This window comes from Podarcis melisellensis (genome assembly GCF_964234715.1).
Source record: "Podarcis melisellensis genome assembly, chromosome: 10".
Lineage (NCBI taxonomy): Eukaryota > Metazoa > Chordata > Lepidosauria > Squamata > Lacertidae > Podarcis > Podarcis melisellensis.
The window spans coordinates 18,807,855-18,879,943 of record NC_138542.1 but is presented as its reverse complement, the minus strand read 5'-3'; the positions used below and the strand labels follow the sequence as shown (position 1 = coordinate 18,879,943).

The 72,089-nt window shown below is 43.7% G+C and overlaps 1 protein-coding gene across 1 annotated transcript; it reads right to left on the bottom strand.

The window, feature by feature from the left end:
• Positions 1 to 38,024: 38,024 nt before the first annotated feature.
• GPR37 (G protein-coupled receptor 37) lies at positions 38,025 to 54,977 on the bottom strand. The gene is made up of 2 exons (XM_081928849.1): positions 53,389 to 54,977; positions 38,025 to 40,435 (listed from the first exon to the last, which is right to left on the bottom strand). Exons 1-2 carry the CDS (start codon positions 54,415 to 54,417, stop codon positions 39,617 to 39,619), a joined length of 1,848 nt encoding a protein of 615 aa, XP_081784975.1. The 5' UTR covers positions 54,418 to 54,977; the 3' UTR covers positions 38,025 to 39,616.
• Between the last annotated feature and the right edge of the window lie 17,112 nt (positions 54,978 to 72,089).

The window sequence follows — 72,089 nt, the reverse complement described above, 5'->3', positions numbered from 1 at the left end:
GGGCAAATGCGGCACTGCGCTATCAAATGATTATATGCTAACAAGAAGACTAATTTAAGGGTATGCAGACGTCAGAGAACAGCATTTAAAGCAGGCTGGGAAGCAGCAAAACCCATCCTGCTGTTTTCACGCTCCTGCTGAAGAACTGGCTGTGCCATGGGGTGTGGGCCTGAAGCATACATTTATCCAGTTTAGCAATTTTAAGGTCTCTCGAGTTAACGTTGTGCTCACGTTATTGTTTTAAATGGCTCGGTGCGAAAAGGTACGCTGAAGCTGATCGAGCAGTTATGTTAACATAACAAGGCCAGGGCCGTTTGACGGCACGGTCTCTGAATTCATGTTTGCTGTGACTGTGGGAAAGGCCAGCTTAAAAAATGTTAATCTCTGTGAGGCAATTTGGTAGCCTAGGTGATCTCGAAGGCAGGCCTAAGGCGGGCTGGAATTAAGCAGATAACATCAACTTTGGTTCGCATCTACACCTCCATTATAACCCATAATTCATTAAACAAGCTGCCAGTCAGCACTGGTACGAAACCATATATCAGGGACAAGTTATTTACTCAGTATATGAGGCATCTGCTGAGGCGAACGAGACTCTCAGCCTGCCTTCACACTTCGCCACCTTTACCTTGTAGCAAAGCAGTATGAAATGACCCTAACGTAATGCAGACTTTCATGGCAGGTGCGCCCCTGCTATAGCTACGCCAATAAAATTCCCAATTATCTCACTGAGGGCTGAGCTTGAGCGTGGCCTGCAGAAGTGGTTCCTGGGGAAATTTATGTGCTGTGCCCTTAAAATATAGGTTTGTCAGCTCAGCCCACTCGCTTGCTGCTTCATAACTCCGCTGTAGGACTTTCCGAACTGCTCTTCATGCATGGGATGTTAATAACATGTTCCTAAATGTCTAGGGAGAGAGAGGGAATTTTTTTACTCAGTCTACTCACCTGCTCCCTTTCCCCTCCTTTCCCTGTGAACATACAGGCCACTAAAAGCAATTTAAAAGCAAGCAAGTACAAAAAACCATGAAGGTACCGCCGAAATAGAACTCAAAATTGACAACACACATTCTACTGCTTATAGCCAAGCAGCAAATGTCTTTCCACCACATGACCCAATCAATTTGCACATCACCATACAGTGGTACCTCAGGTTAAGCACTTAATTCGTTCCAGAGGTCTGTTCTTAACCTGAAATTCAAACCACTCTTAAACCACTTTAGCAGTCAGTGCTTCCACTAAAGACTGCTGGGAACTGTAATTTGTTAAGGGAGTTGAGGGTTCTTAAGAGACACCTAACAAGCTACAGTTCCCAATATTCCTTTTTTGGAGGGGAACCATGATTGTATGATATGGATATACAGTGGTACCTCAGGTTACGTACTTAATTCGTTCCGGAGGTCTGTTCTTAACTTGAAACTGTTCTTAACCTGAAGCACCACTTTAGCTAATGGGGCCTCCCCCTGCCGCCGCACCGCGGGAGCACGATTTCTGTTCTCATCCTGAAGCAAAGTTCTTAACCTGAAGCACTATTTCTGGGTTAGTGGAGTCTGTAACCTGAAGCATATGTAACCTGAAGCGTATGTAACCTGAGGTACCACTGTGTTTATTAATCCAATTTCTTACCTCCCCTTCACCATAAGGTCCCAGGTTAAGGTGTATGTTATCATGAGGGCTATTTTTCAGATGGAACTCACTGAAAACCTGGAAATCTTTCAGATGGGTGCCATTGCCACTATAAGAAAACAAGCGAGGCATTCATGGTGAGTTCCGGCACCTCTTTTTCTAGAAAAATAGCACTGATTATTACCATCTGTATTAATCCGATTTCTTACTGCCCTTCACCATAAGGCCCTGGGCAGGTTACAGCAATTAAAAAATATAAGACTAAAAATGGTTTGAAACATAGTCAAGACTAGAGTGCGTACTAAAATATGTATCTATATCTCAGTATTAATACTCAAGGCTACTCAGTTATTTTGGCACCTAATGCAAAAAAGCCCATAAGCACACATCTCACTCATTCCTGTCTCTGGCAGTACAACAACAACAACAACAACAACAACAACAACAACAACAACAACAACAGTTGTTGGCATCTGTCTGTCTCAAGTGCTCCTTCGGAGGTGAAGTCAAACCGCTATGTTAGCAGCACATAGTGACCTCCCTGAGCTGCAAGCCTGGGCAGTGTAATGACGACAACAACAACAACAACAACAACAACAACAACAATACCTCAGGTGGTACCTCAGGTTAAGTACTTAATTCATTCTGGAGGTCTGTTCTTAACCTGAAACTGTTCTTAACCTGAAGCACCACTTTAGCTAATGGGTCCTCCCGCTGCCACCGCACTGCCAGATCACGAATTCTGTTCTCATCCTGAAGCAAAGTTCTTAACCTGAAGCACTATTTCTGGGTTAGCGGAGTCTGTAACCTGAAGCATATGTAACTTGAAGCGTATGCAACCTGAGGTACCACTGTATCAGAAATAATATCAATTTTCCTCCCTGAATCAGCTGTCTAAGGCAGCCACCTTACTTTGCCTAATGCCATGGTCAGCCCTGTGAAAGTCATGGGTATTTCCAATGTCAGAGCTCCCTCATTGTGTCTAGGTTGGCCTTGTGCAGCCATCCAACTGCCGGCCGTGACAGCAACTGAGAATCATTGCTTGCGCATTGTTCTTCCCTAAGATTGCCCACCTGAATGGGAATGACAGTGATAAAGGATTTTGATAGCACTTCAGAGTGTCCAAGGTGCTTCATGTGATATATTATCTCAATAATCCTTACGACGACTCTATAAGGTGAAGAGCTGGTGTAGCATACTGACTCAGGCTGCCATCTTATACACAAGTACGTGAGAGTAAGTCCACTTGAACTCAGTGAAACACTTCTGTCCTGAGTAGACATGCATAAAACTGTGGCTTAAGGACTGAGCTGTGAATCTAGAAATCCCCAGTTCACATCTTGCCTCTGACCTACGCTTACTGAGTGCTGTTAGGCAAGCCACTTTCTCGCTTAGTTTCCATCATTTCCCATCTTCAAAGTTCAGGGTCAGGGCGACCAGTGAAAAAGAGCCCCCAGGCTCCTGCAGTTTTAATAGTTGTATAGGAGAGAGGATTTCAGAAGGTCTAGCTCATTGTCCAAGTTACACCTCATGAAATATTCTCTTCCCTTATAGGGGACAGTGGCGTAGCAAGGGTTGCCAGTGCCCAGGGCTGCATGGAGAGGGGTGGGCAGGCTGGAGGGAAATGGGTGGAGGCATCCGTGTCACCCAGCAAATCTCAGCCACAGAGATAAGAAAGAGAGTCACAGAGTCATTCTGTTGTTTGGAGAGGTCACTTCCTGGTTCGCATGGAGGAGCTGCTTTCAATGGAGCCCATCATCAACAGAAGCACATGGCTGTATTGAGGCAGCACTGGGTGTTGAAATTTTGTGCCCCTAATAATTTTGTGCCTCAGGTAACCTCCCCTGGCTCCCCCCAATGCTACGCCACTGAATGGGGGATAAGTATTGTATTGTATTGTATTGTATTGTATTGTATTGTATTGTATTGTATTGTATTGTATTGTTCTATCAACCTTCCATTCCATAATCTGAAGCACCCAAAAATATATTGTGTATAGTATACTTTAGTGCATAGTAAAGTAACGTATAAATAAATGTTTGCCATGTTGTTGTCCTGCTCATTTGGACCTGTGAATCAGTTCTTCCACTTAAAATTGTACTTAATAAATTGTGAAATTGCTTACAATTTTACTAATGTGAACTGGGGTAAATATATATACCGTATCTATATTTTCAAGTTATATGGATCAGATTCTCAAAAGGGCTCTTTGGTCTCTGGCAGTGACATAAACAGTTTGAGCGTGGTATGTGTGTTTAAACAAAAGAATGCTTTACCAATGTCTCATTGAAGTCTTTGCAAACTTAGGAAGGATTCAGACATAAGTTTAGTGCAGACATCACATAACACTGCCTGTCTCTGAAGAATAGTTTAAGGTATTGGACATGGGTTATGGGATCATGCATTCCTTATCCCCATCTGCAACTTACTGCAGATAAGGTTTCTGCCAATACTGTGATAACCCTTGTTTAATGCTTGCAAGGCAATTTGAAACAGAATAATAAAATACTCTGCAAGAACTATAGTCAAGTGGTTACCATTTGTGAGGGGAGACTGGAGGCATTTTTTCCCCTGAAAAGCAAGGCTTTGGGAGAGGAGATGCATGATCCCATGGTTCATTCGGCCATGATTAAAAGATGGGCTGTGTTGTATCCTTAGTCAGTTCTCAAGTTTGTTTTTCCTCAGATGTTTTTCCCTGGAGGCCCTGGTAGAAAGAAGGAGCGAGGAAGAAAGAAGTCAGAAAGAAAGGAACAGAGGGAAGAGAGAATGGTGAAAAGGCTATAAAAAAGTGTATGGGATTTCCCACCCCGCTTGCTTGTGGAGGCACAACACTGTTTTCTATTTTATTCTCACTAAGGAGGTCATATTAGAAATGACTTATGTCTTATTGTGCTTTTAATTCTGTTGGGAGCCACCCAGAGTGGCTGGGGAAACCCAGCCAGATGGGCGGGGTATAAATACTACTATATTATTATTATTATTATTATTATTATTATTATTATTATTATTATTATTATTATTTTCTTCTTCTTCTTCTTCTTCTTCTTCTTCTTCTTCTTCTTCTTCTTCTTCTTCTTCTTCTTCTTCTTCTTCTTCTTCTTCCCAGGAATGAGACAAAGCCATGTTGTGTGCACATCAGCCCACAATATCCCCCCCCCCCGTACAGAATAGATGTGAAAAGGATTGATGGTGTACAAAAATCCACACTGGTTTTCAAAGGTGATCTCTACAGGTTTCCTTCCATGGAGAAATAATACATAATTTGGAACCAGTCTTCAGATTCACTCACAACTATGCTGCTTCCGGTCAGATCACTAGAAAGGTTGTAAATTACGGAGGTGACATCATTTCTACCATTTTTAATAAGGAGAAGACTGATCTTAGCAAGCGGAGTGGTTCTACTGGGGGGTTCCAATTGTGAATGGTTCTCAGTAGTCTCTCTTAAAACGACTTGTAATTAGTTAAAGCATGGATGAAAAACTGGATGGGGACCAAGTTTATACTGGCCTTTATTTATCTAGACCTAATTTCTCCACCACAGCTAAGGAGAAGTGTAAATCTCATCTGCAAACCCACCATAGGCAAGAAATTAGAAATTTTGAGGACTGTTGCACACTGTCAAATTTTACACAAAGCCCTCCGCAAACTTATCTACCACAGCAGGGGTGTAACTAGAAATTCATTCTCAATGTGGTAAGATTTGTTAGTTCACATCTAGGGGCTGCTCAAAGCCTCCCTACGTGATCTGACTGTCAAATTTCCTTAGAGTCGGAAAGCAAGCCAGGTAGATGCATGATTGCAGAAGAATCTGGCACCAGGGTGTCTCATATTATTATAATTACAATGTGTATTGTATCAGGAACGCCATACTACATTTTATATTGCTTCTGTTTTCCTTCAGCATAAACTTCTATTTTCCTGCTCGTCTTCCTATTCTCTTTGACTTTCTCATCTCCCCTCAACAACATTTCTCTTTACAATCGTTCTTGCGAGTCTCCCCTCCCGCTCCACCAATCCCACTTGGGTTAATTCTTAAGTGGAAATCCTACGCAGGCAGAACAATCCTATCCTGATTCGGTGGAACAACTGCTTACACCTACAGCCCTGCTGACTCCAGAATCAGGGCAGGAAAGTGGCTTGGAAGATAATGCAGATAATTTTTTTTCTTCCCAATGACTTAAATGAGAGGGAAACAGTTACATCAGGTATGGGGCCAATTTTGTGGACATATTGAGGGAACAAGAGGACTTTAGATCCTGCAGGCCCATGGGTGAGCTTGACATACCTAAGAACACTCTGTTTTTACCACTGCCAGCACCAATGGACCATCTAGGTAATTGGAGCTTTCCAACAGACCCTCCAAGTGTCCCTATTTTCCAGGGACAGTTCCGGATTTACAGAAGCCATCTCAGTTTCTGGTTTGATCCTGGAATGTTCTGCTTTTCCTTAGGGCATCCCTTTTTTAATAGGGGAAATGTTGGAGGGTATGGAGTTATGCAACCCAACCCCAAGTCAAAGAAACAAGTAACTATACAACCTTTAGAGCAGTGTTTCCCAACCTTGTGCCTCCAGCTGTTTTTGGCCTACAATTCCCATCATCCCTTGCCACTGGTCTTGCTAGTCAGGGATGATGGGAGTTGTAGGCCAAAAACATCTGGAGGCACAAGGTTGGGAAACACTGCTTTAGAGGACATCTGAAGGCAGCCCTTTATACGGTAGTTTTTTTAATGTTTAATGTTTTATTATGTTTTTTATATATGTTGGAAACCATCTAGAATGGCTGGGGCAAACCAGGAAGATGGGGGGGGGGTTAGAAATAATAAAATGATGATGATGATGATGATGATGATGATAGAATAGAACGCCCCTATTTTCATCAGAGAATTGTTGGAGGGTATGGCTTTCCATTGGTATACCAGAGTCTTCTGAGAAGGTAAGTGGCATTCTGATTGTATACTTCCCTCTGCAGCCCAATACAATTGCACTCAGATAACTGGGGCTGCTTCCAGACAACCGGTTTATTAAGCATTCGTCTTGATCTGTTTTCATGGAGTTCAAACAATTAATTCAAAGTATTTAGTGGCACATCTACACGGAGTGTGTGTGTGTGTATGTGTGTTGGCTTGTAATACATTTGTTGCAGTCAAAATAGTTTTCTCAATGAATCCTATAGTCAGTTGTCCAGGCCAATAGATTCTGGTACAGAACATACTGCAAAGGTCTAGCCTTCCTGTAGGTTGGCTATAGCTTGGAAACTTACAATAATCTCTACTTCTGGTAGACCTTCACCTTGGTATTGGATGTTAGCATCACATTCTCTCATACCCAACTGGAGAGGCGAGCCATTGCGGTAGCTGCCTTGCCAATATGCTGGTCCAGCATCGATGGAGAGTTGCTAGTAATGGTTGAACCCAAGTAGACAATATCATCTACCACCTCAAACATGTGGTCACCATTGCTGATGTGTGGAGTGCTGGCAATGTCCTGACCCAGGATGCTGGTCTTTGTCAGGCTGATGGTAAGGCCAAACTCCTTGCAGGCTTGTGTAAAAAGGTTGGTGAGTCTTTGTTGAGCTTCCTCAAAGTGTGCTCTCAAGGCTGCATCATCTGCAAACAACATCTCTCAGATAAGAACCTTCCTGTTCCCATTTTCCTTGGAATTCCATCCCTACAAGTCACATGGCACATATAGTCTCTAATATCTCTATGCTACTCTCTGTTCCCCAGTATCTGCTACCTGAGGCGATCATATCACTCCATCTAATGCTAGGGCCGGCCTTGCCTCCATCTGAACACATCTCTTAAGAACACATCCCTTTGTTGCTGTTGCTTTCACCTAGTTTCTCATGCATTTTCCATTTTTCTCCTTCAGACAGCCTCTGTCTTCCTTTCACTTAATTATTTTAGTCCCCATGGCTGAATAATAGTTTGAATCTAATACTCTCGCAGAGTTCAGGGCTTTAGAAAGCTATCTCGTCCTTCCTTCCCCCTCATTCTTTGTTATTGGACAGTGCCCTCATCAAGGACCGTTTTCTGTTCCTCCCACCTAGCAGGTGGGAGATGGTAACTTTGAAAGCAATGGGAATAACTCCAAAAAATGACCTTAAACAAAAGATTGTGTTCATAGAAAGGGGATGATTGGGAGCAGAGAAAGTCTACTCTGGCGGATGAAATTGTTGCCAGGGTAACAGAGCAGCTTTCATTCAGACCTTTCTCTCCTCCATCTCTCCAGCTTTAGAACTTTCTACTAGTTGTGCTGCATGTTGTGTTGTACTTGTTGCTTCTCTCCTGAAGCACAAAAGTTTTTTTGATTTTTAAGTGGCAAAAAATGTGGCTGAAATCAATGGAGACAGCAAAAAAAACAACAACTCCCAAAACCATACTGGCAGAGTTTTCTGTCTCCAGAATCTGAAACTGGCACAAGAGCCCCTTATAGATATTCTGAGCAATGGCAATGAAGGTTTCAAGAAGGTGCACATTGCAGAAGTGTGTTCTGTCCTCATCTTAAATGCATTTGAAGGGTTCCCAAACTCCGGTGGAGATCCCAATGTGCCTATTAGCAGTTGGGACCTCTTCCAACATTTAAATGAATGCACATAAGTTGGGGTGGAGCCTGTTGCCATCATTTTGATCCTCCCTTGTGCACATTTGCTCTATCTAGTTAGAAGAACATACATAAGGGGCAGAGTTGAGCATAAGGGGAGTCTGTGTCATCAGGTGATCTTGTGAAACTATGAACATGTGGGAAATTTCCTAACACTTTTTTGCATGTTGTGAGGAGGGGAAAGGAGAGCATAATACAGCAAATAAGAGGAAATCCAGTGCATGTATAGGATCTTTTTTCTGATATTCTCTTACATAGGAGTCTTGGTGAGAAACAAGAAATCATCTCAAGATAATTCATAAGTCAATATCGGTCTGCTTTGACATCAGTTACAATGACTTGTTACTGTCCAAGGTTGGGTGCGGGTGGCGCTGTGGGTTCAACCACAGAGCCTGGGGCTTGCTGATCAGAAGGTCGGTGGTTTGAATCCCCGCGATGGGGTGAGCGCCCATTGCTCTGTCCCTGCTCCTGCCAACCTAGCAGTTTGAAAGCACCTCAAAGTGCAAGTAGATAAATAGGTACCACTCCAGCAGGAAGGTAAATGGCATTTCCGTGTGCTGCTCTGGTTTCGCCAGAAGCGGCTTAGATGCCGGCCACAAGACCCGAAAGCTGTACGCCGGCTCCCTCGGCCAATAAAGTGAGATGAGCGCCGCAACCCCAGAGTCATCCATGACTGGACCTAATGGTCAGGGGTCCCTTTACCTTTATCTTTAGGGGTGTCCAAGAATTATGCAGAAAATGGAAACAGGAGCAGAATTTTCCAATGTTTGCTTATTCATGCCCAGAATGGAAAACAGTATTTGATGTTGCTGCTGTTTTCAGTCTGCAAATGATACATATTTGACGTGACGCACCACCATTTTAGGTGAAGCTGAACGTAGGACGTGCAGAACCTCTGAGTGTCCCTATTTTCCAGGGACAGTCCTGGATTTACAGAAGCAGTCTCAGTTTCTGATTTGATCCCAGGATGTCCTGCTTTTTCTTAGGACATCCCTTTTTTCAATGGAGAAATGTTGGAGGGTATGAAGTCACCATACAACCTTTAGAAGACTTCTGAAGGCAGCCCTGTACATGGAAGTTGTGTTCTCCCCCCCACACACACGCACATGTTTAATGCTTTGTTATGTTTTTATGTATGTTGGAAGCTACCCAGAGTGGCTGGGACAACCCAGTTAGATGGGCAGGGTATAAGTAATAATATTGTTGTTGTTGCTGCTGCTGCTGCTGCTATGGAATAAGACATCCCTGTTTTCATTGGAGAAATGTTGGAGGGTATGGAAGTGGCACCTGATCTGTTAGAATCAAAGTATGGCATAAATGGATTTCTGGCATAGGAGTCCAAAGGTTGCTACTCTTCTGGAAAATGCTGGAAAATGCTGAGGAACGATATTGCTCTGTGGAACTTCCTAGAGCAGGACTTAGGCCCCCTGGCAACTTTTGGTGCTAAGAATGACAACCAGCATCGACATTTCTCAGTATAAATGATTCTGTCTTTCTTGTTCATGCTTTTCTTTTCATTTTATTAGAAAACTAAGGGCTTTAAGGAGATGCTGAACATAGGAGATGGCACCTGAGTTGAGACTGTGTTACATTACAATCTGTTCTATTTACAGTGGTACCTCGGGTTACATACGCTTCAGGTTACATATGCTTCAGGTTACAGACTCCGCTAACCCAGAAATAGTACCTCGGGTTAAGAACTTTGCTTCAGGATGAGAACAGAAATCGTGCTCTGATAGCATGGCGGCAGCAGGAGGCCCCATTAGCTAAAGTGGTGCTTCAGATTAAGAACAGTTTCAGGTTAAGAACGGACCTCCAGAATGAATTAAGTACATAACCAGAGGTACCACTGTATATGCATTTCAAATGGGCATCTAGCCCATTCACTCTACTTCTAGTGAGAACAGTGAGTGAAGAATTCCACGCTTTAATTGCAACCATTTCTATCTGTTCTAATGTGACTTTCTCCTTCCAAGGGCAAGAAAGATTGCTGATACGGCTGTCTCATATTTAATGAAACACACAGAGAGATTGTATTTACTTTTTTTTTGTCTTCCTTATCCTCATACATTTTTAAAATCGTACAACACCTGAATTTGAATGCTGCGATAATTCTCAATGTGAAAGTGTAGCTTGAAGCAATGGATACATTGACAGGGTCTCCTCCAAACCTCAACACGTGTGAGCAAGCTGACTTTGTAATCTGTTTTATTAAGTTTCCGGAGAGAGGAATCTGTTCCTGGGATGTGGTGAATTGCCAAGGAGGCAGGCTGCTCCGTAAGAACAAATCTGCAACTTTTGTGATGATTGTGTGCTATGAACTCTGTGCCACCTATTCTGCACTGTAACCTAATTTGCTTTAATCAAAAACATGGGCAAAAAACCCCCCAAACTCTTTGTATTTCTAAGTACCTTGCAAGATAGGAGCGGTCCAGGCATTCAACCTGCACTTTTCAGGTAATTGATGTTTAAATGAGAATCAAGAGAGGGTAATTGCATGGAAGAAGGGTAAAGGTAAAGGTAAAGGTACCCCTGCCCGTACGGGCCAGTCTTGACAGACTCTGGGGTTGTGCGCCCATCTCACTTAAGAGGCCAGGGGCCAGCGCTGTCCGGAGACACTTCCAGGTCACATGGCCAGTGTGACATCGCTGCTCTGGCGAGCCAGAGCTGCACATGGAAACGCCGTTTACCTTCCCGCTGGTAAGCGGTCCCTATTTATCTACTTGCACCCGGAGGTGCTTTCGAACTGCTAGGTTGGCAGGCGCTGGGACCGAGCAGCGGGAGCGCACCCCGCCGCAGGGATTCAAACCGCCGACCTTTCGATCAGCAAGTCCTAGGCGCTGAGGCTTTAACCCACAGCGCCACCTGTGTCCCTATGGAAGAAGGGTACTTCTCTTTATAAATTAGGCAAAACAGGGAAACAATGAACAGTGGCTCTTTTATCTCCTATATTCAAATAGGCAAATTCATTCTCCAGTGTAGATTTGTATGCAGGGAAAGCAACATCACTGGTGAACTAAAGCAGGAGTGGAGAACCTTAGCCTTCCAGTGCTTGCTATCCAGCCCTTGGTCTCTCTCCAGGCCACACCCTTTCCCATGAAACATCCTTTCACTGGTTCTGCTCTACTTCCCAGAGGCAAGTGCTTTTGCCTGGCTGGACTTTGTCCTCAAATATATTGGAAACCATCAGTAGGAGATTTGGGGTGAGATGTCATCCGTGTAGGATGTTACCCAGATATCTCTCTGTATGACATCTGAATGGGACGAGGCTGTAGAAGCCCTGGGCTGGTGCCTATCTTCAGTGGTGGGCTGGATGAGAGCCAATCAGCTTACTCTGAATTCTTGCAAAATGGAAGTGCTGTGGGTGGGTGGTTCTTGAATCTGGATAATTGTTCAATTGCCTGCTTTAGATGGGGTCATACTCCCCCTAAAGGGGCAGGTACAAGGTATGGGTGTTGCTCCTGGTCCCATCTCCATTCCTAGAGGCCCAGGTGACCTCAGTGGGTTGTTTTTGTTGTTTAGTCGTTTAGTCATGTCCGACTCTTCGTGACCCCATGGACCAGAGCACACTAGGCTCTCCTGTCTTCCACTGCCTCCCGTAGTTTGGTCAAACTCATGTTAGTAGTAGCTTCGAGAACACTGTCCAACCATCCTGTCCTCTGTCATCCCCTTCCCCTTGTGCCCTCAATCTTTCCCAACATCAGGGTCTTTTCCAGGGAGTCTACTCTTCTCATGAGGTGGCCAAAGTAGTGGGTACAACTGCCTTTTACCAGCTTCAAGCAAACATTACAAACTTCCCAGAACAGGTCTGCTTCCAGATGCCTTCTAAATGTCAGATAGTTGTTTATTTCCTTGACATCTGATGGGAGGGCGTTCAACAGGGCGGGCACCACTACCGAGAAGAACCTCTGCCTGGTTCCCTGTAACCTCACTTATCATGGTGAGGGAACAGCCAGAAGGCCCTTAGAGCTGGACCTCAGTGTCTGGGCTGAACAATAGGGGTGGAGACACTCCTTCAGGTATACTGGGCTGAGGCTGTTTAGGACTTTAAAGGTTAGCACCAACACTTTGACTTGTGCTCAGAAATGCCGTGCCCATCACCTGTATGCAGCCAGCAGAATCTTGCCTCTGAGGGAATGTGGCCCTTGTACTGCAAGGGCTCCCCAGTCCCTGAATAAAAAAACAAGCTTTCAACAGCCTTGGGGGAATTACAAGGTTTGCAGAAGGACCAAACAAACAAAGTCCCTTTAAGAAAGAGCTGTTCTCAAAGCAGCCCAATGACAAGTGGGCATACTGTCAGGAGCTCGTCCTACACTTGAGTAGGACCCTGGCAGAGACACATGCCCAACTGGCATGTTCTCTCCCTGCTGGTCATTCGTTCAGGAGCTTCAAAAGCTTTCTTCTGCCCGAACATCACAGTAACCAATGCCAACAGACACCGGCATACTTAGGGATCCGCAGAGTGTTCACAGTTTGCGTAACAGACCTCAGTAACTCAGCATTTTGGCTAATCTACTTTATTTACATATAAACACACACGGAGCACAGCAACATGGCTCCCTCTCTCTCTAGCATCAGACAGCAAAGAGAAAGAACAAAGGACAATAGTCCCACTTCACAGAACACAGTAACACAAACATCCTGTCTCCGTCACTTCTCACTCTGTGGAGTCAAAACATACACCGTCATGTGATAGACAAAAAACCCATGACTGCAATCACGGAGCAGGAATTCTAACACATACCAGGGCCGTACTGTTGGTATATGTTGCCACAGCTACTTTTAATGCATTGGCCTTCATCTAATTCAATTAGCTTTTAATTCATTCTGCTGAGTTCTGTGGCTGTAATGTTGTGTTTAATTGTACTGATTGATATTTTATTGTTCAATGTAAGCCACCCTGGAATATGTGTATGTGTTAAAAGGGCAGAACAGAAGTGGCGAGGAAATAAATGCCTTGGCCTGCTAAACTCCCTCTGAAATCAAGGGGCTCTATCCTACCACCAGCTAGCAACCTCCTGAAGGACAAAATCTGCAATGACATTCTTGAGCTAACTCCTGCTTGTCTTTCCCCCTCCTTGTGTGAAAATGTTATCTTTCCCCGGTTTTCCCACCCTCTTGCTGCCTTTAACAGAGGAAGTCAAGTGAACTCAGCCATTCATACAAAGTGTCACTTTTTCCATGCAAAATGTGCAGATGGAGAGAAAGGAGCATAATGTACCAAGCGGAAAAGAAAAGCCTGCTGTTATCTACCCGGGTTCACAGCTTCCAGGGGCCCTGACCTCGTACGGATCAGAGGAGTAAGCTGGTCGTGAAAGTTAGGGCTACCTAAATTGCTTTCATTAATAGTACAAATCACTCTTCTCCTTGTGAAACTTGTAACAAGCTTCAAAGTACATTCAAAGGTATGCTGAGCCCTTGCAAATTCTTGGGTCCCATACTGCTGACAAAAGAAGGTGGAACTCGCTGCCTTAGTGACTGTGATTGAGAGGGAACAGGTGGACATCTAGAATTGCTTTGCTGGATTGGCAAGCCCAAGAGACTCAGTGGTCTAGACCACAGCGCCACCCAGTTCCCTATTTTTACCTTATGTAAACATAACTGTATGGTGGCACACCATGCTTATGTCAGAAGGTTGGCAGTTTAAATCCCTGCGATGGGGTGAGCTCCTGTCGCTCTGTCCCAGCTCCTGCCAACCTAGCAGTTCGAAAGCATAGCAGTGCAAGTAGATAAATAGGTACTGCTGCAGCGGGAAGGTAAGCAGCGTTTCCATGCGCTCTGGTTTCCGTAATGGTGTTCCATTGTGCCAGAAGCCAACTTCCTCGGCCTGAAAGCAGGATGAGCGCCACACCCCATAGTTGCCTTTGACTGGACTTAACCATCAAGTTTACCAACCAACCATCCAGGAGTCCTTTATCTTTTACCATGTTTAAATATCCACTACATGGTTACAAGCAAAGGTATTGTTGTAGATAGTATGTTGGATGTGGAACAGGGAGAGTTGAGTTGAAATCCTTGCTCCATCAGGAACCTCACTTGGCGACCTTGGACAAGGCCCCAAGTCTCAACATAATGCACAGACTTCCTTTAAGGATACCATCCTTAAAGCCAATGTAGTACCCTCCAGGTGTTGTGGGCTTCCAACATCTGTTGGGGCAAATGAGCATGGCCAATAGTCAGGGATGATGGGTGTTGTTGTCTAGCGACATCTAGACTGCACCACATTGTCTACCTCTGAGCTGACACCATGTTTGCCAACCTGAACACCTTAGAGACTGCTTGAGATATAATAGTATTGTGGTAAATATCTGTACCAAGTAAAATTGGTTGTGTGTCATGCTTGGTACACAACCAGTAAAATGTTGTATAGAAAAGTGACTGAGGCAAAACAGTTCAGATGTTTCATCTATAGTCCTCTTCACACCTTGAGCTGGACTGAGAAGCAAGTCTGTGAAAAAGCCTGCATTCAGTCCAACTTTATTGTTTTGAGTCAACGGATTCATTTGCAATATCACTTTCAAAATCCTTCAGCTTTCTCAACCCTGTCCCCAGAGCATTCTGGCTTTGCCATTGATTCATATTGAACTTCTTAATATATGTTATTCATTATTCTTAAAATTAAACAGAGCTTTGAGTTGCTCTCCTAACCAATTTCCTGAACAGGTCCACACCTACTTAGGTTCAGCGATACTGCAATATTGGAGAGTCCCAGATCATTTGCTTGGCCCAGGTGAAAAGCAAACATGATTGAGGTGAACATTTTCTCAGAGAAAAACTGTGATAGCACGCTACATCGAGAAGCAGCCAGTTAGCACAATCCTGGAAAGTGTTTGTTTGCTAATGCGTTCAAGGAACTTGCACCTTGTCATCTTACTAAAGGGAGCTGCTTTCACCAAAGCTCCCATTTGTGACAACCGCTAATTGTGTGAATGGCATCTTGTCTAGTCTGGTCCCGTCTTGGTTCTTGGGCCTGTGAATTTCAGCATGGTAGTTTCAGTCTCAGCCCCCTCAAATTATTTCCTGGCACAGTTTAGTGTTCCATCAGCCCTACGTCGTCGTATTTCACCGTGTTTTAGTCAGCAGTTTGTCCAATCTGTTCCATAAAATGCTTGTAAGAAATGCACGAGTTTGCATCGGAATTTGGGTGAAGATGCAAATGAGATCAAGCCAACAGATTCACTCTGCTGCAAATCTTCCATGAAGCCGTAAGATGAATAAGGGAAAACGTTCAATCTTTCTGAAACTGCGTCGTGACGAACTGAAAGAACCCTGCATGAAAGCAGAGGCTTATATTAAATTAGGAGTACCCCTCTCAATCTATTCCTCCTTAACTCCTATTCATTTCTTTTGCCATCTGTCTGACTGGAATCTTGGAGAACATCCCGGATACTTCTGGACATTCGACACCAACCAGCTGCCCATGATCACAGCCCAATAGTTAGAACCCACACGTACCACTGAATGCAAAATGGAGGCAAAGAAATATGAGGAAAGACAAAATGATACAACTGTTCTTTATATTTCTGCTTTAAAAAAAAAATTGTAGACATTGTCGAGATGAGGAACAATCCATCAGTCCCTACACATTTCTAAGATTTTACAGTCTGCATAAAACATTTGCTTCAGGACTAAAAGTCTCTAGTTTTGATGTGATTCCAATGAAAAGATTTATGAAAATAATGCCTGTAATATGAATTAAATATGATTTATTATCAATAATAACCCCCTCTGAAGTCAGTATTATGACAGTGTTGTAGTCAGTATTATTTGTACAATTGTAGCTGTGTAAAAATATGATACTGAACCTGCTACTACCAAAATGAAGATGATAGCAGCTGAATCTCTCAGTCCTGCAAGTAATATTTATTTTCACCTTGCATTTATCTATTTTAATTCAGCAGTATTATTATTATTATTATTATTATTATTATTATTATTATTATTATTATTATTATTATTATTTATATCCCACCCTCCCCAGCTGAATTCTGGCTCAGGGCGGCTAACAACAATAAAATAATACAACATTCTAAAATCATTTCATTATAAAATTAATTCAAATCAAATTGATGGCAACCATTGGGCTAGAGTTCTATGAAGATATAATCCTACACATGTCTGCTGTAGAGAAGAGCTATAGGAGAAATAGGATTTTGTTTGCATTTTCACTTTAAAATATTTTTAAAATTTATTTTACTGCTTAATTTGCACATTAAGAATGGGTAGGTGAATAGGCTTATTAGAAAAACATCACACAAAAATGCCAACAAATTTTTGTGGGGATTTTTCCTCCTGCTGCAGAAATGTGAAGAACTGGAGAACTGAATTTAAGATAGGGAAAATGAAAAACTTAGAAACCAAAATGGACAGATTTGTCCAATGCTACTCAGGACTAAGTGACTTTCCATTGAATTTAGTCATACTTATGCTTAGAAAAGTGGATATTGGCTTGCAGCCCTAATGTGCAACACACACACAAACCACTAAGTAAAACTTTTTTTTTTTTAGTGATCAAACATTACATTGAAAGTTCAAACAAATGACAAATATATAACAAGACAACCATAATAAACATGACGATGGGGAAATAAATTTAATGTAGCCAAACAAACTGAGCTCTTTAGACACCAAATTTACATGTTTCAAGAACAGCTTGAAAGGAAAGCCTCTAACCTCATGTTCAAAAAGAGAGGCTAAATAATAATTAAAGTAAAGCAGACTCATGTATTAGTAAAATCATTAGCATTTTATTTCAGATTTGATATTCAAGACCATCATCTTTTTAGCTTCTAAATTGATGTATACCATTTGGATTAATACTCGGGGGTCAAAGAAATCTAAAAGATATTTGCATTAAACACTTTTACTTTTCTCATTAGGATCATTAAGAGCTCTCTCTTTTTTAACCCCATATAGTATTTTTATCCGTGTCAATAATTCCCAGGCTGTAGTTTTATACCTGCCCACATTAACGCTCCTCTACATTTTTATGCACCTTTACAACAGACACACTTTAAGGTACAGATTGAGATGCTCTTAAACAATTCAGCATGCCTGAGAGGCTTATTAACAAAATCAGGGCTGCCGTATTCTCCACTTCTTCTCCACTTAGGACCTATCAGCATGGGCAATCAGAGGTAGGAGGTGATTCAAGATGTTTGATAAATGTGGATTGGATTCCTGGTTCCTGTTTGAGCAGAATTGTGCTCATGGAGCTGAGCTCATTCACTGCCACCTTCCCACTGCAGAACGCTGTGTCTCCTGTAACTTCACTTCAAAAGGTTCTGGTGAACCTCAGGACAGTGCCGGATTTATGTATAAGCTAAACAAGCTATAGCTTAGGGCCCCACTCTCTTGGGGCCCCCCAAAATATTTAAAGGGGGAAAACTGTATCTACATTTCTAAAATATAAGATAAAAAAACAAATAAAATAAAACCTACATACAGCAACAGTGTTTTGTGTTGTGTAGGCTCCTGTGATGTAAGTAATGGGACCCGCCTGCTAGCCTGCTCCCTAAAATATCACTGGTTTGCTCATTTCTATATATAGGGTGCCTACATTCTGCTATTTATAATTATTAGTAGTTTGCATCATATATTTATTATTTATATTTATTTCATGTTATAGCAAGTTTATAGAGACTATGAGTCTTTGTAAATTATGTTTCTAAAGGAACTTTTGTTATTGCCAATGTGTTCGCATTATTAATTTAGTTATGAATAAAAAAAATCATTTTAAGTTACAGCATAATAATTATTTCACTATTAATATACTTCTTAATCGTATTGCAGTTCAACAATTACTCTGACAAAATACATATTTAGTTATGTGCAAATGTCTTTAGATACCTGTTAGGTGCATAAATTACCATATAGCATATATTCAACACAAAAACAGTGACAATTTGTTGTTGACAAAGGTCAGCTGGACATATAAAGGGCATTGTTACCTTCAGTAGCTTAAATCCAGCCCTGCCTCAGGAACATGGGCGCAGCCAAGGGGGGCGACTAAGGGCCCCCAACATCTGCCCCCCTCCAGATCCACAAAAATTATTCAACAGCACAGGAAGTACTCAGTTAATTGTGGTTCTGCCCCCTCAGTAGATTCCTTCCCTTTCCCCTACTAAAGCTTGCCTGTGATTTCACCTGTGATTTCCTAAAAAAAAAAAAATCTCAACAACTTTGGCTGCCTGCCCCCATTAACAAAAATCCTGGCTACACCCATGAACAGGAACAGTGTGAGATGTTGAAGAGGGACTCCAGCACAAAGGAGGAATCAGCAAAAATTGCACCAGCTGAACTGCCTCTTTGTACCCCAGTCCTGAGATTCCTCATCCCTCATATAGGGGAAAATTACAAATACTTGCGCATTTCCCCCCGCAAAAGAATGTAACCGCTGGAATGGGGTGGGGATATTGGGGAAATGATAAAATGGGAAAAGGGGGGAGTTTCCCTCTTCCTTGTAGCTGCTTAAAACAAAACAAAACAAAACAAAACAAAAAGATCCTAATCAATGATTGCCAAGTTATATTTTCCTTGGCCTGCAGTCTTTTTACTCAGATAAGCTCTTAAGCGGCCTCTTCTAAGCCAGTGTTTCCCAACCTTTTTTGGGCAAAGGCACACTTGTTTCATGAAAAAAATCTCGAGGCACACCACCATTAGAAAATGTTTAAAAAATTAACTCTGTGCCTATATTGACTATATATAAAGTAACTCTCTTTAATAGGAATCAAATAAACACAAAGAAAGTATTTTATAATTACTTTATTATGAAATAGTAAGTAAACAGAAATATGAAAAATTATAAAATACTTTATTCATTTACCTTTGAGGTTTGTCTCATGAAAGTTGCCTGTTTCTCCGTGTTTTCACGCAGGCGAACAAAATAGTCCGCATTCTGGTTTTGAAGCGAAGGGTGTTTCGTTTGGAGATGGCGTTTAAGTTTGCTTGGGACCATAGCACTGTTAGCTAGCTTTTCACCACACACCACGCACAGTGGAGTTGGTTGGTTTGCATCTCCGGTGAAAGTAAATCCAAATGAAATATAGCTTTCGCTATATTGCCTTGTGCCAGAGAATTTGCTTGAGCAAACCATCTTTGCTTTCTTTTCATGCCCACTCATACTTGGGCTCTCATCTGGCTCCAAATTTTGTTCAGAGTCCAGTTCTTTTCTTTTCAAAAACTTTTCCATCACTGCAGTATCCGGCCATCCAATTGCCACTGACAAACGGATACAGACCCCTTTTTTTTACAGCACAGCTCGCACAAATGTACACGGAACACCCTTTTCGAATTAAAACACACAGTCTCACGAGAGCAAGGAGCAGCGATTTTATATTTTACAAAAAGAAGTCGCTAGTCCTCATGGTGACAGGGTGGAAAATATTTAAAAGCAGAACCACCTTGAGGAAGGTGGAGCCATATCACATCCGGGCAGGAGGCCTAAATTGGTGGAACGCTCAGGCCCCGCTTATTCAAAGAGGACACCAGGCAACATCTCAGGGTATTAAGAACCCTGAGCTAGATTAATGTCCCCAAACGTCATGGTTTGTGCCAACCTACTGACACTCCACAAAGCTTCTTAACCATGTTTGTATGGGAAAAAAATGGGGTGCTGCGGCTCTCCCAACCCACCAACTACCAGCATGCTTCAACACAATGCCGCGCGCGGCAAGAGCCCAGGCTTTCTGATCCAAGCCGCTTTCCTTAGCGCTTCCGGGCAAAGCCGAGCACATGCTACGAAGCGCCCACACGTGTACGAAAAGTCCTGGCTCAGCCGCGAGTTGGCGCAGGCAGATGCCGTCCTGGAGGCAAAAGCCGTCACGTGGGGATTTTCTTCCTCCCTCCTTTAAATTTGGAACGTACGGCGCGCGCTCCCTTCACGCCTAGGGGGATTCCCCCCTCCCCTTCCCGCTCTCTCTCTCTCCCTCCCTCCTTTGGCGCGCGCTCCCTTCACGCCTAGGGGGATTCCCCCTCCCCTTCCCGCTCTCTCTCTCTCCCTCCCTCCTTTTCTCCACCCACACGCCTCCCTTTACGGCTGCTCTGCGTGTGCGCGTTGCTGCGACGCTCTTCCAGTCTTTCCCTGCACCGTGGGAGGTAAGTGCTGGCTCCTGACGCGGGTGCGTGCGGCGCCCCCCCCCCGACCGCCTTCTTCCCACGGCACACCAGGCAACGTCTCGCGGCACACTAGTGTGCCGCGGAACACTGGTTGGGAAACACTGTTCTAAGCAAGGGAGATGGATTGATTACATTGGAAATTGTTGCTGTTGTTTAGTCGTGTCCGACTCTTCGTGACCCCATGGACCAGAGCATGCCAAACACTTCTGTCTTCCACTGCCTCCTGCAGTTCATTCAAACTCATGTTAGTACCTTTGAGAACACTGTCCAACCATCTTGTCCTCTGTCGTCCCCTTCTCCTTGTGCCCTCCATCTTTCCCAACATCAGGGTCTTTTCCAGGGAGTCTTGTCTTCTCATGAGGTGGCCAAAGAACTGGAGCCTCAGCTTCAGGATCTGTCCTTCCAGTGAGCGGTCAGGGCTGATTTCCTTCAGAATGGATAGGTTTGATCTTCTTGCAGTCAGTCCATGGGACTCTCAAGTCTACCTCTAGCACTATAATTCAAATACATCAATTCTTTGGTGATCAGCCTTCTTTATGGTCCAGCTCTCACTTCCATACATCACTACTGGGAAAACCATAGCTTTAACTATACGGACCTTTGTCGGCAAGGTGATGCTGCCTAGGCTTTTTAAGATGCTGCCTAGGTTTGTCATTGCTTTTCTCACGTTTAGTCAAAACTCTCCACTATGACCTGTCCATCTTGGGTGGCCCTGCGTGGCATAGCTCATAGCTTCTCTGAGTTATTTAAGCCCCTTTGCCACAACAAGGCAGTGATTCATGAAGGAGATATTGGAAATTATCTATCTACAATTGCATGGTGTTTCACTGCTGGAAGCAATGTCAAAATCCCCATCGTGCATTTATTTTTTGGCTTCCAATTCATTCTGCAATGGACATCTAGAGAAATGTTGGTTAACAAACTTTGATCCTTTTATACACTAGAGGCCATCTGTTTGGTCTGTCTCCTTTTTACAAATGAAGGGAGCAGGAGGGGGAAGAACTTTATTGGAACATCTGGGAAGGAAAGCTAGGTGTTATGACTTCATCCCCTTTTTGAACTCCCAACATCTCCTATGAACTTTTCAGAAAGTTATAAAGAAAATATGATCTCACTGCTAATCAAATTTGCACATTCAGGTGCACCATTCCCTTTAGGGCAGATGTCTGCTCAGTTTCAGTTGATTGGTTGATATAATTTATTCCCCAATTTTTAGCACCATAACTAGGAGGACAATTCCTCCATATCCTTCTTTAATGAAAGAGGAAGCACCACGTTGCGATTCATTCAAGTATAAATGAAGCTCAGAATCTGACAGTGCAATCAAGTCTCCGAACTGGAACCTGGTCTTAAGAGATATGCCTAAATAATTAGACAATCTGAGCCTAAAACAGATACAAGATGTTCTCTTGCATATCAATGGCTCATGCTAAATTACCTTTTTCTACTCACTCAAATTGTGGAAGATTGAGGCTCATCTCACACACGTATCATGCTGCTGTGCAGTCCTCCTGAAAAATTGTTGGTCGGAAGTAGCTAAAAAATAAAACAAAAATGTTACCATTCTTGTTCCTTAAAATCCACAAATTCAATGATTGACTATCTCCAAAGAGTGTTTGAGCATTGACTGAATCTTGGTGTGCTTAGTTGTATCATGCATATTGTCAACTATCTGGTACTACAAGCTCGAAAAGCCAAAGATTACACACACACACACATTATCCTGGAAATTGAAATCTGGTTTGTTGAAACGTTAACTTAGGCCTCTGAAGTACACATTGCTTGTAAAAGAAGGCAAAGTTTAGGTAGGAAATCTGGATACTGGGTAGAGTCTTAGACTATGCACCTATCACATCATTTTTGAAAGAATTGCACTGGCTGCCTAGTAGCTACTGAGTCATTTTACAATTTCATTTCTACTGCTTAGCTGTCCATTTTTAATATCATATTTTTGCTCTTGGTTACCAGCTTTCGGAGGCAGAGTTGTGTGTTTTTCTCTAATGCTGACAAATGTCAGGCAATCTGTAGAAAGAACATAACTGCTCAAAGAGCACAGATTTTTAAAGATGATCTCATCTGGCACCTGGGAAGCTGAAGGCAATTTTAAAAAGTGCGTTATCTGTAGAAATAGGTTTACAATCCGAGTAGAATGCTTTTTTTGGGGGGGTGGGATCCATTGTGTCTAGATCATGGCAATTAAAATAAACGTGGATCTAAGCTCTTATCTATGCCTTCTTGAACAAGGGCTCTTGTTAGTGTACATCAGGGATAACCAACATGTTGCCCTCCATATATTGTTGGGCTAAAACTCACAGCAGCTCCATCCTGCATGGCCAATGGTCAGGGCTGATGGGAGTTGTAAATCAACAACATCTGGAGAACCATATTGGCATATATCCATTCCTTATCTTCAGCGCTGTCAGGTTTCTCCGACTTCAGTTCCTTGAAGCCTTTATCCTTTACCTCAAGCTCAGTCCACAGTTGAGGCTGGTTTATGTTAGGGACCGGCTGGATGAAGAGTGGTAGGAGCCGCCAGCCCAAGAGCCCACCAGGGAGGGCTCCAAAGATGACACCTTAGAGCTCAGAGCCTAGTGGTGGGACATTGAGGTGCAGTTAGCAGAAGGGACGAGCTGGAAGCTGATCAAAGCAGGAGACTTGAGCAATCAAGGGGAGTCAGAAGGAGGGCCTTCCAGGGTAGGATTAGAAGCTGAGAGTCACAGCGTGTGTGCTGACAATCCCAATCCTACTGACTCTCCTCTCCCTCTGAGCAACACTTCAGACAAGTCCAGAGGAGGAGCTCACCCACACCTCCCCAATGCTGTCGGCATGCGGAGGGTCGCAAGGCCAGCAGGCTAGCCCCAGCTGGGTCGTCTCCTTCCAGCCATCCCGCTGTGAAGACCAATTGGCCTCTGCTCCAAAGTAAATCAGTGACCCGGGCTTCAAAGCCAGGGCACACTATTTCAGCAGATCGAACTGCACACACAGAATAGGCATGAGGCTTGTGGAAGCATACTACAACTACAGATTTATTAATCATAAATCAGGACAAAGAAACATGTCGTCTCTCTGTCTTCTCAGAGAGACAGAGAAAAACAAAAGTTATATGCACAACGGAAGTTCCCAGCAGACTGTGCTGGAATGTAAACAGACATGTGACAGACAACAGTTCCCTGTCTGCTCCTTAAGGTGGAATGGAAATTCTCAACAGATGCAACCTTCATCGGCTTAGGAGGGATCCGGAGTGAGAGGCTAGAGGGGAGAGGGATACCTAGAGCTCTGTTTCAGCAACACCTTTGCTGAGTTAAGACTACCCATGGACATTGCTGTGCTGTTGCTTTTCTGCAAAGAAAAAGCTAATTGCCTTCCATGCCTTCCGTGTGCGTTCCTGTGGATGACCTGGCTCCTTGACAGCTCCTTGACAGTCCGTTAGGACTGCCCCACCACCCTCAGCCTGACCTCAGCTTGTACCCACCTGCCTGCCTTGTCACATCCAGACCAGGTGATGGTAGGATTGGCTATCAACTTCCTTCTCCTTAGTCTTGGTGTTGCCATGGCACAACTCAATATGGAAGAGGATGGGCACAAAACTAGAATCAGTTGGCTCTCTACCTACTGTCATTCTCTCTGCCTTCTGCCCCACCAGTTTGAGTGAAGTCACGTTGCCCCTGGGGGGCTCTCTAAGCTCTCTTCCCAGTCCTTGGCCCCTCCCACAAACCCTGCCTTCCTCCATGGTCTACCTGAGGCCCAGGACCTTTCCATCCTGCATGGAAGCTGAAGGAAGTTGAAGAGTTCCTGAAGGTTCTATTTTGTAATACCCGATCAGCCAAAACATGGGCTTCACAACCTCCATGCAATATAGATAAAGACATACGTCTCCTAAAATGCTTACAAGATAGTGAGAACTGCAGGCACACAGCCCTTCCTGAAACAGATATTTCAGAAGCTTTATAATGAAAGAATGCCTTAATAGAAATGGCAAGACCATATTTTCGCTTAACAGTGAGCAACAGATGCATGCTAATATTATCGGATTTCTTTCCTATTATTGCTGTTTTATTGCGAAGGCTGAAGCCCCTACGGCCCCTAGCAGTTGGCTCCTGTGTGTGACAAAATGCAGATACCTTGCAAAATTCACAGTTTTGTAATACAGTTCTCCAACCACAATATGTATACCCAAAAAACCATGCATTAGGGGAAACACACACACAAAATGTGTGTTGCAATGCACACAAAATGTGCATTGTACTGAAAATGAAATAGAAAATGCATTGCATTAGGGGAAACAGTTTTTTTTAAAAAAAGCATTGAATATACAAAATTATGTACCACAAAATGTACACAAAAATGCATGAATATTCATGCAGACTTTTCTTTTTTAAAAAAACCACGAACACATTTGGAAATGCAGCAGACTGAACTTAATCCTGGAGAAAGAAGAAACCAAGAACAACTGAAATCGAAATATTCACACATCCCTGGTGAGAGGCAGATGCAGTGACTTTATCCTTACAGCAATGCAGCGGAGAATTGCTATTTAAAACAATTTTAAAGGAAATGGTCAGGGAACAGGTATATATTCAAAAGGAAGGTGGGATTGAAACCTAAGAGGAGTACGGATTGTGAACACCTAGTGGCAAATGTAGGATATTTACTCATCTTCAGGAAGTTAGTCAGTATTCAATTACTCCAGCTCTCTCCATTCCAGTAAGACAGTGAAGATAACAGGATTTCCAAACATGCTACAGACATAGGAGAGTAGGAAAGGCACAATGTAGAACTCTGGATTCTGTTCCTTTTGGCCATATGAGAAATACATGAATAATTCCGTAAGTGTGAAATCAAAACAGAGCTTTGTAGCCTTTGGATATGACCAGCATTCATGTTTAAGGAACTCCACATATCCAGACATAACAGTAAGCAAGGAGAGGCCTTACACGGCACATCACAGAGGCACAGCAAGATATTACAAATTCACAAATTCAAAGAGAACAGTTCGGATAGATAGTTAGGCATGTGTCACTGGATTCTTCTAGACTTCAGTTCCTTTTGCGTGTTCAGACCTTTAAACCTCCCCCTTAAATAAATTCAGACAAAACTCAAATTTTGGTTTGGTTTTTGGCAGAATTTAGGCCACAACTTTATTGATAACAGCAAGTGAGTGTTTGCATAGGCTCTGGTTCAACTAGCTCCCTGCACTGTTGCAGGTAGCGCTGACCCAGGGCACCAGCATAAGTCAGCCAAGGGTGAACACCCAGATAGGTGGAAAGCCAGGAACAGGCTATGTCCACCACCCAGATGTCCCCCTGGACTCAGGCACGGGCACAACCCCCTCACAGGGTTGACCAGACCATTGAGTCCCTGGATTCCTTTAGCGGAATACCCTTCACATAGGGATGACGAGAGCGTTCTCCCATCCCTATCACCTGAACCAGAGTCTATCCACAACCTTACAAGTTGTGATGATTTGCTACGTGGCAGGCAAAACCCAAATGGCACCAGCCAATTAGCCAAGTGGGGAAAATTCCTGCCATGCCTTTGTCCCAAAGACAGACAACACACGACGGCATAGCAAGGTCAAGTGCAAAGCTATAGGGAGAGGTGGGCAGGTGTTCCAATTCATGCACCGAAAGAGGAAGCTCTGGGTCATGTGCATTGGTATATATAGGTCCCTTAATCCGTTTTAGCCTGTGTCCCATTGACCTGATTAAACCCTGCATCAAGGGACCTACCAATTGGGTGTTGTGGCTATCCAATCTTACCCACCCACTACACAGGGTTTGGTTGCCAGGTTTCACCGCAGACACATGCCCTCTTTAAGGGAGGACCCGATTTCCCATAATTTACATAAAACCCCAAACAGATACATAATCTGGTTGAGCTGGGATGTATTTGTGTTTCGTGAGATTTAGGCTGCCCAATCCTCTATTAGGAACCTTCTCTCCCTTATGCTCCAAGATTGCTTCAGCTGAATTTTGTGTTAGGAGCTGATGAGTTATTCCTTTGTAGCCTTCTGCAGCCTGAAGGAGAGAGAATGAATGAATACTATAAGTGTAATTGATCATTATTCATACCGTATCCCACCTGAGTGCTTGAAATAAGGCAGAAAACTCAAGTGGATGCATAGTGAATAGTAGAAATAATTTACACCTCAGTTTAAGACTCCACAACCATTTCATACGCGGTGACACAGGGCCAACAACTGCTGTTATGGCCTGGTTCAGAGCTGTCAGTTAGGCCCACATATTGATTTGTTACTATAATGGTTCTGCCCTAGTGTCACTCACCTCTATTCCCAAATGTATTTATACAAGCCTAATTGAGAATGAGAGTTTGTTTGGGTTGGAGGGGGAGAAAGAAAGAAAGAAAGAAAGAAAGAAAGAAAGAAAGAAAGAAAGAAAGAAAGAAAGAAAGAAAGAAAGAAAGAAAGAAAGAAAGAAAGAAAGAAAGAAGTGTGTGTGAATTAATGTGAGGAGAAAGAGGCATCTGAACTAGACAAGTGTGGGGATCTTTTTATTTTCCACCTCATAAGGCCAAGGAATTGCCATTTCCTTCCTTCCTTCCTTCCTTCCTTCCTTCCTTCCTTCCTTCCTTCCTTCCTTCCTTCCTTCCTGTATCTGTGATCCCTGTGTTGTTGTTGTTTTAAAGCAAAAATTGGCACTCAGCGTGGTTTAGAGTGAAAATGCACACAAAAATACCATTATAAAATTAGCTACCATACTGAGCTCAAGGTCTTGGTAGCAGCATAGAAAGCTCTGTACAGCTTGAGAGCAAAATAGCTAAAAGACCCTGTTGCCCCTTATATAGCCAACTGATTGCTGAGCTCTGTGGGATAGGGCCTCCTGCAGATACCATCTCACCAGGACCTCCATTCCATACAATGCAGGAAAGAAGCCTTGAGTGCTGAGCATCTGCCCTTTAGTATTCCCTACCGTATAAGATAGATGCTGCATCTATTATCTTCCACCTTCATTTCCCAACAAGTCTCTTAAGCAGAGATTTTTATTCCGGTCTTATTTAAAATTGTTTTTATACATATTATTTTGCTGGTTCTTCTTTCTTGTTCAATTGTTCCCAGATGTTTAGTGGGAAGAAATTCATGAGTGAAATAAATCATAGTCTACAAAACTTTCAGAGACTTATAAGACTTTCATTTGGTTCTATGTTTTCAAGAGAATCCATCAAGAGTGCATATTTTATGACTTTCAGAGGTTTATAAGATTTCTGTTTATTTGGTTTTGCAGACAGTGCATTTCATATATTTCATACTGTTCAATGTTCTGTATAGATTATATAGAGTTTATATTGACATCACATTGTTGTACTTGGTCATTGTGTTGCCTTGGGTATTACTGATAATTGTTTTTAACACAGGGGTTTAATTGTTTGGTTGCCTTTGAGAAGTGGCACTTTAATATTATTTGAGATGCCTTCTCCTTCTTTGCATCCTGAGCATCTCCCACAGGACTGGACTACGAAACAACAAAAAGCATGCTTTTGGTTGTTTTGTTCTGCTGGTCAGATAATCTGAATGTGTGAGCTGCGGAGGGAAATGAAGACAAAACCGAAAGGTGCTGTGACATTGTGCCGCAGCAACGAAACAGTGAAATTGCCTGCGGCAGGAGGAGTGACAGAGTTGGCTGGTTTCATGTCAGGATGTACAGTATTTGCGTGCCTTAAATTATTCTACACTAACAAGCATCTCGATATAGCAATTCAAGCAGAATTTTTTCTATGGGAAACCGAGATGGGTGGCTTTTCAGAAATGGGGTGAGGGGGTTGGGGAAGACAACTCAATATCAAAATAATCTACTGACAACCCAGCAGGTTGAATCGGCTGGAAGAGAACCAGGCTTTCATCGCTGCTCATTGCAGGATCAAAAATTTAATCATCAATAACTTCCACGACAGTGTCTTGTATATCTCACTGAGTTCACATTTGTAGATTGAGGGGGTCGAAGAGGCAAGCAGGGAAATCAGCTGTGGCAAATGAATGCGAAGCAAGGAGCCCAGTAGTTTAGCTCAAGAAAGATATGGATTTGTGGCAAGGCAATGGTGGGCTGTGCGATAGCCTCAGAAATATCATTTAAAATTAATGTGATTGACAGTTTGATGGCTGTAGCAGCCGGTGCCATATTAAATAAATGAGGGGCACTATGCTGAATACTTGGGCTACCTCGTGAGAAGAGAAGACTCCCTGGAAAAGACCCTGATGCTGGGAAAGATTGAGGGCACAAGGAGAAGGGGACGACAGAAGACAAGATGGTTGGACAGTGTTCTCAAAGCTACCAGTATGAGTTTGATAAAAACTGCTGGAGGCAGTGGAAGACAGGAGTGCCTGGCGTGCTCTGGTCCATGGGGTCACAAAGAGTCAGACACGACTAAATGACTAAACAACAATGCTGAACTACATTCCACCAGCAGGACTATTTAGGCAGAGAAGATGAGAACAGAGGCCAAGTGGAAGAAGAATGAGCAACAGAATGCAGAGGAGCAAAGGAAGATACAGAAACACATTGGGAGATGTAGCCAGAAGTGAGGAAGAGAATGTCAGAGAAAGGGGCAGGGAAAAGAAATGAGAAATGAGCTAGTGAGAGGTCATATAAGCAGACCAGCACATTTTGTTATGGGTTCTACAAGCAATAATAATCATAGCAGTGATGTAGTAGTATTAATACGTACCCATCAACTGCAGTTGTGCAATCCCTCTGGCTGAATCCCGATTCAAATCTGGACAATTCAGGATGACCCAGGATTCAGTTGGAGTGGGTTGAGGCCTGGATCCGGGCTGGGCCTGGATCCGGGCTGGGCCTGGAATTGGATTGGGGAGGCCCATGCAAAGCCCTACTATCAACCACATTTGTTCTCATTAGTAGATATCAAGCAGAATTCCTTTCCAAGAGCAGATAACATTGACTTGTGTGACTGTTGGATTTTTTTGTGGGTTGGTTTTTTTTGGGGGGGGAGTTGTAAGTGTATTCTGCCAGATGTCATTGACATAATAATGGTGGATTTATCCTGGACCGTTTACATCATTCCACTTTATTAGTTGTTCTGTGATGCTTCCTTGTTATCGCAATCTGCAAGACATCCTTGCACCACGAAATCACTGTTGGGATTCGCAGGATACTGAGTAAGTCTGCAGGCTTCAACAGGCTGATGCAATACTCTGTAAAGTGCTGGGTCAGAGTGACTCAGCAGGAATATGATTGGCTATCATCTGTTTTAAAAGGAAAGCCTGTTCAACTGTGGTTGTGTGGTGGTTCTGCTGTGGTGTGGTGGAGAGTATTCGTTTGCCTTAGGGAGCAGGTACTCTGTATGGACTGTTTTTGTAAATACCTGTATATAGCTCACATTAAAAAGACTGCACTGGGAAAAACCTGGGACTCTGAGCGTTTCTGCTAAAAGCGCCGTGAGGAATTCGCGGCAATCACCACCAACTCCGCTCTTCAACATTTGTGGTATGAAAAGCTGCAGGATTTCGGCCGGAAGCTAGAGGACATAAGGTAACTGGATTCAAAGCAGTAGGTCCATCCTGAAAACTTTGCAGATGCAAAAGGAAACAGATCGCATATAACCACCCTGATTCAATCATGAGCACAAATCATCATAAATGCACAAATGATGTCTGGAGAGACTCTAGATAAAGGTTTGCAGCTAATACACTACTGGCTATTACATACCAACTTAAAGTCTTATTGTCTAGATTATCTGCAAAATAAACTTTGATGGCATAATTACAGATGCGATCTGAAGGCACTTAGCAGGCCATTATTAGAAGCAAAAATAACCACCCTGAGCTAACAAGAGGCTTAATATATGAACAATGAAAAGTAGTGATGTATGATAGCTACTCAAAATTGTAAAATACTGTACAGATGCAGTACACCATCCTTTTTTCAAGAAAAAACAGGCTGGAGAAAATAGAATGATTGGCTATAGGATTCCAGATTAGAAATAGCTATTACTAGATAGTCCTTTTAAGTTACGCGGACGGTCCTGTGGGTTAAACCACAGAGCCTAGGACTTGCCGATCAGAAGGTTGGCCGTTTGAATCCCCACGACGGGGTGAGCTCCCGTTGCTCGGTCCCTGCCCCTGCCAACCTAGCAGTTTGAAAGCACGTCAAAGTGCAAGTAGATAAATAGGTACCGCTCTGGTGGGAAGCTAAACGGCGAATCTGTGCGCTGCTCTGGTTCACCTGGCCACATGACCAGGAAGCTGTACGCCAGCTCCCTCGGCCAATAAAGTGAGATGAGTGCTGCAACCCCAGAGTCGGCCACGACTGGACCTAATGGTCAGGGGTCCCTTTACCTTTACTTTGAGTTGGGGTTCTCCAGATGTTGACAGACTACAGCTCTATCATCCCTGTTCAATGGTCATGCTGGTCATATATTATGGAAATCCAATATCTGGAATGCCAAAGGTTTACTACCACTGTTTTAAGATGATAAGGAATCAAACACTTACGAGATGGCATCTATTGATTACTAAAATTCTTGGGATGGCAAGATGTGCCTATGGTCGAGTAGTGTAAAAGGTGCATCAGAAATCACAAGGTGCTGCTGAGAGGAATGCCCAGGTTAGTGTCTTAAAAATTTATTTATCTTATTTTATTTATTAAATTTCTATACCACCCTTTATCCGACGATCACAGGGTGGTTTACAATAGAAAAACGCAAAAATACATAACATGGGAACAAAAGAAAACAATAACTCTTTCCCCTACCCCAGTTTAAAAGGCCATAGATTGGCTGATTAGCCAACGGACTGGGAGAAGAAGAATATGTTTTTGTCTGGTGCCTATATGTAACCAAATCACCAGGGGAGCCTACCTAGGAAGAGCATTCCACAAGCAGGGAGCCACCACAGATAAGGTCTGTTCTTGTGTTGCCACCCTCTGGACCTCTTGTAGAGGAGGCACATGAAGAAGGGCCTCAGATGATGATTGCAGGGTGAGAGGACCTTCTGAGTAAACCCATATAATATACCCACTCCTAGCTACATGAACATGAACAGAATCACATCCAGTTTTCCAAGGTTCATTTCCTAAGCTCAGCATACACTTCAGATGAGCACGATTCCATAGGCCTCCGTAGGCTGGATACATTTTAATGTGTTTTTCAGACATGTAGAACGTGAATGTATGTTTTAATCTGTTTTTATATTGCTGTTTTTATGTTTTGATTGATTTACAGAGTTGTTTATGGTTCTTCACTGATAATTTTATTGTTTTCTTCTCTTCGTAAACCGTTTTGAGGTGTTTTTTTTTAAAAAAACAATCAAGCAGTTAAATTTTTTTATGAAATAAATAAAATAAATAAACAACACCGCTGCCCATCTTTTTTCTTTGACCATTTTACAAAGCGAAAGAGTCATCTTTAATAGCTGTGATCAAAGGGATTAAATGTGGTTTCTGTCTGACTGAGTCTGCTGACTTCAAGCTTTGTAGTACAGTATGGATAGGATCCAGAAATACGACACTACTTGGAGGTCACTTTGCCCAGTGAAAAACAGCAGTGTAACCGCTCTGGGTTAGTTTTAACGGAGAGCAGATTTCCTAAACAAATTAAGTGGCCACAGGATTAAAATGAACTGATGATATTGATAAAAACTCGCATATTTTACATAGAAAGTTTCCCCGGGGAGGAAAAAGCTCCCCCTTCTCCCTGGAAAAATTCAATTCTCAAGGCTCTGCGCCGTTCATAATGTTGCCTTGAGCCTGGAAAAGCGGAACAATAGGACTGAAAGAGTCATGAATTACATTCATTCATCTAGAAATGTCAGTGGTACCAGAATTAAATGCTAGCATTGTTAACTACTTTGTTGCCAGTAATCACCAAGGAAGCAATTATTTGTAATTATTTATATGTTTGTTTCAAAGACTTTTTTCTTCTTCTTCCAAGGACCAACCAAAGTGTTATTTGTTGATTGCATTTCCACCCCAACCTTCTCCTGAATGCCTTGCTTTCCCCCCTCATGGGTTTTTTGTTTGTTTGTTTGTTTTGTATTCTTTGCTGATACAGTGGAACCTCAGTCTTCGAGCATCTTGGAAGCTGAACAATTCAGAACCTGAACGCCAAAAACCCAGAATTGCTTCCATTTTCGAACACACCTAGTAAGTCGAATGCCTTCTGCTGCAAATTTTTTCAATGGATTTTGCCGACCACCCTTTGTCAAACGGTCTTCTGGAACAGAATACTTTCAAAAACCGAGGTTCCACTGTGAAATTAAGAAATACCTAGGCCATTTTACAGTGGAACTTTGGTTTTTGAAAGTATTTCGTTCTGGCACAGCAGCAGCGGGAGGCTCCATTAGCTAAAGTGGTACCTCAGGTTAAGAACAGTTTCAGGTTAAGAATGGATCTCCAGAACAAATTAAGTTCTTAACCCGAGGTACCACTGTATACCAAAATCCTAAATCAGCTCTCTTCCCACATTCAAAAGTTTAAAGCTGTCCTGGGTTGTTGTTGCTTTTGGCCAATCTGAGGCTGCACAAAGCAGTCTTGAGTCCTCAACTATCTAGGACAATAGTAGCCAATATCATTCCAGATGTTGTCGGATTGCAAGTCTCCTCAGCTCCAGCCAGCATGGCCAATTGTCAGGGATGGTGGGAGTTATGATCCAACATCTAGAGAACCCCACTTTGACTGCTCTGAGTAAGGCTGAAGAGACATCACCTTGCCAACAAAGGTCCGTATAGTAATAGCTATGGTTTTCCCAGTAGTGATGTATGGAAGTGAAAGCTGGACCATAAAGAAGGCTCTTGAGAGTCCCATGGACTGCAAGAAGATCAAACCTATCCATTCTGAAGGAAATCAGCCCTGAGTGCTCACTGGAAGGACAGATCCTGAAGCTGAGACTCCAATACTTTGGCCACATCATGAGAAGAGAAGACTCCCTGGAAAAGACCCTGATGGTGGGAAAGATGGAGGGCACAAGGAGAAGGGGACGACAGAGGACGAGATGGTTGGACAGTGTTCTCGAAGCTAAAAACATGAGTCTGACCAAACTGCGGGAGGCAGTGGAAGACAGGAGTGCCTGGCGTGCTCTGCTCCATGGGGTCACGAAGAGTCGGACACGACTAAACGACTAAACAACAACAACAACACATTCCAAGCAACTTGTGATATCCATTTGCAGCATCTGCCATTAATTTCCCCTCCTGGATGGACAAGCTCTCGCTGAATTAAGGGACAGCTTGGTTCAGCACCAAGGGACACAGGTGGCGCTGTGGGTTAAAGCCTCAGCGCCTAGGACTTGCTGATCGAAAGGTCGGCGGTTCGAATCCCTGCTGCGGGGTGCGCTCCCGCTGCTCGGTCCCAGCGCCTGCCAACCTAGCAGTTCAAAAGCACCTCCCGGTGCAAGTAGATAAATAGGGACCGCTTACCAGCGGGAAGGTAAACGGCGTTTCCGTGTGCAGCTCTGGCTCGCCAGAGCAGCGATGTCACACTGGCCATGTGACCCGGAAGTGTCTCCGGACAGCGCTGGCCCCTGGCCTCTTAAGTGAGATGGGCGCACAACCCCAGAGTCTGTCAAGACTGGCCCGTACGGGCAGGGGTACCTTTACCTTTTACTTGGTTCAGCAATATTCAACTGTTTTAAACTTTCCCTGTTTACTAAGGTGGAAACAATTTGGCTTCTGATGTACTTGTAACTAAATTGGGTAATGAGCAGAATTTTTTAGCTTTGTGCACTTTCTAATTAATGGAGTGTGCAAAAGTGGGAAGGTTTCTCATTTCATTTTTTAAAAAAGCATCATGCGTTGGGGGGGAGGTAATAAAAAATCTTTTCACCCAGAACAAATCAAAGGTGCTCAAGGAGGCAAGAAAAACAAGCCGTGCATAGACTCCCAACACAAATATTTTTAGCTGAGGAAACATTAGTATTAACAGTTCACAGCAGTTTGGTAATTTACTTTCTCACTTGTTGAAACTGTTGTCTCATTATCAAGCTTAAAAAGTACCGTATTTTTCGCTCCATAAGGCGCACCAGACCATAAGGCGCACCTAGGGTTTTTTTTTTGGGGGGGGGAATCAAGAAAAAAATCCATCCTGCTGGCTGTCTTGGCTTCCTCTTTAGCCGTGTGCAACCTCTCCAGCCGGGAGAGGCTGCGCGCGGCTTTGGCAGAAGCCAAGACAGCGAGCAGGATGGATCCCGATAGCTGTCTTGGCTTCGTTTTTAGCCACAGGGCTGGGGCTGGGGAAGTCTGAGTTTCCCCCGACCCCAGACCTCAGAACAGGTCCGGGAGCGGCGGCAAGGTTGCAAAGCCTTTGGAGCGCAGCGCGAGTTCCCGCTCACCGACCCCTCTCGCTCTCCAGGCTTCAGCGAAAGCAATGCGTAGCCTCCGGCTATCGCTGAAGCCAAGGAGCCTGCATTCGCTCCATAGGATGCACACACATTTCCTCTTAATTTTTGGAGGGGAAAAAGTGCGTCCTATAGAGCGAAAAATACGGTAACCAATTTTAATTTGGGGTAAAATAATTTTATGGACTAAACCAGGTAATCACACATATTAAGTGCTAACACAGCTTAGAAACAACCAATTCTCACAGGCTGTAGTGGGGACAATATATCCCACCCATATTAAAATAATAATAATAATAATTCTAACAACATCAGCGGACAATAGCAGGATTATGATTGGGAAAAGGTGACTGGTTCTCCTTCTCCTTCTTAAAGAATTCTTTCCAAAATGTGATTCAAATAGCACTGGGGGACCTAAACAATCCCAAGACATATAGGACTTAAAGTAAAAGTGTCACTGAACTGCATAAAGGACAACAGGAAATAAGAAATGGTGTGTAAAATATGTTTTTCATCTAAGAGGGCACATGTATACCTACTGGTTCAGTTTCCAGATAAGTACAGACCTGCCCTAAAGATGTGTCTCTTGCGTACAGCTGAAGTGTTTATAGCTATATGTACTACTGTACGATGGCTTCTACGTATCATAGCCCCCAATGCTAGGGGCCTCTAATACCCATAGAGATTTGGAAGTTGAGGTACAGGCTGCTCAACTGAGGGGAGAACCTTTTGTACTTTCTCCCATCTCCTATCTGCCAGAGGATATGGTTCTAACCTTGGACGCATAATATGGGTCCCAAAGAGCACCTCCAACCCAACAACCTCAGAGAAGCCAATGGATACAGGCAAATACAGTGGTACCTTAGGTTACAGACGCTTCAGGTTACAGATGCTTCAGGTTACAGACTCCGCTAACCCAGAAATAGTACCTCAGGTTAAGAACTTTGCTTCAGAATGAGAACAGAAATCGTACTCTGGTAGTGCGGTGGCAGCGGAAGGCCCCATTAGCTAAAGTGGTGCTTTAGGTTAAGAACAGTTTCAGGTTAAGAACGGATCTCCAGAACGAATTAAGTTCTTAACCTGAGGTACCACTGTACCCTTTAGATCTTCATTGGCTCCCAGTACATTTCTGAGCACATTTCAAAGTGTTGGTGCTGACCTTTAAAGCCCTAAATGGCCTTGGTCAAGTATACCTGAAGGAGTGTCTCTACCCCCATTGTTCAGCCCAGACACTGAGATCCAGCGCCGAGGGCCTTCTGGTGGTTCCCTTGCTGCAAGAAGTGAGGTTACAGGGAACCAGGCAGAGGGCCTTCTCGGTAGTAGCGCCTGCCCTGTGGAATGCCCTCCCAGCAGATGTCAAGGCAATAAACAACTATTTTACTTTTAAAAGACAACAGAAGGCAGCCCTGTTTAGGGAAATTTTTAATGTCTGATGCTGTATTGTTTTTAATATTCAGTTGGAAGCTGCCCAGAGTGGCTGGGGAAACCCAGCCAGATGGGCGGGGTATAAATAAATAAATAAATAAATAATAATAATAATAATAATAATAATAATAATAATAATAATTATTTAGTAAATAGAGCCAGCACCTCCCTCAGAAAGGTGGAGCCAGCTACAGAACAGGCTTCCAAAAGCCTACAAAAGATTTCAGATAGCTTCAGATGTCTGCAGAGGCAATGTTCCAATAGTTGCAATAGGACCCAGAGCTCCAGCTAGCAGGACCCACCAAGAGCTGTCCGTGGTCCTGAAAGCCCTCTGCTAAAGAGACATGACATGGGAACATAGGGTGCTGCTTTATATGGAGTCAATGTTGTATAGAATGACAAGCAGTGGCTCTCAAGTTTCAGACAGGGAGCATTCCAGTCCTACCTGGAGATGCCAGGGATTGAACCCGCTACCTTCTGCATGCAAAGCAGGTGCTCTACCATTTAGCTATGGCCTGACTTGGCTTGCCCAGAAGAAAGTCGGACTGACCGTATTCAGCACCTCCCCAAGCCCCAGGCTTCATGAAACATAATACTATGCTTCAAGTACCCCTTGCTGACTGTGCAACCTCACCCATTTTTATCTTGTTCCACTACAATAAGTGGCCTTTATTTTTTTGCTCTTAACGGCGAAGCAACACAAAAAAGCCTTTTCTGGCATGGATTTAGAGTGTAAAAGTTACACCAGTTTAATTGCTGGGTGCCTGGTTGTCCTTTAAGAGCAGGATCAGAAGCTGCAGTAAATTTTTAAAAACTGGCAATCTTTTGTAAAACTTTGTCCTAGCTTTGCCTAAATTTGACTCGCATTATTCTGACTTCCTTGCTGGTGTTAAGTCATGTCCTTTTAGTTATTTTTTAGCACATCTGGAAGTGATTGAATAACAAATCTATGAATGAAGTGCATCAGGAACATAAATAATTCAAAAAAACCCTTGCATTTTTAATCTTAAGGACCAAGGACAATGACACCCCTCCCCATTCCTTGCCGGGTGAACATTACAGTGGTACCTCAGGTTAAGTACTTAATTCGTTCTGGAGGTCCGTTCTTAACCTGAAACTATTCTTAACCTGAAGCACCACTTTAGCTAATAGGGCCTCCTGCTGCTGCCACGCCGACGGAGCACGATTTCTGTTCTCATCCTAAAACAAAGTTCTTAACCTGAAGCACTATTTCTGGGTTAGCGGAGTCTGCAACCTGTAGTGTATTTAACCTGAAGCGTATGTAACCTGAGATACCACTGTAAATGCATCTCATGGAAAGGATAGGTGGATTATTCACAAATTCAGTTAAGTTCTCTCTCTCTCTCTCTCTCTCTGTATATATATATATATATATGCAGGTTTTGGTGTCCTCGGGTGTCTTCCCGTGTAAAAGTTTTACACGGGAAGACACCCGAGGACACCAAAACCTGCATTCCTGTACCCGTGAAAATCTACGAAAGCAAATATATATATATATATATATATATATATATATATATTTCAAGATGGCGCAAATATAAAAGGTGGAATTCAGCTAACAAGCCCCAGCAGAAGTCCTGTGTAATGGGTCTCGCCTCCCCGCCTGCCCCCCAAATTGGATTGGAAGGGCTGGAAGAACTTTCAGAATAGCACACAGGAAGAGTGGAGAGGGGATCTTACTGTCTGCCACACTATTCTTGCACAGGTGGAATGCTTGTATTCCACTCAAGTTGTATCCAGTTACTGAATGAAATAACCCTGACTTTTCCCACTTCTCTTTATTGTAGTAGTAAATAGATGGTGCAGGCTTAGTAGGGATTTTGCATAAGACATGAGACAGCCAGCAAAACAGTCTATCAAATTTTCTGAAATTTGACTCAATTTATGTTTTGAATGAAAACCGGGAGTGAAGGGCGGAAATTATGCACCATACATTGCAAGCCTTCAAATTTATTGTCACTAATTCTGTAGCAAATTCTTACATCTCACCCCCTACAACAGCACCATCACTTACAGCAGGAATTATACACACAGACTGAGGACATACCCTTAGTGTAAAAACAAAAACAAAAAACACTGTAAAAAGAAAATAATGGAATTACAGGCAATACACCTTGTGAGTGGAAATTCCATGGATTGAACAGAACATAATAACTTAGTCTACATCTATGTGTTAGAAAGGAAATACCCATTGTAGAAATATCAAATCTTCTGACTGTACATTGTACATTGAAAAATTATGGGATTCATTTTAATAACGCAGGTTATTTCCTTTAGATATACAAGATTGGGAAGCCACTGTGCAGATATCTCTTGACTTCCAATTCAGTGCAATGATGTGCAACTAGAGGTATCCAAAGAAGGACAGGCACCAAGAAGCCAGGCATACATTTGTCAATATAGTCTGCACTAGTGCTGTTTAAAAATAAAAATAAACAATTGCTACTCGTATAGGAAGAGAGAATCAGCCTTCTGCTATCAAGACAAGTTATCGCCAAGAGTGCTATGCAATTATGACTCGTTCAGTTTTGCAGTTAATGCAAAGAAACAAATGACGGCTTTCCTCATTGTGGAAATAATTTGGTAGAGCCGTTAAAAAGCTGCTCAGCAAAGTAGGAAACTCAAGTATTTTATACTATTTTTAAAAGAACCAATTAATGTCCCATAAAAGGGGCTTCAAACTATTCTTAAATATTCAAACCATATATTTCCATAAAACTTATTTTTTTGGGGGGGGGGGGATAGGGAAAACAATGTGCCTGGTTCAGCCTATATTAAACAATTTCAAATCCCGAAGGAGATTTAAGAATATGCTTCATTTTCTCCCACTGAAATCAATGGGATTATTAGTATTTGTCAACCACTAATTGCTACAGGGGAACCGATGGCACAACTGCAGAATCACATGCACATTTACTCACAAGCAACTTCACTGTGTTCAGTGAAGGTTCTTAGGTTAACTGTGATTAGGATTCAAGCATGATTTCTTCTCCTCCTTCATTTATTTCCCATCTTTTTTCCAATATGGAACTGAAGGCAACGTAAGTATGGCTCCCACATGGTCACCCATCCAGGAACTGACTTAGAATCAGACCTCCATAGTTTCACCAAGCTGGTGGCTCCCTGGGACATCAAAAATGCTAACCATAAGCTGGATCATTCTCATTGTAGTTTTTTGTTTTAGCAGCCAAAATAATATCTAGCAGAAAATTAAATTAAATGATACATAGGAGTGGTTTCCGCCTTCCCTTCAGACACAGAGCGCTAGCACCATATATGAAATGATTTATAACTCCACAATGGCAGTACCTCTTTGTTTTTTAGTGACTAAAACTTATTTCTCAAAGCAAGTATGTTAATATGCAAACCAGTTTACAGTAGGCCTCACAGGACTTCCATTTGCTTCTCGTTTCTCAACATAAACTATGTTGAAATCAAATCAAATTGCAAAACTCCCACTGAAGTTGACAGAACAACCCCGACAGATTTTTGCAAGTTGGACCTGCGTGTTGACCAAAAGGGTGAGCTAACAGTGAGTCCCAACAGAGGCAAATGTGGACATCTCACGACGTATAGTACTGAAAGGGGAGAGTTCAAGCTCTGTAGTATATTCATTGTCATTATCATCACTTGTCACGGTGGAGGATTTCTGGATGCACTCGTCACAGCAGCAACAGCAACACTCCATAAAGGCTCGGCTGAATGGTTTGCAAAGACAGAAAAGGAGAACCGGAGTCACACAAGATTTGAAGAACAACAGAAACTGGCTAATAAGGTGCAGGAGGTCCATAGTCTGCTGAGACACCCCCGTGGACATGTAGGCAGTGACAATATTGCAGATGTTTTCAGGAATGATGCAGAAACCATATAAAATGGTCAGAGCCACGACTGTGCAGTTCATCTGGCTTTCCAGCTGAATTTGTCGCTTGTTTCCCCTCGTACAGGCCTTCTCCACCTTTCGGATTTTCCTTGCCGTCACCAAAGAGCAAGTAATGGTGAAGAGTGTAGGCAAACAGAAGTAGCAGCCAAAATACCACCAGAGCCTCGCGCCGTCGTACGTGAGGGCTAAAACGTAGATGGTGTCAGGCAAGTGGGGAGAGATCTTCACCACGCACCTTTCCACAGGAGGGCTCCCACTGGCTTCCGAGTTTTCCTTAGTCAATTGGCGCAGAACCACCTCAGGGAGCGCCAGCAACAGAGCCCCGACCCATATAACAGCCAGCTTGGCGGTTGTTGACGTACAGTTTTCTATCATCTCGTAATACATCTGCACATTTGTAGCAGCACGGAAACGGTCTATGCAGAGGGCACATAACGTGAAGGTAGTTACTCCAAGGGACGCCACCTGGGAAGGGAGAAATGCAAAAGTGAGTTTAAATATGAACAAGGACTTGAAATATGCACCTTAATAGAGAGCAGAGACAGCCACTATGATGCACTCCAGACTTCAATTCCCATCAGTCGCAACTCACAGGGCCTTCTCGGTAGTGGCGCCCGCCCTGTGGAACGCCCTCCCATCAGATGTTGAGGAAATAAACAACTATCTGACTTTTAGAAGACATCTGAAGGCAGCCCTGTTTAGGGGAGTTTTTCATGTCTGATGTTTTATTGTGATTTTAATTCTGTTGGGACCTGCCCAGAGTGGCTGGGGAAACCCAGCCAGATGGGTGGGGTACACATAATAAGATCATCATCATCATCATAGCATGGCCAAGAGAGTATGGTATAATGGGAGTAGTAGTCCACTAACATCGGGAGGGCTCCACTTTGGCTACCCCTCACTTAAAGGCATACAATATTCAGCACTAGATTTCAAGATGGCTGCTAGCCTGATCCGCAAGCCAGTTATTTCTCTACTGTAGAAATATCTACCCTGTCCATCAACAGACACAATTAACACACATTAACATACAAACTACGACAGACTAACGCCAGAATCATCTAAGAGATCCTGGCAGAGTGCATCAGCTGGGGTACCACATGGCAGGGCACTGTGGAGCCTCTGGCCTCCCTGAAACAGCCAGCCATGGCTTGTCACGACAATCTCTCAGCATGCAAGCGGCAGCTACCGAGAGCCACTGTTCTGTCCCTGAGTGCGCCACTTCCTGCCCTTTGCTCTGGAGATTTATTGGGCTAGTGCACTTTGTATTTGTCCCTGGCAGGTAAATGGAAACACGGCGCCCGAACCTCGCTGCTAGCCTATGGTTACCAGATTTTTTTTCAATGAATCCAGGGACACATTTTTATTTTTTTTTAAGCTGAGTAGCAGCAAGGAGTCAGTAGTGGGGATGGTGAGGCAAAAGACCCTGGACCCAAGCATACATGTATATTCTATAAAGGTGCAAAGCCCTTCTTTCGCACCCTGTGAAACATAAATGCACAGAGTTTTTAAAAAACTGGGCAATGGCTGGCCGGCCGCCACTCCCAAGCCTCCCCCAATCAGTCAAAACAAAAGGGGAAGGAAACAGGAGATCATGCAAGACACATCATATGCGCACAAGACACATCACAGGGGGACTTCCGGTGAGGAAAAATGGTGGGCACCACGGCAGTGAGCAGCTCCTGAAGCCAGCCAGAGCCAACTGTGCTACTGGGCTGGCTCCAAGCTGCTGAGGCTGCCGCTGCCACATTTCCCAGGAACAGATTTGCAAATCTGGGGACATTCCAGAGACGGAATTTGTCCAGGGACAGATCTGCAAATCTGGGGACTGTCCCCGGGAACCAGGGACGTCTGGTAACCCTATGCTAGCCTGAACTTTTAGGCTCAGGAGACGCAAACTACCTTTGCAGGCTGCCAGGTGGTCACTGTGACGTGTTGGGGATTCTTGATACATTGCGTGACCGGAAATTCTAAAACCACTCTCACAATTTGGTTTCAAGTGATATATTGATACATCGCCCAGGCCTAGACCTTTTGCATGTGCTCTTATTGTTTCTGGTTTACTCTATGCAAATTTCCCATAGGTTTTAATACTGAAAGGTGGCTCTTCCGAAGGTTGTTTTTTTAAAATAAATCTCTGTCGAGATGCACTGGAGCTTTGATGGAATACAAACAGGAACTGCTAAAGATTTTTCTTCTCCACCTCCCCCAGAGGATTGCCTTTATTATAAATTAGCCCAGCATCCACATAGTCCATCAGTTTTTTTAAAAAAGAACACCCTTAAAATATTGGGCAGCTGACTGTAATTTTTTGCTTGTTTAATGTTTGCTGAGATAATTAAGATTCTATAGCAGGCACATTTCAAAAGGAAGGCAGAATCCCATCATAATTTTGAAATATTCTTGTTTATGTACATCTCATAAAAAGTTCCGCAAGGACAGAGTGTGTAATTATATGCAATTATAGAAATGTATCCCACACATTGGCCTTCAGCATTTAATGGGCATATCTGATTGCTAAAAGTCAATATCCCTGCGAAATATGAGGCACTTAGGATAAAACCTGGTAAACTCTAGCTCAGCTGAGCAATTCTGATATTTCTTCTCGAGAATCATGGAGCCTTGCAATGAGAGACACGCTTAATTATACCACAGCTGAAGAATGGTAAATATATATATATATTTGGTAGGCAAATCTATTAATTTGGTGAGTTAAACTGTCAGGGATACAGTCGAAGGAAAAAGCTTAGCAAACACAAACCAAATGTGTAGTTTAATTGAGAAGGGGAAAACATATGCCCTCATTCTGAGGTAGTAAAACTTAGGTCAAAAGAACGGGCCAGGGCTAAAATAGCTATCAAATAAGTTGGTTGTGGGTTTTTTTAAAACATCACAGAGCTACTAAAACAGAAAAAAATAAGTTTTGTAACCTTGGCTTCAAAACCAGTAAATTCTTAATAGCATATTCTCATACATTTAACTATTAGCTCAACTGACATCAAGGCCAAGTTTCAATCATCTCTCAGTTTCAGTCTCTGGGCTCTGAAACAGAAATTGAACAATTGCTTAAAACCTCGCCGAGTAGTTCTTATGACAGAATGAGATTACCGTATTTTTTGCACCATAAAACTCACTTTTTTCCTCCTAGAAAGTAAGGGAAAATGTCTGTGCGTGTTATGGAGTGAATGCCTGTGGGTGGCGGAGGGGATCTGCTGCAGTCGTGAGCAGAGGATCCATGGTTCCCCTTCCTTCCCTCCTCCGTGGCTCACTTAGAAACAGCAAAGTGGGAGAAGAGCCGCGGAGTGGGGAGGAGAGAGGGACAGAGAGCCTGCTTGCTTTAAAGAAGCAAAGCAGGAGGGGAGGGGAGCCTTCTCCTCTTATACCCCTCTTCTTCATTATTAGCAGCATCCTTCTCCACCCACCCCACGCGTGTTCCTTCTCCCCTTAAACTCCTCCCCTGCATTATTAGCAGCATCCTTCTCCACACACCCCACGTGTGTTCCTTGTCCCTCGAGTCCTTTTCCTTCCTTCCCCACTTAAAACGTGGTTACAAAGCATGGATCCACATGGAAGGAAACTGGCAAGTGAGATGAAATGGCCCTTGTTATTATTATACTACTAGCAACAACAAGAATGATAAATACATTGGGAATTGAAAAGAAGGAGATAAGGGAGGAAGGGTGCTAGGGGAGGAAGAAGTGAATGTGAAAAGAACAGGGAGAAGGAATGAAAGAATCTGGCAGTTTGAGGGTGGGAATAAGGCACAAACTGAGTGGGAAAGGAGAACAGGAGACGAAATTACAGGAGATTGGTAAGAAGCATGTGAGGAAGGGAAAATATAAAAGAAAAAGCTCGCTCTGCTTACAGTTTCTGGATCAGCAGCTTCTGACTAAAATGGAGTGTCTGAGTCACATTAGCTCCAGGGCAAATGTCTGCAGTTAAGCTTGGGGAAAGCTGCCCTATGGAACACCTTGCCTGTAAGGAAAACGCTGTGGCAAATTTGAAAGTAAATTTCCAAAGGTGGATTAGATATCAGTAGAAAGTGAAGTCAGTAACTGCCAGCTGATTATGCCAAAATCTACCTCCATGTCAGTATTCTGTGACTGTGACCATTTTGTGAGCTGTGGGTCTTTTCAGCCCTCTCAACCTGGCCCTAGAGATAGAAGGGTTGAGGACCCCTCGTCTGCACTATGAATTGCCCCTTCCCAGTTCATTCAATATCGCATTTGTGTTAGACGTGGCCTCAAGAGCCAGTGTGGTGTAGTGGTTAAGAGCGGTGGACTCGTAATCTGGGAAACCGGGTTCGCTTCCCTGCTCTTCCACATGTAGCTGCTGGGTGACCTTGGGCTAGTCACACTTCTTTGAAGTCTCTCAGCCCCACTCACCTCACAGAGTGTTTGTTGTGGGGGAGGAAGGGAAAGGAGAATGTTAGCCGCTTTGAGACGCCTTTGGGTAGTGATAAAGCAGGATATCAAATCCAAACTTCTTCTTCAAGAGCGTTGGAGCTGCTTTCCCATTAACAGAGACATGCTGCAACTTGCAGCTGTGTCTGTATGATACAACTATGTGGGGCGGGCCATCTTTTCCACAGAATTGGCACGTAGCTTACATACAGCTGGAGTGACATCTAAAGGGCACCTAAGACCAGGGATTCTGTTGGTGGACTGGCTGCACGTAGATGCTTTGACCAACTTGCCAAGTTGGCGTCAGAAGTGGTACTGAGGTCTTACAAGCTGTTGGCATACAAGCTCCTTTAAACTAGCATCATGATGCTGTTGGTACTGTTGCCTTGCTGTTTCTGTGCTACAGGAAAGGCAGGGGTACAGGATCTGCTCTGCGTGTCAGAATGTGCCAGGTTCAATTCCCAGAATCCCCAGGTTAAGGCTGGGAAAAGACCACCATCTGAAACCCTAGAGAAATAACACTGAACTAGATGGATCGCTGGTTGGACTCCTATGTACAGCTTCCGATGTTCCTCCTCAAATTGAAAGAGCAATCCTGCCATCCTCTACTGTGTAAACTCAGAAGGGAGCTTAATGCCAAGGCCAGCACAGGCAGAACTAATTCTGTAGCACAGAGATAACAAATGTAGCTTTTTTACTCCCCAAATATTGCTGACCTCTGTTTTCTGCCAAGTCTAAGACAAATCCCTTCCTGTTTTGAAATCTCAACATTCAGAGTTTAAGCCCGATACAAGTATTTGTGGATCACAAAGAGCCAGCTTCGCTGTTACTTTTTCCGCACTCGCATCTTTTAAGATGCGGGGAGGGAACTGGGAAATGAACAGTGAGAGACACAAGCCTTTCTAATATCTGAATGATCAAAAACAAATCTTACCAGCTGGTCAAAAGCTTGGCTGGCAGAACACCGGAATGGTTGCCAGGAAGCAAGAATTTAAATGGAACTTCAGGCTTTTTAAGAAAAGAAAATGTGCGACGTAGTATTAGCCAACTACATTAGCCGTGTACCTATCGATCTTATGACACACACAACTTGCGGACCTGTGCCGGAAGCCCAATCCAATTTTCTCTGCCAAATTCGCTTTGAACCACTTCGACAAATACTTTAGTATCGTGGAGCACTAAGTAACTATGCTCCAGTCCTCCCCACACTGCAAAGGTGCCATGAGTAGGAGACACAAAGCAATTTAAGTTAGACGTGGACTAAGGAAGGGCACTGCTTCTGTTTGTATAACTGGTTGTCTGGAGGCGGTTGGAGGATGGATGGCGGCTAACAGATTGAGGTTGAATCCTGACAAAACAGAAGTACTGTTTTGGGGAGAAAGGAGGTGGGCGGGTGTGGAGGACTCCCTGGTCCTGAATGGGGTAACTGTGCCCCTGAAGGACCAGGTGCACAGCCTGGGAGTCATTCTGGACTCACAGCTGTCCATGGAGGCGCAGGTCAATTCTGTGTCCAGGGCAGCTGTTTATCAGCTCCATCTGGTACGCAGGCTGAGACCCTACCTGCCCGCAGACTGTCTCACCAGAGTGGTGCATGCTCTGGTTATCTCCTGCTTGGACTACTGCAATGCACTCTACGTGGGGCTACCTTTGAAGGTGACCCGGAAACTACAACTAATCCAGAATGCGGCAGCTAGACTGGTGACTGGGAGCGGCTGCCGAGACCATGTAACACCAGTCTTGAAAGACCTACACTGGCTCGCAGTACGTTTCTGAGCACAATTCAAAGTGTTGGTGCTGACCTTTAAAGACCTAAAAGGTCTCGGTCCAATATACCTGAAGGAGCATCTCCACCCCCCATCGTTCTGCCTGGACACTGAGGTCCACCTATGAGGGCCTTCTGGCGGTTCCCTCGCTGCGAGAAGCCAAGTTACAAGGAACCAGGCAGAGGGCCTTCTTGGTAGTGGCACCCGCCCTGTGGAACGCCCTCCCACCAGATGTCAAAGAGATAACCAACTACCAGACTTTTAGAAGACATCTGAAGGCAGCCCTGTTTAAGGAAGCTTTTAATTTTTAATAGGTTATTGTATTTTAATGTTCTGTTGGAAGCCGCCCAGAGTGGCTGGGGAGGCTCAGCCAGATGGGGAAGGGGTATAAATAAATTATTATTATTATTATTATTATTATTATTATTATTATTATTATTATTATTATCATCATCATCATCATCATCACTGCTTTAGATCCAAGAATAAGCATGCCTTTATAACTATCGTTATTTACCAGTAAAACAAATGGCCATTTTGTGACAGCCCAGGTGTGTGGAGGGAAGGCCTGTTTGTTGCAGAATTCTCTCCTCAAAACCCACTTGGACAAACCCATTTGGCCCTATCCATGCAGTTCCAGCCCTTATCTTATAATGAGGCAATGGGATGTACAAGCTGATCTTGCCCCTCTCTGGAGAGTAGTAGGCACCACCTCTCTGGAAGAGCTGGTTATTGAACCGAAGGCGCCTTACCTTTGCTTAAATTTCTGTGCAGCTAGGGAGACAGGCATGGAAGGGGACTCACCACTGAGCTAGAGGAAGGTGGCAGACCTGTGTCATTTGACCAGCAGGGCTCTCAATAAGATACTGCTGTGTCTCCAAATGAAAAGAAGCGGCCTGACCCTTAGCCTTCTCAGAGTCTTCCGCCATCCACTGCAAGTCCCCCAGGTCATGGTTCTCAATATCTCTGCATATCAGAGAATGACCACACCCTCCAGACATAAAAAGCATGTGAATAATCCCTCAAAATGCATCGTACACCATGTGCATTTGTTCATGTGGCATAGGGACTTTGAGGAGCCTTGAAAAGATAATAAGGAATGTACAGTGGTAAGGTAAAGGTAAAGGGACCCCTAACCATTAGGTCCAGTTCTGACCGACTCTGGGGTTGTGGAGCTCATCTCGCTTTACTGGCCGAGGGAGCCGGCGTACAGCTTCCGGGTCATGTGGCCAGCATGACTAAGCCTCTTCTGGCGAACCAGAGCAGCACATGGAAACACTGTTTACCTTCCCGCTGGAGTGCTACCTATTTATCTACTTGCACTCTGATGTGCTTTCGAACTGCTAGGTGGGCAGGAGCAGGGACCGAGCAACGGGAGCTCACCCCGTTGCGGGGATTCGAACCACCGACCTTCTGATCAGCAAGTCCTAGGCTTTGTGGTTTAACCCACAGCGCCACCTGCGTCCCATGACAGTGGTACCTCGGGTTAAAAACTTAATTTGTTCTGGAGGTCCGTTCTTAACCTGAAACTGTTCTGAACCTGAGGTACCACTTTAGCTAATGGGGCCTCCCGCTGCCGCTGCGCTGCCAGAGCATGATTTCTGTTCTCATCCTGAAGCAAAGTTCTTAATCCGAGGTACTATTTCTGGGTTAGCAGAGTCTGTAACCTGAAGCGTCTATAACCTGAAGCGTCTTTAACCCGAGGTATTACAAAATCAAAGGGAAGGTGATGGTGGGGAAAGAGTTTAGTATAGATAGGACATTTTTGAGTACTTCTTCTGCTATCAATTAAAATTTTCGTGTGGCCAAGCCAAGAGTGTACTTTACACAGAGGTAAAACATTTAACTCAAAAAGGCAGCCTATACTTTAAATTTAAAAATGCAGATTCAGAAAACAATACAGGCAGCGACCGTTTTAGGCACTTTCGATATGTGCGTCCCACCAAACCTCGAAGTGACCCCAAAATGTCATAAAAGGGGTGGAAGACAGTGGGGGCAGGGTGAGGGCAGAATGGGGCGTCCGCAGGCTTTTTCAGTGGTGTTTCAAATATACACGATTTCCCATAAACATGTGGTCCCTTGCAATGTAAACCCCGTGTAATTTGGGAGTTGCCTGTAATTGCAAAGAACATTTTAACAATATATAGCGCAGAAAGATATATAAAATTTTATACTTTTTTTGCATGTTCTCATTACTAATTTTCTGCATAATTAACGCCTACTCAGCTGTACTGACGGGTAATTAAAACACAAATAGCTGCACTGGGGAAAACGCAGTATTGTTAATTTGGATTAGTAAAGACCCCCCTAAGTAAAATACTATACACCTGCTTATGGTGCAATTGGTTGGTTAACTTGCAGGCTCATAATCTGATCCGCCTACTAGGAGATGTGTCTCTTAACAAGTACTGTTATGTATTCAGCATCAATAAAACTCTCACCAAAGGAGTCATTTATAGATCACTTAAGTTTGTGTGAGTGTGAGCCAAGGGGCCTTTATCAGTGGAAGTGGCCTGTAAATAACTACCTTACCAAACACTATCAAAATAGCGTAATACCTTTGGAGTGAGAACATGTCACAACCATTTGTACCTGTTTGCAATCTATAATATGAATTCTTCCATGGATCTAAAAGGTAAAGGTAAAGGGACCCCTGACCATTAGGTCCAGTCGTGACCGACTCTGGGGTTGCGGCGCTCATCTCGCTTTATTGGCCAAGGGAGCCAGCGTACAGCTCATGTGGCCAGCATGACTAAGCCGCTTCTGGCGAACCAGAGCAGTGCACGGAAACGCCGTTTAGCTTCCTGCCAGAGCGGTAGCTATTTATCTACTTGCACTTTGATGTGCTTTCAAACTGCTAGGTTAGCAGGAGCAGGGACCAAGCAATGGGAGCTCACCCATCACAGGGATTCGAACCGCTGACCTTCTCATCAGCAAGTCCTAGGCTCTGTGGTTTAACCCACAGCGCCACCTGCGTCCATGGATCTACTCTACAGCAATTGATTGCAGCTTAAATGTTACATGTTGTTGTTATTTTTTGGTTCTATTTAAGGCTGCAAGTTTCATTCCATAGGAATACTCCCAGTGAAATCAAGGGCACACCTCTGTCGAAAATGCATCAAGGCTGCAGCTATGAAAAGCAATTTCTTGCAGTCTCTTACTAATTTACAATATATGCAAACTGTCCGAAGTACGCAAACAATACATTTTCCAAACAGCATGGTCATTTTACTTGGTATGAACAATTTAAACTATATACAGTTTTCAGTTGTTTTGTTTTTAAGCAGACTTCCCATTACACCACTAACAAAAGAGATTTCAAATGCAAAATGCAAATACAGCATATGAATAATACTGTTTCCATAGTAAATTAAAGTTTGGGAATAAATTCAGGAGAAAACACTGGAAATTAAATAGCTGCTTTCCATTGTGTGTGGGTTTTTTTATTAGCTAAAGGCAAATTAACATAAAATTGAATTTTAAGTCTTTAAAGAGAATTCCTCTCACAGCAAAATGCTTTTGTTTATGGTCCAGAGACTTGACAAAACTAATGCAACAGAATAGACCACACCCAAATATTCCTAACAACTTGTCCCAAGTGGAGCTTAAAGATTCATACTGGAAACATGCCAGAAGCCCAAGGCCTGAATAAATCTTCATGATTTTGTGGCATGAAGCGAACATGAAATCCATAATTTATTTGGCATGAATACTGCAGAGGTTGGGGCAAGCTTGGTTAAACTCTTCATAAATCTTTGTTTAGACCTTCAAAAACATTGCATGGCTGTATTTTAGCAGTCTACTCCTTAATAAGAACAGATTCGGGCCGACTGATATAAAGATTTGAGTGTGGTTCTCACCACAAAGCTTCTCCCCTTCAGCCAGCACCCATGACATACTGGTAATGAATGGATCTTTTGAGCATATAGATAAGATGAGAGTTCAGGTATCGTGCCTACCAGCCTTCTTTTTCCTTCAAGGCCACTGGTGATGCTTGGGTGGGAATCATTCAGGTGACTGAGCCCACCTACATGATAAAAATATCCATATATTACTGATGACATGGGAACTAGCCGGAAGGGAGAAATGGCAATCATACCTCAAAGATGAAATACGGGTTGGACTTCAGAGAACAACTCTTTTAACACAGCAGGATGAGAAGTACTTGGCTCAACAGTTAAATTGCCAGCGATAACCCAATTGCTTCACCAGCACAGGAGCATGCAGCAACATGAGCATGGGTTGAGCAACAGTGCGCTAGGTTACTGCCTTAGTACACTCTGGAGGCTATAGAACATAGGTCATTCATGGGAGTTTTCTCTGAATGATCACCAATCTCTCCCACAAAGCAGGATGGGAACCTCGCTTACTTAAGAGGGTCAAAGCTGGCAATTTGTCCAGCCTCTATTCACTTATAACATCGGACAGTCTCTTAAATCAGGTGGCTCTAAGTATACCAGATTCATGGGGAAACTCCAATACAGGCTTCCTCAACCTCGCCCCTCCAGCTGTTTTGGGACTACAACTCCCATGATCCCTAGCTATCAGGACCAGTGGTCAGGGATGATGGGAATTATAGTCTCAAAACATCTGGAGGGCCGAGGTTGAGGAAGCCTGTTCTAATACCTAAATGGGGCACAGTAAGCCCAGTTCTGCTTTAGCATGGGGTTTCCCCCACAAACCAGCTTTATAAAAACAGAGGACAAAGAGGGATATGTTGTAATTAAGAATGATACAGAGGAAGTGAATGGGAAAAGATAGTTTACTCTCTTCTGTAATGTTGATCATCTAATAAATATTTATTGGCAATAGGGTCAGGACAGGTAAATAGGGTACTCGTCATCCAACATACACAGTTGGCTTCATATCCATTGATTTCCTGGAAATAATTGGTTGGAAATGGTTGGACACAGGATGATATGATATGAGTCCTCAGCATGATCCATTGGGACTTTTCTTAGAGATGGGAAACTTGCAACTCTCCAGACACTGCTCACCTACAACTCCCATCATCCTTCACCATTGGTCTTGTTGGCTGGGTTGACGGGAGCTGGAATTCAATAACATCTGAAGGGCTACAGGTTCCCCCATCCATATCTTACAATCTTAATACCATAAATGCACCTTTAAAATAAAAAAGTGAAACACTGACCTTGTAAGGAACAGGGGAGAGTTTGCCCACATCGTTGCAGGTTTACAATTTCATGCCACTCATTTAAACAATCTCTGTGCTGCTTTTCCGGATCACAGATCCTCCCAGAATTGACTTACGGTGAAGAAACCACAACAAAACCAAACGTAGCAACTACACAGTTAAAATCCAGATATGGATTTCATTGACGATTGCCTGACAATGACTAGACCTACAGTAAAGGAACACTGGCAGTTGTTATTGGGACATCTAACTTTATAAACAGCTCTGGTTCCACGGTGAAAAGGGATACGTTTATTCAATACAGCTGTGTTGTATGAGGAGTGATGCAGTTTAGGGCTATACCCTAAAGGAGAGCATTTATACGTCACAAATCAAAGCTGTGACAGTTACAAGTTGTTGGGCAATGCATTTTCATGCCGGTGCGCCTCCCAGTACAACAGGATTGGGAAGAAAGAGAGAAAGTTCACACCCACTCTTCCATCCCCATGCCAGTCAGATTTAAATACAATTCAATGAATAGTTTCATGTTTAACAAACAGGACCTCCTTCTTAAAATATAATGAGAAGTGCTGCTGTTGGTTACCGTATTTTTTGCTGTATAAGACTCACATTTTCCCTCCTAAAAAGTAAGGGGAAATGTGTGTCCGTCTTATGGAGCGAAAGCAAGCTGTGCAGCTATCCCAGAAGCCAGAACAGCAAGAGGGATTGCTGCTTTCACTGTGCAGAGATCCTTCTTGTTGTTCTGGCTTCTGAGATTCAGAATATTTTTTTTCTTGTTTTCCTCCTCCAAAAACTAGGTGCGTCTTGTGGTCTGGTGCGTCTTATAGAGCGAAAAATACGGTAAATCGATATTGTATACTACAGAGTAGTATAGCCTGCCAGAATTACGGTACTCTACAGCACTATCAGCCAGCTTTAGTGTGTGTGTGGTGTGTGTGTGTGCGCACCCCAGTAAATAAATAAAACAGACAACCTGAATGGTGGTAGGATTCTGGCCAGCTGGCTGAAGGCCTGGCAGAGTATCTGTGCTCTTGCCAAGAAGCAAGGATTTAAGTGGAACCTGAGGCATTTAAAGAAAAGAAGGCAGAAGTGGAGGATTTGGAACTAACCAGTTACATTAATAATGCATCCATCAGTTTGATGGTTTTCTGACTATCAAGCCACATCCTTCAATCCATTACTTTCCAACTCGAGAATGAAAATATTTTTCGTCTTCGGCAGTAAATCTGGCAAGAGCAAGAGTTATAGGCAACTTCTCTCCCCACACTATGTGCGGCTTCTTGAACATCAAGTACTTCCATATATAGTTGAGGCACACTTGTGAATACATGCATGTATTTGAATTAGATGTACCCTGATTCGATGTTCCTTTTTATTATGAGTGCAGGATTGGCATCCTTTAACAGTGTGTTTATTTTGGTAGCCCGGCCCATCAATTAAAGCGGAATATTTGGATTTAAGCCTATTAAACACCGATCTAAATGTTTTTATGTGGGGGGGGGTCAGTTCAACTTAAAGCCGTAAAACATATATTTCCAAGTAAGGTTTATTCCAAGCACTTCAAATCTGCTTTTGAAATCAAATTGTAGGGGGTGCACCGTCCAAAAATTGTTATCCCATCGTCCAAACACAGCTTGTCTTACTAAATGCCCTAAGCGAGTGCAGGTAGCAATCCTTACATGCAGCAGAGAAGGAAGCCCCCATGCATGAGGATCAGAGCCAACTTCAATCGACTTACATTCACATCATGAGCTTACAATCAAGGTGCTGATCTCACTGAAGTCAACAGGACTACAGCAACTCAAAACATAAATACTCTCGCTGAACTAGTCAATGGTGGGCGGAAGAATTATGAAGCCGCTAAGCACCACCTGAGTCAAATAAATAAGCAAGCAGAAATATTTCACGTCTCCAAATAAACATGACAACATCCAACCATTAGGTTATGAAGAACAACTGATGGGAGTGAACAGAACATTCCTGGAAGAAGTCTCACCCCAGGAGAGGGGTAATTCTTAACTAACTGTCAGCAAATATGGGACATCAAAGAGCAACAGGACCAATGAGATTACAGGTTATTGCATTCATTGTGCTTACCTCAATGTACGGTACAATTTTGCAAGAGAAATCGTCCAGCAGCCACTTTTTGGTGAGCTCTTGAAAGATTACCAAAGGCAAGCAGAAAAAAATGATGAGAAAATCCCAGAAGGCTAGGTTGGCCAGCAAGGAGTTGGAGATGCTTCTCATGTAGTAGTTGTGGCACACGATGCACATCACTGCCATGTTGCCCATTATCCCAATGCCAAAGATCACTATCGACAGGCACATGACTGCGTAGGCACCATATGATTCCTCAGTCAGCGGGTAGAAAGGGTTCTTGACCCGGGCTGGTCGGAATGTACCATTCCTGAAAGAGCCAGCTGTGGATCCATTCAAAGGCAACGCCTGGGGGAAATCATTTTCTGGCCCAGGAGAAGGAGTCATCTGGCTGTCCATTGAGTCACTGAAGTTCCTTACAAGACTATCCGTGAGAGCCTTGACTTCTCCTGATCTCCCTCCGTCCTGGGGCTGTCCAGCTCCCCTCTTGCTTCTTGCATGCCTTTTGGAACGAATGCTTCCTGGGTCTCTACCACTTTCCTTCTTCTGTACCTGTGCCCCAGGGAGATCAGAGTATCTCCCAACCTCCAAGACTACAGAAAGGTCTTTATTCAGCTGGCTCTCGCCACCTCCTTCCAAAGGGCCATTGGACTGATGTGTGGCTTTCAGTGGGTGAGTTCTTTGTTGGCCAGTTTCTGCTGCAGTCCAGCCCCTGGCACGATCATAATTCTCCAAGGAACCCCAATCACCCAAATCTTTAGCTGTAGCCTTCGATCTGGCTAAATGCCCTTTCTGCAGGGAAGCCTGAGCAACACTCCCCAAAGGGGAGACACCCATAGTCCTGGGTGCCACCACTCGCCAGGGCAGTGGAGTGGCTGCCTGGCACCACGATCCACACTCCCTGCCCTTTCTGCCAACATCAAGGCCATCTCCTTTCACTGGCACCTGGAGCGATGCTTCATGGGCAAAGGCAGACAGGGCGCCCAGAAGCCAAGCCAAGCCAAGGGGTGTCGTCTTGACAAGCTGCATGGTTTAGGGTAGGAGCTGGGTGCCCTCCAGTTCTCCTTTAGTAACACCCACTGCCCAAGCTGGTGAAGCTGCCAGTCACACCCATTTCACCCATAACCTGGACCCAGGACTCCTTTCCAGTCCCAGCAACGTTCAGATGGGCACCATTGCCACGATAAGAGAACAAGGGTCTAGAAAAACAGCACTGAGCTGACCTGGGGGGAAAAATGATCCGGAGAATGATGGATAATAAACCATACGGTTCCTTCGTTTGCACAGGCTTCAAGTTCGACTCATGTCCTCAGCAAATGTATCCACGATTTGGAGACAGAGAAGAGCCCAACCTCACCCAGAAAATTAAAAGAAAGAAATCTCCTTGCCCAGGAGAGAGGGGTGGGTGGGTGTGTTTTTCACACACACACCCCTGCAGCCTCTCGGGACAGGTCTGCCAAAGTTGCATCAACCCCGATCGCGAATGGAGACTGCAAGCGCAGACGGTCCTGCTGGACCCGCGCACGGAAAGCCACCCGGCGCTCCGCCTTTCCCAGCGACGGTTGCCTGGGGGCGTTTTGCTCGCGCCCTCCCGAGATCGCCCTCAGCCGCTGGCCCGCCGTCGGGGCGCGATCCCCGGGGGGAAGCAGCGAGCCAAGCGCTCCATCGTCGCCGCTCCCAGCGGATGGCACACACGAGTGGGTCGCCTGCGCGCGATCAAGGCGCTCCGTGCGCCTGGGAAGGAGGAGAAGCCCAAGGGCTGCGCCGGCGAAGGAGCTGAGGCGGAGCTGCGGCGGCCACCGAACGAAGCATTTCAGAAGAAGAAGAACAATGAAGCGAGAGCGGCTTCCCGCCCCACCGGCGCCCGCAAAGTTGCCTCGGGTAGCGGCGCCAAGTTGGCTGGCAGCGGCGCCCACAGCAACGTGTTGCTGCTGCCTCCAGTCTACGCGGCTGGGCGGATGGAGAGGAAGAGACCCGCCGCCGCTGCTGCTGTCCGTGCGCGGCTCTGGGAAGCCTCTGAGGGAGACGCTGCTCGGCTCGGCTTTCTTAGCTTGGGCTCTTCCCTCTCCCTCTCTCTCTCCCCGCCTCCGGGCTACCAGGCGCGAGCGCACGGCTTCCCCTGGCGGCTTACGCTCTCCTCCGCCGAGCGCTCACGCGAGCTCCCCTTCCTTGCGCGCTTTGTGGCGGCTTCTGTAGCTAGAAGAGAAGGGGGGGCGGGAAGAGAGGAGGACGGCAGTGCGCACGCGCCGCTCCCCCAGGGGTCCGGGGCGAGCGGCGCTTGTCCCTCTCGCCCCAGATCCTAAGAGGAGCGAGCCAGAGGCTCCTCGCGGGTGTTTCTCTTCATGGCGCCTATTTCTCTCCCTCTCTCTCTCTCTCTCTCTCTTGGGCGGATGCTCTCCTGGGAACAGGGATGAAGATGACATGTAGACATAGGACATTCGACCCCCTCCCCCATAAAATATTTGAGGAGGCTGCCCATGGGCTTAGCCAGGAGGCAGGTGCCCCCCAAGTCAAGTAAATAAATAGATATACTTAGCTAACTGACCAATTGCGTCACAGAAAACTCAGTTCTACACACACACACACTCCAACATAAGAACTGCTATCCAAAATAGGTCATCACCCAGTGCTTTTTTTCTTTAAAAAATGTTTAGGGGTACTCTCATTTTCCTACTAAACCACAGAGCCTAGGACTTGCTGATCAGAAGGTCGCGGTTTGAATCCCCGCGACGGGGTGAGCTCCCGTTGCTCGATCCCTGCTCCTGCCAACCTAGCAGTTGGAAAGCACATCAAAGTGCAAGTAGATAAATAGGTACTGTTCCGGTGGGAAGGTAAACGGCATTTCCGTGCGCTGCTCTGGTTCACCAGAAGCGGCTTAGTCATGCTTGCCACATGACCTGGAAGCTGTACGCCGGCTCCCTTGGCCAATAAAGCGAGATGAGCACCGCAACCCCAGAGTCGGTCACGACTGGACCTAATGGTCAGGAGTCCCTTTACCTTTTACATTTTCCTACTCATATTGAAATACTGCCCCGCAATGAGGCCAAACTTAGATTCACAAAATGTTTAGGGGTATGCGTACCCCTGCAATGCTCCTTTTACCTTACTACGTCCTGTTCTTTTATTGTTATTAGAACATTCTCCCTATGTTCTATCAGTTCCTCGCAATCTTTCCACCAATTCTTACAGAATGCACTGCTTTCCAACGTAAGGTTACCAGATTTTTTTTCAGTCAATCCGGGGACACTTTTCAACTTCAATGGATTTTGTATGGGGACTGATTTGTAAATCTGGGGACTGTCCCCGGGGAAACGGGGACGTCTGGTAACCTTATTCCAACTGCAATCCTAACTTCCACCTATATTTATTCATAAGTCGGCTTCCTGAGTTGCATAGCGTTTACGCGTCAGTAGTTGCGATCCTGTAGTCACTTCAATGGAAGTAGGGACTTGCTGCTGTGTAAACCACGGGTCGCAAACTAAGGCCGGATCACACCCAATTGCCTTCTAAATCCAGCCCACGGATGGTCCAGGAATTGCTGTGTGGATAGCCAGCACGTGGATCACCATTGTGTGTGTTCTTTCCCTCTCACACGGTGGCAGCTCAGGCGGCGCCTCCTCCCTTCCTCCTGGCTTCTCCCAACCCTGCCTAGAGAAGGAAGGGGGCTGGGCTTCCATGCACTACTCATCGTCCTTCTGCTGCCACCAGCCCCTGCCGCTCGCAAGACACAGGAGCCATGGTTGGCTGAGTGCCCCTCTCAAGCGGCCACCATTTAAAGCAGCCCCTCTCCGGAGCCTTTTCGCTCATCATCCCTCGTTCATTTACCCCCCTTCAAAATATAGTCTGGCCCCCCACAAGGTCTGAGGGACAGTGGACCAGCCCACTGCTGAAAAAGTTTGAGTACCCCTGTTGTAAACACTCTAAAGATTGGGCAGATACAGTAAGATTTCCATTTCAAGGACATTTCAAACCCAACCATTACAAATCTTTCCTTTTTGAGAATACATTTCCTCCATAAATCATCGCCTCGCCTTCCTTTTTACCAGGGCTGTATTATGTTGCTCCTCTCCAGCCCCACGACTAGACATTAAATACCCCCAAAATGTATCCATCACTCCAGTTTCCTCAGCAAGGCAGTGCCAAATGTTGTACACAGGATGACTCATAGACCAGAGCATCACCTCTGGTGCCACATGACCCAGAAGTGCCATATCCAGTTCCTCTCATCACGACCATGTCTTGTCTGTACAACGGGCTCATGGCTGAGATACAGCAGAGAATGCAGCTATATGTAAGATAAATATAGAACAGCTTTGATCACTTTTCTGTCAGAAGGGGATCAGTGACGAAAACATAACATTTTGTCAAGACTTCTAGAATTACACCAATGTTCTAATATTCTGCAGTACCGTGCTTTCTTGGAGACAGCAAAATCTATGGGATTGACTATGGGAAATATATGGAACAGGGGATACAGGGAACCAGGCAGAGGGCCTTCTTGGTAGTGGCACCCGCCCTGTGGAATGCTCTCCCACCAGATGTCAAAGAGAACAACAACTACCAGGCTTTTAGAAGACATCTGAAGGCAGCCCTGTTTAGGGAAGCTTTTAATGTTTGATGGATTACTGTATTTTAATATTCTGTTGGGAGCCGCCCAGAGTGGGTGGGGAAGCCAGTCAGATGGGCAGGGTATAAATAATATATTATTATTATTATTATTATTATTATTAAGTATCTGAGAAAGGATTTTGCCCTTGAGAACTCATTCCTCAATAAGGATCCAGTCTTATGCATGTTCACCTGGTAACACAGGCATTGTGTTCAATGGGGCTTACTTCTGAGTAATGTGTTTTTCAAATTAAAGTTTTTCAATCTCATATCAAATGTACAACATAGAAACAAGATTCCAAAGAATCTCCTGGACTCCCCTCCTCCCCTTTGTGGGTCCTATTGTTAATCATTTTCCCCTGCATCTTTTATAATTATCCAAACCTTTTACATCTCCACTGCATCCAAAATTCACCATTAAATTACAAGTGTTATTCCATCTGAGTAATGTGTTTAGGCTTGCACTATAAATGGGTTAGTCTGTGGGTGCCGTGTGACTCCTTTCTGTGCGTACAATGCACACTTTAACCCCCACCTCTGTTTGCATTAAAAAACAACAACCACAACCCAGCAAGAAGGAAGCAGACAGAAATATACACAGTGTGATGTGTGTTGCCTCTGATTTCTCTGTGCTCAGCTGGCATGAAAAGAGGTAATGATCATAATGAGCTTATCATGCTGCCTTTCCTCCAGGCTCCCAAAGGGGCTTTGCAAGTACATATGATAAATGTGTGACTCTTTCCGAGAGGGTGCTGCCCTGATCAGCAAGACAGATCTCAGACGTATACAGCCTCCCCCCTGTACTGCTAATGTGAATGTACATCTATATGTGCACCCCAGTTTTCAATGTGTTGTTCACCCAAGCCCCATGGAGGCTGGGTGATCCTTTAGATGTGAGTGGCTCTGCAACTCTGGCACCTGCCATTGTTATGCACAAATAGTTTCCTATGACTATAGCAGAATCATTGATATTAAGGCTTCTGGTTAATGGTCGCAGGGTGCAGTTTTATAAGGTGCAGTTTTGAAGGGAGGCATGGATTCATCCATTCCCTTTCGGTAAATATAATTTCACACTTTCCTATGCACCTGTTCTTGCAACACCTGACGCAGAACTAATGTGAGCTATGCGATCAGCATAGGAGGGAATCACATGACAATTGGGTTTTCCTGCACTAGTGAATGATTGCACAAACACCAAGAAAACAATGGAAGCTGCTTTCTCAAAGCACCATTGAAAGAAGCAGCAGGTACTAGTCTCTGGCTCTTATGCTTGTTTTAAGTAATCTAAAATCCCTACAGTTTTGATTCAGAGAAAGTCCATCTGCTAGGGTCAGAGGCAGTTTTCATTCTATCTGGGAGAGAGAAGAAACATAAGCATAAATTCTAAACTTCATTTCAAAGGAGTTGCTATCCCATCCCTTGCAGGAGAGCTGGTTAACAAATTTCAAATTTAGGGAGCAAAATCTTGGTCAAGAGGGTTGTTTAGACAGGTAGAAAATATTGTGGTTGATCAGAATAGTACCCTTCCTTCATCCCCACCATTCCCAGCTAGGAGTGTCAAATAATTCCAACAGAAACAGGTGTGGCGATTGTCAATGTTTACTTTTTCACCCCAAGTCCAGAATGGAAATGAATCCCTTGGCTACAACCTGTTGTTGTTGTTGTTTTCACTCTGCTAATGATATGCAGTTGATGACATTTCTCCCTCCTGTTTGCATTGTTTTCTTTGCATTGAAATGAATGGTGTAGAATAATGTAATCATTACATAATGCATTTTGCAATTCATTATGAAAAATTATGCCACAGGGGACAGTGAGATGATTAATGCAGCTTTTCCCGGAAGTCAAACTGCAGTGAAAAAGAAACAGCACTGCATGCAATCAGCATGAGTCAGAACAGAAATCAGCGTTAAGTATCCCTTTTACCAGCTCAGGCTGTTGTTTGTCTTGAAGGCCAACTTCCAGGTTTATTCTAGCTGCTTGCTTAGGTTTCTTTCTCTGTGTGTTTTAGAAGGAATAACATGCTACTTATTGCCGATCACAGGAGTCGTTTTATATGATGATCAAAGTCAGAATATGTTTCCATTATTCTCTGGGAGTTCCACTCATTGTGACAGACTCTCAGCCACACTTCCGGTAGTCTGGCAGGGTACTGTGTTAAAATTGAAACATGAAACTGTTTTTTACAGGCAGCTATTGAGAAAGAAAGAAAGAAAGAAAGAAAGAAAGAAAGAAAGAAAGAAAGAAATTATTATTATTTATTAAATTTCTATACCGCCTTTCATCTGAGGATCCCAAGGCGAATTATAATGCAAAAACACATAAATACACACCATAGTAACAAACAAAAGCAATAGTTTAAAAACCATAGATTGTTTAATTAGCCAAAGGTCCAGAAGAAGAGGAATGTTTAAGAAGATAAAGGAAGAGAAGTAAAATTTATCTATCAAAATCATTCCTTCTGACCTTGTTAGCATTGTTTACTGGATCCCTTCTTGTTAACATTTGTGTCACCCTTTCCTGGGTTGTATAAATCACATTATATCAGAAATCACCCTGTTCTCTTTCCAGAACTGATATTTAAAACATACCATCCTGCAGTGTAATTTCACTGATTTCCATAGGGCAGAATCAAACTAAGTTGATTGGCGCTTGCTCTTTATGGTGTCAGTGGGTTGATCATATCATTTATCTTGAGTAAACTGACTAGTTTAGCCTTAACACAGATCTGTGGATAAAATCTCCACAAACAATGTCTTCTTAGGATCTAACCGTAGATCTCAAGTTGTATTTTTTCATAGGAAAACTCTTAATATATTTCAAACTTGAGTGCTTGAGATCTGTGTGAGAAAAAAAATTCTCCCAAATACATACCCAAATAGGTTAATAATAAATCATACCTGAAACTAAAATTCATTTCTCTTTCTGCATGAAGTATGCTGTAATTCAGACTACATAGACTGATTCGGAAAAAGAGCATAGATTTCATAGATTTATTGAGCGGATGGTCCTGCTTATTGAGGCTTCAAATTCAGATTACCTTAGAAAAATCCACTGGTAGTTTTGTTCATATAAAACTGGCAGTTGGTCTTTGAGACAATCAAGATTTTACTGGTTCCAACTGGAGTGAAAGTCAAATCCACATTGTTTATATTTCCAGTTCTTACTGACCCTCCACCCAACAATTCCATCAATGATAGGGTTTTCTCAAAAACTGTTTTGAAAACAATTGCCAAATGATCAGGGTTCCACATTCATAGTATGCACTTCTGTGATTCAGGTACAGATCGGGTTGCCATTTTCCAACTCCCAAATCCATTTAATCCATGCAAATTAAGGGCATTGGTAATTTCTCCCAATTGCTTTATATTTTATAGGAGCACAAGAGAAAAGCATTCTTTAGAACTACTGTATTCCCTCATTTTCAAAACTAAGCAGCTACTTAAAGTAATACAAATAATTAATATTTATTTAATCAATGGACTTCTCTGGGAATTGCTATGGCGTGGTGTTGTTTGTGAGATCTACTGTACTTGGTCCGAGTGGAAGAACTAATGGAATCTGAATGAGCAATTAATGTTCTCCATAGTGTTTTATTTCAGTATACAGTGGTACCTCGGGTTAAGTACTTAATTCATTCTGGAGGTCCATTCTTAACCTGAAACTGTTCTTAACCTGATGCACCACTTTAGCTAATGGGGCCTCCTGCTGCCGCTGCGCCGCCGGAGCACGATTTCTGTTCTCATCCTGAAGCAAAGTTCTTAACCCGAGGTACTATTTCTGGATTAGCAGAGTCTGTAACCTGAAACATATGTAACCCAAGGTACCACTGTAGTGTGGAAAGCAGAAAATTAATACTGCAGTCCTAGACACTCCTAACCCGGGAGTAAGTTTCCTCCCAAATCTCTCCTCTACCACTTCACAGTCCACCAGGGCTCAAGTTCTGCATCTTACCTACATTTTGATCACTTGGAAACCAGCAAGGATGAGACAGGCTCCTAACATCTCGTGACCTCCCCTTTTTGCTGTTTGTGTGATAAACAGCACAACTAGGCTCCCTACAGTGGAGGGGCAAGAGATAAATAATAATAATAATTTTTTTTATTTATGCTCCACCCTTCCTGGTTCAAAAACCGGGCTCAGGGCGGCTAACAACAAATTTAAAACACTTAATTGTAAAAGCAGCATAAAACACACTATAAAAACATGAATAACAATAAAAATTCAGAAAGTTCAGAAATCAATTTAGGGGAAATCTATCTAATAAACATTAGATAATCACCAGGGCTAGCTGGCTGAATTAGTCCTACTTGGGCCAGCGAGGAGGCCAGGGGAGAATTAGCTGTGGGGTCTCAGAGCGGTTAGTCTTCATAAAAGGGAAGGGGGAGGGAAGAGAAGGGAAATAAAAGATCAGGCTGAATTCAAATTAAAAGCCAGGCGGAATAGCTCTGTCTTACAGGCCCAATGGAAGGAGGTTAAATCGTGAAGGACCCTTGTCTCATGGGACAGAGAATTCCACCAGGTCGGAGCCAAACCGGAAAAGGCCGTGGCCCTGGATAGTCTGACTTCCTTAGGGCCCGGGACCTCTAAACTATGGTTATTCATGGACCTTAAGGTCCTCTGCTGGGCATACCAAGAGAGGAGGTCCTGTAAATACGAGGGCCCTACCTAAGCTACAAAAATAGTAATGTCTGCTGGGGTAATAACCAACAGGTGATGGCAAGCAGCCAAGCAAGCAAGCCAGGTTCAGATGTATGCTTGCGTGGCTCCTCCAACAGGGGGGAGCTTGAGCCAACCAGGGTTCAGCCACATGTGGAGAAGCCCTGCTTGTGTACATCAGTAAAGGTAAAAGGGTAAAGGTAAAGCACCCCTGGACAGTTAAGTCCAGTCAAAGGCGACTATGGGGTTGTGGTGCTCATCTTGCTTTCAGGCCGAGGGAGCCGGAGTTTGTCCACAGAAAGCTTTCCTTTTTTTTATAGAATATTTATTAAAGTTTTCAATAATAATACAATGAAAATCAAAAAGAAAAAAATAACAAAAATACAAAAATAAAAATAATTAAAAACACACAAAGTTCCCATTACTTATTTTCCATTGACTTATTTCTCGGACCTCCTCATACCTCCCTTTTTTGTATTCCAATTCAAATTGTTCGTTCAGCAAATCCTTACCAATAAATTTTTACCTATTTCTAAACCTTCCCCCCCCCCCATATTCTCTTCAAGCAGTACAGCTGGAAACCACTTAGTTTCTATCCAACATCATTCTAACATTCATTAATTTTACAATATTTCTGTAAATAGTCTTTAAATTTCTTCCAATCTTCTTCCGCCGACTCTTCTCCCTGGTCTCGGATTCTGCCAGTCATTTCTGCCAATCCCATATAGTCCATCACCTTCATCTGCCATTCTTCCAGAGTGGGTAGATCTTGTGTCTTCCAGTACTTTGCAATAAGTATTCTTGCTGCTGTTGTAGCATACATAAAAAAAGTTCTATCCTTATTTGGCACCAATTGGCCGACCATGCCCAGGAGAAAGGCCTCTGGTTTCTTCAGGAAGGTATATTTAAATACCTTTTTTATTTCATTATAAATCATTTCCCAGAAAGCCTTAATCCTTGGGCACGTCCACCAAAGGTGAAAGAATGTACCTTCATTTTCTTTGCATTTCCAACATTTATTATCGGGCAAATGATAAATTTTTGCAAGCTTGACTGGGGTCATGTACCACTTGTATATCATTTTCATAATATTCTCTCTTAAGGCATTACATGCTGTAAACTTCATACCTGTGGTCCATAACTGTTCCCAGTCAGCAAACATAATGTTATGTCCAACTTCTTGTGCCCATTTAATCATAGCAGATTTCACCGTTTTATCCTGAGTGTTCCATTTCAACAGCAAGTCACAGACAGCTTTCCGGCTCATGTGGCCAGCATGACAAAACCGCTCTTGGCACAACAGAACACTGTGATGGAAGCCAGAGCACACGGAAATGCCGTTTACCTTCACGCCACAGTGGTACCTATTTATCTACTTGCACTGGTGTGCTTTCAAACTGCTAGGTTGGCAGGAGCTAGGACGGAGCAACAGGAGCTCACCCCGTTGTGTGGATTCGAACTTCCAACCTTCTGATCAACAAGTCCAAGAGGCTCAGTGGTTTAGACCACAGCACTACCTGCACATACACATACAGCCCTGTCATAGTGATGCCAAATGCACATCACCAGGGGTCATGCTTATCATTCCAGCAGACACGATTCTGTCCTCTTTGGGCAATTGTGTATGTGTGTGGACGCTTGTGTGAGCCTTCCTAGTAGCTTCTACAGAGTGGGTATAATGTCTGATGGCAGGAACCGGTTCTCTTATTTACTGAATAATTGTTCAGAGGAATACTGCATGCATGTTCCCCCCACTCCCTGATATCTCTGGAACTACATAGCCCAAATCTAGGAAGCCTTTTCCCTTTCCTAATAGTCCAACAAATGGACATGGGTGGCATGCCTGGAATCCAGCAAAACCCCACTGTCTAGGCAGCATGGCAAACACAGGAACATTCATTTCCATGCCTTTATACAAGTGTTTGGAACCACAAAGCTTTTTGAGCAAGCGTTATGCAATGCTTGCACACATGTCAATTTATCTCATATCATTGAATGATGAGTCTCCTCTGGTAACATAGTTCTCAGGTGTAGATTATTCACTGCCTGCTGTCTTCTGTTTTTTTTTTTAATCTACATGGGATATTTTGTTCTGATTTTCCCGTGTTACCAATTGATATTTTAGCACTGCTTAACTTGTTTATTTCAAGTTATACTGTTACCTTTTTTTTTTTAATAAATATTTATTAAGGTTTTTACAGAAAAGAAAAAAAAAGCATCCAATAACAATAAACAATATTACTTTGTTTGACATAATTTCATATCCTCTTTGAACTTCCTCACGCCTCCCACTCCCATTTGCATCATTAATAAATCTTGTCCAGCAAATTATCATCTTATTTCCAAATTTTAAAACCGCTTATTTAGTTACAATAAAATTGTTCTCCTGCAAATTTGTTTTTCTTAATCTCTCTTGTCATCAGTTCCTAATCTATTTTAGTGATGGCCAATTATTTATAACTAAGCATCTTTTTTAACATTCCAATAATTCATAATGTTTTTGTAAGTAAATCTTAAATTTCTTCCAATCTTCTTCCATCCTTTCTTCTCCCAGGTCTCGGATTCTGCCAGTCATCTCCGCCAGTTGCATATAGTCCATCAGTTGCATCTGCCATTCTTCCAGTGTGGGTAGATCTTGAGTTTTCCAATTCTTAGCGAGTAGTATCCTTGCTGCTGTTGTCGCATACATAAAGAATGTTCTATCTTTCTTTAGCACCTTCTGGTCGACAATGCCCAGAAGAAAGGCCTCTGGTTTCTTGGTGAAGGTATACTTAAATACCTTTTTCAACTCATTATATATCATTTCCCAGAAGGCCTTCACCTTAGGGCAAGTCCACCAGAGGTGGTAGAATGTTCCTTCATTTTCCTTACATTTCCAACATTTGTTATCTGACGAATGGTATATTTTAGCAAGTTTAACTGGGGTCATGTACCATCTGTATATCATTTTCATTACATTTTCTTTCAAGGCATTACATGCAGTAAAGTTCAGCCCAGTGGTCCACAACCTTTCCCAATCCTCAAACATAATATTATGCCCAATATCCTGTGCCCATTTTATCATAGCCGACTTAACCATTTCGTCTTGTGTATTCCATTTCAACAGCAAGTTATACATTCTTGAAAGTACCTTGGTCTTAGGTTCTAACAGTTCTGTTTCCAACTTCGATTTCTCCACCTGGAATCCTAACTTTTTGTCACTTTTAAAAGTTTCCTTAATCTGAGCGTAGTGTAACCAGTCTCGCACTTTGTCCTTCATTTTCTCCATACTCTGCAATTTCCAATTATCTCCGTCTTTTTCTAACAGTTCCCAATATTTTGGCCAGTAGGCTTCCATATTGGTTCCTTTTCGGGCCTTAGCTTCCAAAGGTGAAAGCCACCTTGGTGTTTTATTTTCCAGTAAGTCTTTATATTTAATCCAGACATTAAACACTGCTTTTCTGACAATATGGTTCTTAAAGGCCTTATTGATCTTAACTTTATCATACCACAAATATGCATGCCAACCAAAAGCATTGTTGTAACCTTCGAGATCTAGCACATCAGTGTCCTCAAGAAGTAGCCAATCCTTTAGCCAGCAGAAAGCTGCGGCTTCATAATACAACCTTAAGTCTGGCAGGGCAAAGCCCCCTCTATATACTGTTACCTTTTTAATACCACATTACTTCCATCCCACCTGCTCCTTTTCCTTTCTTCCAAACCTGCTGTGGAACCGCACAGCAAGGCACCATAAAAATCTTTCCCAAAATGCCCATACAGCGTTCTTATTTATCAACACCTCTTGTTTACGATCTCCTTATCTGCCTACATGATGGCTCTCATGTGCAATTTGTATTCATTTTGTGAAGTGCTGCATCAAATCCTATATTAAAATCACACTGTGGTTTTTCTCATTTGTTGTTTCTGGGACTTTTTTATTTTTTAAAAGGCATTTACTCTTATCTGCCACATATACTCTATCAATCCCTGCTGCCTTTACTCATTGATCCATTGTCCTCTAGATGGATAAAAGCAGCTTCATTCTCTTCCTGACTTCACCATTCATTCCAACGAGGCGGAAAGTAGGGATTGGTTCTTTTAATGCATCCTTATTTTCTTAGCATTTTCTAATTGATATTTAAGTGTCCGGACCTTCTTTCTGCTGGTGAAGACAAATCTTTAAAAGATGTCTGCTTTATTTTCGACTGTTACTATGTCTCCCTGCGTCTCCTCTTCCCAATATCCCAGATTGGTTTGTCTTTCAGGCCCTTGGCCAGATTATGGTTGTGGTACATACAGGTGTCCTCCTATCTACTCACTTCCCTTCATGGATCATTGCCTTACCGTGACGAAGGGGCTTGAATAACTCAGAGAAGCTATGAACTATGCCGAGCAGGGCACCCAAGATGGACAGGTCATAGTGGAGAGTTTTGACAAACCTAGACAGCATCTTAAAAAGCAGAGACATCACCTTGCCAACAAAAGTCCATATACGGTATTTAAAGCTATGGTTTTCCCAGTAGTGATGTATGGAAGTGAGAGCTGGACCATAAAGAAGGCTGATCACTGAAGAATTGATGCTTTTGAATTATGGTGCTGGAGGAGACTCTTGAGAGTCCCATGGACTGCAAGAAGAAGAAGAAGAAGAAGAAGAAGAAGAAGAAGAAGAAGAAGAAGAAGAAGAAGAAGAAGAAGAAGGAGGAGGAGGAGGAGGAGGAGGAGGAGGAGGAGGAGGAGGAGGAGGAGAAGAAGAAGAAGAAGAAGAAGAAGAAGAAGAAGAAGAAGAAGAAGAAGAAGAAGAAGAAGAAGAGTAGTAGTAGTAGTAGTAGTAGTAGTAGTAGTAGTAGTAGTTTGGATCTGATATCCCACTTTTTCACTGCCCGAAGGATTCTCAAAGTGGCTAACATTCTCCTTTCCCTTCCTCCCCCACAACAAAAACTCTGTGAGGTGAGTGGGGCTGAGAGACTTCAGAGAAGTGTGACTAGTCCAAGGTCACCCAGCAGCTGCATGTGGAGGAGCGGAGACGCGAACCCGGTTCCCCAGATTATGAATCTACGAATCTACTGCTCTTTAACCACTACACCACACTGGTCAAACCTATCCATTCTGAAGGCAGGATGCTCCCCAGTGCCTTCTCACTGGAAGGACAGATCATGAAGCTGAGGCTTCAATACTCATGAGAAGCCACCTCATGAGAAGAGAAGACTCCCTGGAAAAGGAGAAAGATGTTGGGAAAGATGGAGGGCACAAGGAAAAGGGGACGACAGAGGACAAAATGGTTGGACAGTGTTCTTGAAGCTACCAGCATGAGTTTGACCAAACTGTGGGAGGCAGTGGAAGACAGGAGGCCCTGGCGTGCTCTGGTCCATGGGGTCACGAAGAGTTGGACACGACTAAACGACTAAACAACAACAACAATAACAACATAGATTGCCAGATTGCTCTGATTTAAAGAGGGTGTGCCAGGTTCCTGCAGTGCTTCTTAGCCTTGCTTTCTGCAGATCACCCCAGGAGAAACTTGCACAGAGATCTGTTACAGTAAGAAGCCCTCTGCCCCGACCCTCAGAATGGGGAAAGGCTGAAGCAGGGAAGATAACTCTCTCATTACTGGTAATGAAGCAGCTACATAGGAGTCTGCGAAACCCTTCCAGCTGTCTTTAATCATCATGTTTTTTGCAAAGAGGACTGAAATGCATTGCATGAGCAACATGCTCTTCTGTGGCAGAAAATGACATTAAGCAGACCATTATCTCCTGTGGGGCATCAGCCGGATTTAACAAGCAGAAGGAAAACAAACATTAGATGTATACATTTAATTTATTGGTAAAGATGAATGTCCTGACTTTGCTAAAAGTCTATTGATTAATGACTTCCGACAGGCAGAGGCTAAATACCCAGGGCGTGCGTTGGGGAAGGTCTCCCTTATCGGAAGGGCTGTTGCAATGAACAGCTTTTCTTGGAAAACGGAAAGGCCGTAGCTGGGGTGGGGGTGGGGAATAGTGAATATAGTAAGATACCAAAATTCATATTAATATTCCCAGTTTGCATCTTTGTAGCATATCCTATGATATGTTTAAAATAGAAATAAAAGTCATTTCTAAATTAAATGTCTGTGTTCACAAATGTTGTCACTGCGTGGTTGCTAATGATGCTGATCTCAGTATCCCATGAGCCACCACTGCAGGAGAGCTGATTTCTTGGGGATAAGGCATTGTACGCACTGCCTAATCTGTCAGAGCAAATCCATCAAGTTTATCCCCTGAGCACTAGATATTCTACCCATATATATTGACATAAATTACATATATGGGTATCCAATGCATTCTCTTCTTTCCCACTCCGCAAATGTGTGCCATGCAGATTACATGTACACAGAATGTTCAAGAAAAGTGTCTAGGTAAATAAAATATATTGCATACAGCTATAGCACTCACAGATTTTCCTTTGTGCCCCTGAGGTGTTCATGTGAGGTACGTAGTCTGCAATACCATGCACAAGTACCTACAAGTAAGCCCTATTGAAAACAGTATAACTTATTTCTGAGTATGCATGTGTCATGAAGCACAGGGTGACAGAACAACTGTGTCATATGAAGCCGTGCCATTCACACTGGCCAACAACACCGGCAGAGTCTGTGTGTGGGGAAAACTCCTGGCTGGCACAGCAAAGAAGCCCAAATTGGGCCTGTCTTCTGTAGTTTGGCTGGCTTAGGATCCAGATGTCAGGAATAAGCCAGCTCCAAGTAAAGGTTGGCAGCCAACTGCAGAAAGCAGCCAGGAACAGAGAGGCTTTGATTTTAGTCAGGCAGGGCAGAGCCGGCAGCTACAGACTTTGGCTCTTCCTGACCTTGACGAAGAGGCTGATAAGGCAGTAGCTGAGAGCAGGCTAGAACACAGCCAAAGCTTGCCAGAAGCACAGTCAGGCACCAACAAACTCACAGACAGCCTCTCAGACCTGGAAGAAGTTGGAGCTGATCCAATAAGTCCGAGTAGTTTGTGAATGGGAGGGTTGCTAACAAAACAAGAGATGTCAGGGTCATAAGTTCAATATCTGCTGGAGACGCCGGAAAGAGTCTTCAGAAGGGTCATCTTGCGTGATGATGCCGAATGCTTTGTTAGAGCCATCCAGAGCTATCTGTTTGCTTTTGCAATAAACCCTTTTTTAATTAGCTACGCTTACTGTGTTATCAAGCTGGGAACCTGGACTCCTGAGACCAGAGGACCCTTGGCTGGTCTAACTCTGCCACCTCCCCTCCTCCATTTTGGAGGTGTCTGCTGGCTACAGATGGCAGTGATAGAGCTGGTGGTAGCTTCTCCCCAATTGCACTTGCAGTGGGCTCCACTGGTGCCGTTCAACTGTATCTTAACCCCTCCCAGTGGAGTGGATCAGGGATTAGGATTGTTAAATTGGGAGCAGGTGCACCAACTCCATGGGGCTGAGGTGTCTTTGGCCCCCTCAATATTTGTGGGCAGGGGGCCGAGCCCTCTGAATGTTGGGGTCAAAGGGGGGGTGCCAGGGCGAAGCGCCTTGACCCTGTGCATCCCCTTGTGATCACCAGCACTCCTTCTCAATTGTCAATGGTATGTGCAGGGCAAACGTGGGACTTCCCAGTGGTCCGCCTCCTCTCATCTCATGCGTGAGACATCACATGCACATGACGGGCCACCTCAATGGAAGCCCACGTTTGCCTGCACATACCATTGACAATTGAGAAGGAGTGCTGGTGATCACAAGGGGCTGGCACCCCACATTCAGAGGGCTCGGCCCCTGCCCACAAATATTGACAGACACCTCAGCCATGGATGGTGCACCTGCCCCCCATCATCCATTTGTGAGATCAGGAGTATGGCAAGTAAACACTTGGTTGAAAAGGAACAATTGATGGCTGAAAGCACATGATGCAGTAACTTTGCCAAAGACGCCCTGCTCTACATCTGGTCAGTTTTTGAACGGGATTCCTGGGATCCCTATACAGTGGTACCTCGGGTTACAGATGCTTCAGGTTACAGATGTTTCAGGTTACAGACTCCGCTAACCCAGAAATAGTACCTCCGGTTAAGAACTTTGCTTTAGGATGAGAACAGAAATTGCGCAGTGGCACTGGGAGGCCCCATTAGCTAATGTGGTACCTCAGGTTAAGAACAGTTTCAGGTTAAGAACAGACCTCCAGAACTAATTGAGTTCTTAACCCGAGGTACCACTGTACATACTAATGGAGTTATACCACGGAAGAAAGGTTTTCACCTTTTTGTTCTGTAAATGAAAACAAACGAGCTAATCAAGGTAGCTTAAGGATGAGGACTGTATTAAGAACAGTTATCCTAAGTCTGAATGTAACCCTCTATACTACACAAGTGGAACTGTGTCTCTGCCACTGGTTCCGGCAAAGTTTCTATCTCTCGTTCTTATCCCCTCCATCTACCATTTCAGGATAATAATACTTGCCTACCCTAGGATTGTTACAAGGAGTTCTCAGATAATACTGTTATTAGTATATGATGCATTCTCAAGGACAGATGAACCGCAAACTCCATCAGTATTCTCTGGTGTACAGAATTTCAATGAGCAGAGGGGAAATTACACGAACACGACAATGCTGTTGAAATCCTGACATCCAACTCCCGGTGTCTGGCACACTGTCTTATATTTATAGTGTTATTATATTAAAAAACCATGAGGGCTCTTTGCTGCCGTAGTAACAATTTTCTCCCATTGTTCCTTTCCCAGGCTTATCTCCCCTCCAAGTCTCTAACCACGCCAGCAGTCTTTAGATCATTTTCTTATTTTAGATCATTTTCAAATTTATTTCAGAGGACAAATATGCTTTCTCAATGCACTGAGTTCTTGCAGCATACATGGTCAGGGGCCTCCAGCTCTCTCCCATCCATCCATAGGGCTGGTTGTGGGGTTAGTAACAACTGTGCTGCATTGCAAAGCTGGTTGCTCAATGTCAGCACTTGTCAGAACTAAGATTGAGTGAATTACTGTTTCTCTCGCTTTCCCGTTTGTTCAGCCTCCAGTCAGAAATTTGCAGTGTCTTGAAAACATTCTCCATGAAAATTCTTCATAATTTTAGTGTGAATTTCTCCTGGTATACACACTTTTGTACAGAATTTTGCCTATTACAGTTGTACACTGGGTTACAAACACCTCGGGTTACAAACACTTCGGGTTACAGACTCCGCTAATCCAGAAGTAGTACCTCGGGTTAAGAACTTTACCTCAGGATGAGAACAGAAATTACGCAGTGGTGGTGCAGTGGCAGCCCCATTAGCTAAAGTGGTACCTCAGGTTAAGAACAGTTTCAGGTTAAGAATGGACCTCCGGAACAAATTAAGTTCATAACCAGAGGTACCACTGTATGCACCTTTTTGTAAATCAATTTACCCATATATAATGCATTGTGTATTTTCACCAATATAAACATTCATATGCATACCTTACCGGCATTCTTG

Bases quoted from the DNA above. Each gene is read 5' to 3' on its own strand.
- GPR37 (XM_081928849.1), bottom strand. From the start codon at position 54,417: ATGCAGCTTGTCAAGACGACACCCCTTGGCTTGGCTTGGCTTCTGGGC. The intron at 40,436-53,388 runs GTAAGCACAATG...CTCCCTTCCCAG, and splicing joins AAATTGTACCGTACATTGAG to GTGGCGTCCCTTGGAGTAAC.